The following is a 72,089-nucleotide window of genomic DNA, read 5'->3' as shown; positions in this document are numbered from 1 at the left end:
GCTAATAGTTACCTCAATCATGCAAGTTACATGCACATACATGGCACGGTCCAAGGCTACACAGCTGAATACACCGGTGACTGGCAGTGACTGGCAGTACTAAAGAGAACACACAGACTGCATGATCTATCTGGGGACTCAGAAAAACCGCATGCGACATCCATTAGAGAGCTGCGTGAACAAATACCTGGTAATCCCCTTAGCACAATGCAAACATGCACATACATGACACTGTTCAGGGATCCATCCTCTACAGCTGACATTAAATGACCATTCATCATGGTCCCCCCATTAAAGCAGTGCACTTTGTGATCTGCATGGTACATGTTCTTTGCAGCAGGCACATTAACCCTTTGTGCTACCTTTCCAGGAGTCAACCCTTCCACTAGACAAAACTTGGATCTCTCTCTAGGAAGAACATTAATCACCGAAGTTATCATGGCATTTTTATTGTTTCTGAAAATTGCTGGAGGCTAGGAAGGAGCGTTACAACAAACAAATGATGGACGGAATGCTGACAATGCAGACATTCTCCCCCAGTCAAGAGATCAGGGTTAAATCCATCATTCTTTTGCCCACTACGCCACCCCAGTTCAGACATGGCCATATGCAAATCAGTCTTGACCCTGTGCCTCATGGGAACAGTCCAGCCCGAACTGCCAAGCCATGTCTTCCCTGGACCGGAATCAAGCATCCTAGGACCGGTTTCTGGCTATCAGCCGTCATCAGCCAGGATAGCTTGACTCCAGTGGCGTAGTGAGCACGGGTCCCACGTCTGGGAATACCCATCCCACTTAGGGCGAAAAGCGTTACAACAAACAAATGATGGACGGAATGCTGACAATGCAGACATTCTCCCCCAGTCAAGAGATCTGGGTTAAATCCATCGTTCTTTTGCCCACTACGCCACCCCAGTTCAGACATGGCCATATGCAAATCAGTCTTGACCCTGTGCCTCATGGGAACAGTCCAGCCCGAACTGCCAAGCCATGTCTTCCCTGGACCGGAATCAAGCATCCTAGGACCGGTTTCTGGCTATCAGCCGTCATCAGCCAGGATAGCTTGACTCCAGTGGTGTAGTGAGCACGGGTCCCACGTCTGGGAATACCCATCCCACTTAGGGCGAAAAGCGTTACAACAAACAAATGATGGACGGAATGCTGACAATGCAGACATTCTCCCCCAGTCAAGAGATCTGGGTTAAATCCATCGTTCTTTTGCCCACTACGCCACCCCAGTTCAGACATGGCCATATGCAAATCAGTCTTGACCCTGTGCCTCATGGGAACAGTCCAGCCCGAACTGCCAAGCCATGTCTTCCCTGGACCGGAATCAAGCATCCTAGGACCGGTTTCTGGCTATCAGCCGTCATCAGCCAGGATAGCTTGACTCCAGTGGCGTAGTGAGCATGCGTCCCACGTCTGGGAATACCCATCCCACTTAGGGCGAAAAGCGTTACAACAAACAAATGATGGACAGAATGCTGACAATGCAGACATTCTCCCCCAGTCAAGAGATCTGGGTTAAATCCATCGTTCTTTTGCCCACTACGCCACCCCAGTTCAGACATGGCCATATGCAAATCAGTCTTGACCCTGTGCCTCATGGGAACAGTCCAGCCCGAACTGCCAAGCCATGTCTTCCCTTCCACCCCGAGTGGAAAGGGTATGCCCAGACGTGGGTCCCTTGCTCTCCATGCCACTGAAAATCAAGCAAGCCTGGCTGAAGACGGCTGAAATGCCAGAAACCGGTCCTAGGATGCTTGTTTCCAGTCCAGGGAGGACCTGGCTTGGCAGTTCGGTCTGGACTGTTCCCATGAGGCACAGGGTCAAGACTGATTTGCATATGGCTGGGTTCAACCTGGAACGGCATGGTGAGCAAAAAAACGATGGATTTAGGCCCAGATCTCTGTACTGGGGTGAATGTATGACATTGTTCTACATTCTGTCCATCAATTGTTGTTTTTGCATTTGTCACCCCGAGTGGAAAGGGTATGCCCAGACGTGGGTCCCTTGCTCTCCATGCCACTGAAAATCAAGCAAGCCTGGCTGAAGACGGCTGAAATGCCAGAAACCGGTCCTAGGATGCTTGTTTCCAGTCCAGGGAGGACCTGGCTTGGCAGTTCGGTCTGGACTGTTCCCATGAGGCACAGGGTCAAGACTGATTTGCATATGGCTGGGTTCAACCTGGAACGGCATGGTGAGCAAAAAAACGATGGATTTAGGCCCAGATCTCTGTACTGGGGTGAATGTATGACATTGTTCTACATTCTGTCCATCAATTGTTGTTTTTGCGGAGGCCAGGAAGGAGGCAGTATGTTTTTTTTAAACCATATTATACTTGCAAACACTACACACCCACCCGAAATAGGTACCCAGTGCGGTCACACCGTTTGCACCGCCCTAACCTGCTCAAGGTTCATGTGACCTCAGTGACAGAGTCACAGTGACTGGATCACTGTTGCTCTAGGGTGTGCTGATTCGTAGGCCTGCCCGCAAGACTGGAGAAGAACTTCAGTATGGATTGTGGTGGACAGGCCTTCAAGGTTAACTCACAATTGACACCACTAGGGTACACCTGCTTGTGCTAAGACATCAAGCCTTTTAAGGTCTAGTGGGGCCTTCTAAGGTCTAGCATGGGAATATGCTCCCTCAGTAGAGTGGTCTGGTGGACTGGTCATGAAGGCTGTACCCAGTTACTCAGTTCCAAATTCGACAGCTCTGGACATAGTGCCACATCCTCTCCCCCACTGAACACCATACTGCCCCACTGAGAGAAACACGCACTGCCTTCAGCGACAACCTAATTGTGCCCGCTACAAACACTTGGATGTGGCTCAATTCAAATTATGCACTTGATAAGAGTAATATGGTGCCTAAAAAAAAAAAGCAAACACTCATAGGGAATGCAAGATTAAGTAAAGCATGTGAAATGTGAGCAGAAACAACATGGTTACCTTAATGATCTCTCTCTCACTATTCAGAAATCAGCGAGTGGTTTTACCTGAAAAGTTAAGGACATGACTACAGGGCCCTGAAGGGAACCGTTTCAATGTCCATTGCTTATCTCCCTACAAAACGTAAGCAGTATGGTTTAAAAAGACCACATCCATAAACACAGAGCCATGGTACACATTTTGTTTTCCAATTCACCCATCAACCAGGTATTGCAGTCCCTCCAGGAATGGTACACTTTCCCACCTAGGGACAACAATGCTGTTCAAAGAAAGACTAGAAAACAAAAGTAGCGCTTCACTGGCAAACTCTGTAAAGTGATGCTGATGTATTTGGATGTGAATAAAACCAATCTGGCCACTTTGCAACCACTCTGTCTTGCTTTATTTATGTATTTATTTTTCATATTTAAAACCTTCTATTTCTCTCCATCCCGCTGCACTTTGGAATAGAAAAATGTCAGAAAAAGGGAATTTCCCGCAAGAGTGTTTTTCTTTTTTGGATCCATTTCACAGGGAAGCAACTAAATGAAAGTAGGAAAGAGAGATTGTGAACCGTTTCTTCAAGTTACGGTTTTCAGTAAGTGAGGAGCAAGACAGAAAGAGAGGGAATAATAGGAAGAGAGGGGGGGACAGCTGCCAGCACAAAAAAAGAAGAGGAAATTGCCCGAGTCCAATTCCTTCTCTGCCTGTCACCGAACGTCCACGAAAGCAAGCCAAGCCTTATCTGAATGCCTTTGTCCGCCCCCAAAAATAGTGCCGCCTGGGGCGGACAGCCCCCACCGCCCCCCCCCTAGCTACGCCACTGGGCATTTACCACCCTGATCTACTCAACTTCCTACAATAACCTGATGATGCAACATGCTACAGTCCTGCTTTTTGATATGGGTGAAGAGCCACCATGTTGCAACCTTAATACGAGGTATGTGCATTATAATGTATGCTATCATATTAAAATAATATTTATTATTGCTGCACCCATAAGTAACCCATTGTAACCTACTTATTTAAACTTTAGCATTTCAAAAATACTGTTTTGTATTGTCATGTCTGCAAAACTAGTAAAAGTGGTCTGTGAACCTTAACGCAAAGTTAATAAAGTGTACATATGGTCACACACATTTTGTAAATATGCACATTCATCCCGATTGTGTACGTGATGTTATTGCCTGTTATCATAACAGAAGCACATATAAAAATCATATGTATATGACAACTGTTAGAGGTCTCATTGCCAGAGTAATGCCAGTAGGGACCACAATCCTAGTCAGGGTAAGTCATCTGACACAACCTAATTTAACCTTTGCACACCCTCTTCTAGCTTGGCACATAGCAGTCAGGCTTGACTTAAGAGGCAATGTGTACAGGATTTGTGCAATACTTTAAATAGAAACCAGTGAAAACAACCCACCAAAAATTATCGACACTAGCGGCCTCATTACGATGTCGGTCAAAAAGCACTCCGACCAACTCCTTGTCGGAAGCGCATCTGACCGACTCGGATTGAGGGAGTCCAACCGACCAATTAGGATGGGTCCAAAAACCGTTCGGTCGGACTCCTATTGACTTTAATGGGAGCCTGTGTTCTGACCGACAACACCGGTTCCCATTTAAAACAGGGGTGGTTGCGGAATACCTTGCACCCTGTGCCGGGCACCCCATGGTGCCTGCCACACCGTGCATGGTTGGAAAGAGGGGACCCATAGGTATCCCCATGGGACCCAACCGGAGGCCTCCGGGTGAAGGGGGGCCTGCTAAGGGCCCCCAAAGTTGGCTTCCAATAGCGATTTGTTTTCAGGCAAACCGAGTTGGAAAGGCTGTCCGAATCCGACATCGTAATTGCTCAGTCAGAAACACGGTCCACAGAGCTGTACGAGTCATGTATGACCAACTCGGTTTCTCCAAATGCCGGTTGGAACCGAGTCGGAAAGACTGAACGGTTACCTTCCATCGTAATTGCTCGGTCGAAAGTTTTTCCGAGTCGGTTGGAAACATGGGTTCCAACACGAGTTAGGAAAAACTAAATGCCGTTTGTGGGCTTTCCGACCATCATCCTAATGAGCCCCAAGGTTAGACAAATAGAGCATAATTTATTAAACAAAACAAGACCAAATCAACAAAAATACATTACATAGAACTGGAGATATTAATAGGAAAGAAGTCCATAAGGCGATCTCTGTTTTCCTCCGTATATCCTTTATTTCATATCAAATAAAATTTCCATAGCATTCGAAACAGGCAGAGTTTTGTCCGAAAGGACTTTCTCAAGGCTAAACAGGCCAGTAGAGAGATTCGTCAATATTATTTGCTCCCGCTACCTCCCTGTTACTGCCCAGGCCGTGATACGCCTGTGGCAAGGACCAGTCAGATTGTATAAAATACCAATAGCTAAAGCCTATTGTACAGATCTGGACTATTTTCTAGGTGCCTCGGCAATTGTGCAGTGTATATGTAAACCTCAAGGGGGACTTGCTTCTCCCTAGAGAGTTGATTTTGTCTCTTAAAGGCAGAGGGGGGCTTTATGCTTGGAGAGCACTACAGCGTAGTACATTTTGGAGAAACTACTTCCCGATGGATGAAGTCGGTAGATGTGCATCTGGAAAGTGGCATTTCTCTCTTGTTTTTCTTTGTGTAATAACTTCTAACAGGCGGCAAGCTGGCAAGCCCTTTGAGCAACTCTGGATTCACGTGATGCAGGTTCAGTCCTTCTCACCCAGGCAGGAAGGGCAGCAGGCACAAGGCAGAAGGCAGCAGGCACCTGAAGCCAGCATCAATGCTTGCAATTGTACGGGGATACCCTGGAGATACTGACAGCTCGAATGGTACCCTTTAAGCCGCTAGCAGCTCTATAACAACCGCACGAAACCCAACCAAAGGCTGTGCGGTGGTGCAGCCTGGCTGAGAGATACAGCATGGTGACATTTCCCGCACGAAAGGGGACAATCGCCCTGCACTCGCTCTGGGTGCGGCCTCAGAAGCAGCCCCCTCCCTTAAAGAGACAACGAGCTGGGCGAGGGCTGCTGCCCTGATGTGGGGCAGGGGTCAGCACCACTAGAGGAGAGCAGTGCAGTGGGGCACCCGTGACCACCGATGAGAGCGGACTTGGTGTTCCTCAGGGGAGGTTGGCTCAAGCTGTCCAATGCTGAGCGCGGGAGCAGTGGAGGAACGGAGAACTGCGGGAAGCCGTTGACAGACTGCAGAAATAATACCAGGCTGCCCAGCGGGCCTGCGCCACCCGCTAGGGTTAGGAGGTGGCTCTACAGGAACTGTCTGAAGCAGCAGACAGCCCTGCGTGGGCATAACAGGGCAGCGACCTCACCAGGAGCCAAGAGTCAGCCACCTGGAGGAGAGGGTACCGGAGGCTCATGCTTGTGGTGCTCATGGCCTGAGATTGGGTCCTCTCTCACCCCTTACTTGCCTCATTGGAGCGGAGAGCTGTCCCCTGGCATTGCGGCATGAGGGGGAGCCCAAGCCACCCTTGGGTGCTGCCCGAGTGCCACATGGAGAAGGTCCAGCTAGTGGCTGCCAAGACAATTGGTGAGAGCACTGTGGGGTTCCAGAATGCCAGCAGATCACACATGCTCATAGTCTGCTAAGCCCACGAACTGCTATTCTACTCCCAAATAGTGACAAGTCTTCTGGGCTGCACATGCCACCAATAAATGCATCCATAACCTGCTAATCTAGGCAGCAGTGCTTGCATGCCCTGTGCAGGGTGCAGCTCTGCGAAGAGAGGACTGTTGTGGGCTGGGACGGCGGCCCACCGGGCAGGCACCAGCATGCAACGACACTAAGTGGCTACTGCATGATCCTTAGCCCAAGATGGCTGGGGCAAAGTCACCCCATCAGCTGCCTGGCGGCGAGGTAGAGAAACGTGCCAAGATCACTGGACGGCGAGACACAGCCTTATTAGAAATCTACTGAGGACAGGTCCTCCCTAAAGGGGGTGGGGACATCATTGCCCCCCTGGTGGATCGAACAGGGGCTTTGGCGCCCATGTCCCACATGTCTAATTCGGAGCTGCGAAAGACACAGTCCAGACCAACTCTTCAACTTGGGGCACCTGAGTGGCCATCTGACACACCCCAAGGCCAGAAGCTTATGAAAAGGTGAGAGCACAACCCTGATGAGGCCGGTAGCACAGCAACAGAATGGGGAAAGCTGATGACAAGCAGTCAAAACTGGTCTTCAAGCAATGCAAGCCCGGCCAAGGCAACTAGCAGGATTCGGTACCAGGTGGTGCAACCCTCCCTGATACGGACATCCGAGAAATGTTTACGGACCTCAAACAATCCCTCGCCGCTATTGACAATAAAATCGACTCTCTTGTGGACAGATTTGACCGCCCTAAGGAGAAAGTGACGAATCATGAAGAACGCCTTGAACAAGTTGAACAACGCACCTCGGCGCTGGAGGATGAAAGTGGGGCCATCTCAGCATGGTAAAGGTATTGGAGGTGATAAGAAACAAGAATGAGGATTTGGAGGCCAGGTCACGCCGCAAGAATCTACTAATTGCAGGGGTGCTGGAGTCCACCGCAATGACGCGGGTGGAGGACTATGTGGAGGAAATGTTGTAGACTGTCTTTGGTGAAACGCTGTTGCCCATGTGCATTGTGGAACGATTGCACACATCTCTGGGCCCCAGACCCCCGCCTAGCACACCAGCCAGGCCAATCATTGCGCAGCTACTGAACTACTGGGACAGAGATACAGTGCTCCGGTTGGCAAGAAACCAGCAGAATTTTTTGTATCAGGGTATCCCAGTTTCCTTTTACCCAGACTTCACCTTAGCAGTACAAGTGGCTAGAAGAGAATTCGTAGCGGTCAAACGCACCCTGCAACAAATGAATGTGAAAAATTCTCTACTATACTCAGCAAAGCGGTGGGTGTTCCACACTTGAAGGACCTCATATTTCATAGACCCGAAGAGCGCAGCCAGGTTCGTGAAAGATCTTTGGTTAACCAGAAGGCATCATTATCAGGAAAAGACATGGAGGAGGGAGACCACACCAACGACAATGACTAACTACGCACAGTGCTGCTGATTCGTGAATAGCTGCAAACAATGACTCATCTGTGGTGGCCGGAGCTTCCCACAGGACAGTGACTTTCCCCCCCTGTATCGTTTCATTTGAATACCTGCTGTTGCTGGCTGAGGCTGCTTGGCCTGCACTAAGCCAGGCTGCTCCACAATGCAGTCTCTGTCCTGCTGCCCAGCTCTTGCCGGATGGAACGTCTGGGCTCCTAGATAACTCTCCCCCAGGGATGACTCCTCATTTTTGAGTAATTCAAGACCTATGTTGGTGTTGTCGGGTGATCGGGAAAAATGCTCAGCCTGTTTGGGGGGCTGGAGTGGGTGGGCCTTTAGGAGGGTGTTTTCTGATGTTGAGTGTTTAACGTGTCGTCCCTTCCCCCTTTTCCTCTTTGTTTCCTCGACCGGTCTCCTCTACACTTATCACACTGTGGGGTGCCCTTCAGGCAAGTCGCAAGGTAGGGCAACATGACTAAAGTGAAATGTATCACCTGGAATGTCCATGGTCTGAATGATATGCGCAAGACAATAAAGGTTGCTGCACAGCTAGACCACCACGAAGCAGACATCTGCTTCTTGCAAAAAGCTTCACATCAGAGAGTACATGCGCGGGTGACTGCGAGCGGTGTGGATGGGCAAAAGACATGTTGCATGCTACTCCAATTATGCTTGTGGGGTGGCCATACTCATCAGAAAGGGACTGCACTGGCGCATGCACATATCCATATGCGACAAATTGGGAAGATATATTATGCTGGCGGGTTCACTAGGCGGACACCCAATCAGACTGGTCTCAATATATGGCCCCAATCCTGATGACCCAGTATTATTTGCAGAGATCTGGAGGCTTATGGACTCTCTCGGCCGGGCGCAATACTTTGGGGAGGGGACAATGTTGTGCTTTATTCTAGAAATGACAGATCATTGGTACCCTTGACAACGATGGTTGGCAAGACGCCATACGGAGCCCGTGTGAAATAGCAATCCGTCCCAGGTTTAGGTTGGTCTAATTGAAAATCCTACACCGTATATACTACCCTCGCACACATCTATATGAGTGGGGCAGGAGTCCATCGGCCCTTGGCATGAGGGGTTGCCAGGGGCAAGGCACCTTCTATCACATACTATGGGAGTGCCCCGACATAGTCCCTTTTTGGACCAAGGTTACGGACACGATGTCTGCGGTTGTCGGCGACTCGGTTCCGATGGAGCTAAAGTGGCTGTTGTTGATGATCAAGGGAGACACAGATTGGACGAGGCACGTTGAACTTTGGCTGGCATTAGCTGCGGGTGTGGCAAAAAGAAACATCGCCAGGGGATGAGGCTCTTAGACACCCCCGCAATGGGAACAGTAGAGGAGGGACCTAGATTGGTGCCAAAGAGCTGAGGAAACCATATATAAGAGCAGGGGCTGTATAAAGAAATGGAAAAAGATTTGGGGGCCATGGCATAAATACAGGGGATCGGGGAGGGAGTCCGGGGAGTAATCATGTAATTGTATATCCCACTTGTGTGCTGATGTGCTAATTTTTGTTCACCACAACGCTATTTTGCTAATCTGCTTCTCGAACACTGTCTATTGTGTTATGGTACTACGAGCTATGTTAAATAAAAAGATTTTTTTTAAAAGAAAGAAATGACAGATCGAACGACTCTTGTCCCCCCCGCGGCACAATTGCAGGCAATAATAACTGATGGGAATCTAGTAGATGTATGGCGGCGCAGACATCCAAATGGGATGCAGGGCACAGGCGTGTCGTCTGCCGGACCCTCCTGGTTGAGAATTGACAACTGGCTTGTTTCCCGTGATGCAGCAGCCTGGGTCATTGAGGTGGTATACTTGCCCCGGACCCTTCCTGATTACTCCCCGGTGATGCTGGATATTCCTGAGTACCTGACCCAAACATTCAGCTGGAGGCTTCCACCTGGTGCACTGAGGGATCCGGCGTTTCGGGTGGCCATCAGACAGGCCATAACGCAGTACTTTGCACTCAACGAAGGCACAGTCGACTCTCCCTCGACTTTATGGAAGGCGTTCAAAACCGACATACAAGGAGAATGCATTGCTAAACAAGCGGGGGTGCTCCGCTTGCTTAGAGAGAACCTTAAGCACCTAGAAAAAGAAATAGAGGCCTTAGAACAAGATTTTTATGTCAGTAAAAATAGGACCTTGCTGACTATCAGGACCCCAATTCCTCATTAAGGAGACAAGAGCCTGATGATATGGAGAGGGAGACTGCTCTGGAAAGACACTGGCGGGACTCCTTAGGAAACCTTGGACCAGTGAATACATTTCAGAGTTACGTATAGCCGAGAACAAACAAACGGTGGTTTAGTCAGCTGTGCAGTTTGAATCGGTCTCCTTCTAGGCGTCCCTTTATTGTGCGCAACAAGAGACGGTGCCCCCCGAGCTGACTAGGCGGCATATCATCAATGAAGCACTAAAAATTATCGCCACTTTTGCGTCCGTTTTCGGATGAAAAGCAGCGATGATATTATCGCCTAATAAGCAAAGTCACACTATCGCGTGAATCCTTGCATCAGCGCCCGTTTTCTGAACGCCCAGCTTTGCATCTCTAATGAGATGCAAAGTGGGCGTTCCTGCCCTGACATAACTGGAGAAATGTTGCTGAGCGACATTTCTCCAATTATCAATGGGCACGCTAACCTGCAGAGCGACAAGCAAAGTAGCGATAACTTCTGTTATCACTACTTTCCTTACGCCTGCTTTGTGACTGACTTAGCCATGATATCCTATGTAAGGTGGATATCATGGCTAAGTATGCCTTGCCTTATCATCAAGCTATCGCCAAACTTTGTGAGATTATCGTTGGATTTCCAGCGATAATCTCACATTTGACAGTTAGCGTTTGGAATTTTATCGCTTTTGAGATAAGCATTGCTAATAGCACGCTATCTCAGCGATAAAATTCCACGTTACCCGGCGATAATTATCCTGGCGTTCAGTTCGCTTAGCGATAATTATTGCCGGTCCTTGATGATATGCCGCAGAGTTCTTTAACACTATACAGTTGCCGTGGCTGGGGGAGGGACACAGAGCCTACCTGGATGAAGTGTTCATGGAGGAGGAGGTGATAAGTAACATACAGCACCTACCAGGGGATAAGACCTCTGGCCTTGATGGCCTAACAGCTGCATTTAGGATTTTACAAGGACTACGCTGCATTACTTGCCCATCAATATGTATGAAGAATCCGTGGAACATGGTGTGCTTTCCCTATCGCTTCGAGTGGCACTTAACATCACAATTCTGAAACCAAATAAAGACCCCCTGAGATGTAATTCATACCGGCCGCTGTCCATGATTAATGTGGACAACAAAATACTTACCAAGCTCATTGCGGCATGACTCCTCCCACTGATACCCCTTGTGCTTCGACCGGACCAGTGTGGCTTTGTCCCAAGTAGAATCACTGCCCATAACCTGCGAACGCTTTTCACCACAATGCAGGAGGAGGACCCGCGACTGCAAGCAGCAGTGAGTTTCTTATATGCCACCAAGACATTTGATTTGCTCGAGTAGCCTTACATATTTGCCCTTTTTGCCCATATAGGACTTTGCTCTAAGTTCATTAAACGTGTTGCTCTCCTTTACTCCATCCCTTCTGCACGGATCAGGGTTAATGGAGTAGCATCTCCTCCATTCCCAGTCTCCTGCAGCACACTCCAAGGGTGCCCTCAGTCACCCTTACTTTTTGCTGTGGCCATGGAGCCCCTCGCAGCTCGATTACGGCAACATCATGAACCCAGGGGATACTTGTTTCATTATATGCGGACGATGTCACACTGTTTGCAAAACACCCCGATAACAATCTCGACTCATTGATCAGGGACTTCCTTAGATTTGGTGGGCTCTCTGGGATAATGATACATTTGGCAAAATCACTTCCTACTGACTGAGGTCACAACAAAAGTTTTCATTGCAGTGGTCTGAAGGCCATGCGAGGTACTTGGGCATCTGGATTAGCTGCAACATTGAGGAACTATGGTGATCCAACTATGGCCGAATGATGGACTGGCTTGAGCAGCGCTTAAAGAGCTAGATTGCTCTTCTGCTGTCCATGACCAGAAGGTTGGCCATTGCAAAAATGGTGGTCCTGCCTAAATTCCTCTACCTCTTCACAAATCTCCCACTCCCACTCACTAACAGCTTCAGGAGAAGATTGTTAGGTCTGGGTGCTAAATTCCGTTCCGCTCGCGGAATTTGGGTAATTTCGCGTTCCGCGGAGAATGCGGAATTGCCCAAAATTCTGTGTTCTGCAGTTTCGCTGACTTTTTTGCTTGTTCGCATTCTCAAGAAGCGTGTTTGCGAGATATTTCCCCCTGAGCACGCAAACAGCGTTCGCGAACAGGAAAAAAGCATCGCGAACAAGCGATTTTTCGTGTTTGCGGAATTTCTGCGTGCTCGCTGAGGTTTTTTACCATTTCACTGAGCTTTGCGTAGCTCGACTACGCAAATTCCGCCCACCCCTAAAGTTAAGGTCTAACATGATCACTCCGATATGGCCTGGTAAACAGCCCAGATTCTCCTGGGAAACTCTTACACTACCATTTGAGTAGGTCGGTCTCGGCGCACCTGACTTTGATATACATTACTGTTGCGGCCAGGTTCAGTTTAGGTTCAATTGGGTGTACCCCACACAATTCATGGAGCATACGTGCCTGAACACGACCAAGTGTCTCTGCTCCTTCTACACCTGGCTATATACAGAGCTCAGTCCTGACCCATGCTTGTGCTGAAACAGTGGAATGCACGGTGTGGGCGTGGCACGAACAGTGCCGCAGAGCGTGGCTGGATGTCATGTATGCCCCTTCGGTTCCCCTGGTTTGGTACCTTGCTTTGCCATTTCTGATGGAGGCGGGCCCCTGCGCTCCACTGAGGAAACTACAGCTTACCAAAATGGGAGACGTATTCCTGGAGGGAAACCTTATTGAGCCACACTAGGTGTGGGAGGGGGGGACTTGACTACACTAGAAATGATCACATACTATCAGCTGCGAGTCACACTGTGCACCTATCTCCCCTCCTTCCCAGCCGCCCCACCCAGGTTCCACACACTTGAGCGCTTTCTGAGGAACCCCTCACCAAGCAAGCTAATCTCGCGCTTATAATCTGATATGCAACACATGGCACCCCTGCACACCCCACGAGCAGGACAGGAGTGGGAGGCCTTGTTTGGCATCTCAGTTACGCAGGAGCAGTGGATATTCTGCTGCACACAGGCACAAGCACTTTTCCCAAACAACCAGCACCGTCTCATCCATTTCAAATGTATCCATAAATTGTATAGAACCCCAGTATGGCTACACAAAACTGAACTGATGTAAGATGCCCACTGTCAATGATGCAGCTCCCCTGCAGTGACCTTCCGTCACCTAGCCTGGGGATGCCCCAATATTCAGCATTACTGGGATACTATTTTTGATGCAATGTATGAGATGCTTGACATGCGTATGGAGTGATCCTCCCTGACTGCGCTGCTCGGGTAAGTGAAAGACCTGCCAACGGATGGCAGAAAACCTGCAGCCATGCTCCTGTTGCTTGCAAAGCACCGAATTGTGATTAATTGGGGGAGGAACCGGGCTCCACAGACAGAGGCATGGCTCAGGGATGTGGCATGTTGTCGGTAGCAGCTCTCAGCTTATTGGGACCTTCTGCCCCCTCAGACATATAGAGATATATGGAGACTGCTGCAATTACATCTGTGATCATGCACAAAGATTGAGGTGCCTACACATTCCCATACCTTGGGCAATTAGGAGTAGTACGGGGATCAGCACCTGAACATATCCACGAGGTTTGAATTACCCCTCATTGATCAAGAGATTGAGACCGGTAACCGCCTCACCTTCCCCTCACTGTTCTGTTGTGACACATATTATGTTTCTGAAATGCACCTTGCAATCTTGAACTATACTATTCAATGGCACTACAAGGCCCTGTGACCCCAGAGTGACTAAGACTGTATGATATCTGATTATCTCACATGCTTACTGCCTCAAGCTCTGAAAATAAGTTGACTACTGTGCATGATAAGTGTGCTCATCAATTTGTAAATGTAATCACAAAAAGAACTCCACTGTATGTGTGGAGGAGGGAACCAGAGGCATGGGGTTCTAGGAGCTAGCAGCCTCCAATATTATATGTTTACCACAAAAGAGCTGCTCCTAGTGTGATAACCCAAACGAGTTACAAGAACGTCGTGAGTGTGGGCATCTCACAAAAAGTTACGGACTGGTCTCACATACCACCTGGTGTCATGCTTCATCATTGACCAGTCCTCGCCCTCTAAAACCTTCGTTTGATAGAGGGCGGGCATACACTTGACGACAAGGATGCACTTCTGAATAACTAAGTGGGGGCCCGTGAAATTGCGAATGAGGTTAAAAATCATTATAGTAATCAGGAGTGTTTTTAATGTGACTGAAAACTATATGATATTAAAAAATATGTGACGGTGATTTGGGTATTTAGTGTCCCCTAACCGTCTTGTGAATGGTCGACATGTTTCTGCCTAAGCGGCCCATGGTGAGAAAGGCGAACAAAAGAGCAAAAAACAACCCAAGAGAAGCACTTTTGGAAGATGTAGAGAAAGCAAAGACAAGTAGACCAGTGTGTGTTACCACATTTACACCAGCATCTAACTCAATCCAAAAAATCATCAGAAAAAGATGGCATATACTAAACAGCGCCGGCAAACAATGGGAAACCCCCTTGTTTGCTTTCAAACGCAATGAAAACCTACAGGACGAACTAGTACATGCCCAGATGACCACGAAGGAGAACACAGAACAACTAAGACTCTGGGATCAACCGCGAGTAGTGGGCCATTTCTCCTGTGGTGGGTGCAACTCATGCAATCTCACAAAAAACACCAAAGAAGTGGACATAGGCACAGAGAAACCATGGCAGCTCAGAACATTCAGCAATTGCAACACAGAAAACGTTGTGTATCTGATTACATGCCCCTGCAACCTTCAATATGTGGGCATGACAACAAGAAAGATAAAAACCCGCATTAATGAACACCGGAGCACGATAAGGTGTAAAAAAAACAATACGAAGCTTACACGGCACTTCTCCGAAAAAAATCACAACGAAACAGACCTGAGCTGGACCGTCCTTGAGGTCATGATAAAAAGCAAATTTGACCTCACCAGAGCCCTGCATGTGAGAGAGCAACGATGGGTTTACCGCCTACGTTCCCATGAGAAGGGCCTCAATGATGACATCCCATGGCTGCAGCTAATGCGATGAAAAATGGCCCTAAGTATGGCACCTGCCACCTCCAGTACATGATTCACTCACCACCTACATTTACATGTAAAGCATGGTCGGCATGCATTCAGTTAGTGTAATAAGACATCGACACTATACTTTTTGCAAACCCGTTATAATTGACACGCTTTCAATATAAAACATTTTTTAGTCGGGGGTTCCTTAATATACCCCCACATTATATTTGTTCCATTTCACATAGTCTCTCAGTGAACATTCTCAGAGCATACTTTTCCAAGATGACCAACAAACGAAACACTCTGCATGCATCCACACCACTAGGTGGGTGTTGTCACCTTCACTTAGAAGTCGGTCATCATTCCATTTCAAACTAACACACTGGCGCACGGTCCCAAACATATAACACAAGCCTCGTTTGAGAGTAACATAAGCCTCGATGGGAGTGATGTGAGTGATGAGATTAAATACATTTGCTTTTCTTTCATCATCATGCCTTCCACGCAACCCTGCCCGACGTGTGAACCGGTACCATACCAACCAAGATAATACGTACACGCCTTTGCGCAGTGTTAGCTCCTTGGTTTACATATGCGACGTCTCTTTAACACTCGGGCCACTCTTTGAAAGATGCACACTGGCGCACGACCCTTATACACAACACAAGCCTCAGTTGGAAGTGTCATGAGCCTCTAGTGGGAGTGATGTGAGTGATGTGATTTACACATTTGATTCCCTTTCCAACCTGCCTTTCACACATCTCTTCCCGGCATGTGCAGCGTTACCATACCAACGTAAACGATACGTACGCGCCTGCGCGTAGGGAATGCTCTCCTTACATTTGCGATGTCTTTCTAACACACGGGTCACCGCCCCCTTAGTAGCTTTACCAACCACGCACCCGCACAGAACACCTCCAGCCTGATTATTATTAATAAGGCACCTTGTCCTACGTTTGTTGGGGACGCCGGGGAATGTGCACCCGACAGCGTTTGTTTATTGTCCGGGTCCCCGCCCCCTCATCATCTCTACCAACCACGTACCCGCACAGGACGCCCCCCGCTCTGTAACGAATTAAGCTCCTTGTCCCACGCATCCCTGGCATAGATACGCCCACATCCGCCATTTTAAATCCAGGCTATGTTTGTTTGGGACACCGGAAAACGCACACCTGATAACGTTTATCGCCGATTACACCAATTAAGCGATCGTACTGCACTATAAAAGACGGCGGCCGCTCCCTCCCATTTCCACATTCGGGAGGATCGGGAGCGGACGCATAGGACTCAGGAGCAATCCAATACATGTCACAGTAAGAGTATGAATGAACGGAGAGACTAGTGTGTTTTTTAGTTTAAGTTTTTTCTCCTTTACCCAATAGGGTTTTGGAGTGACTGCTGCTCAGAATGTTTGGGAGATTTTGCTCCACCAGTACGCTTGATGAAGACTATGGTTTTATGTTCTCTTTTGCAGAGGTGACAAAATATTCGGATTCCCTCCGCCCCTTCCCCCATGGGACAAGTAGTCCATATAATTAGGGTAAGACTGGTGGCAGCATCATCTGCCACCACCTTCGGAATCTCACACATGTGTACACAAATAGAGTGTCACGAAGTCACGCACAATTTTTTCACTCTTAGAAATCAATGCATGCATTGTTCTTCTTTCTTCTTTTTCTTTTACAGGTATGGTTGACCCAACGAGTTCGAATTAACTATCTTTTCTCAAATGTTTTCCTTTTGTTTTAGGCTTCACCATTGGAAGTAATCTAGGAAGTGAAGTGTGGCCTACGCCACACCCACACAGTGGTAACATCTTACCAACGATTGGTAAGAACGGAGACCCCCCCCTGATATTACTAGGTCCTGAAGAATGCCATGGACCCAACTGGGCCGCTTAGGCAGAAACATGTCGACCATTCACAAGACGGTTAGGGGATACTAAATACCCCAATCACCGTCACATATTTTTTAATATCATATAGTTTTCAGTCACATTAAAAACACTCCTGATTACTATAATGATTTTTAACCTCATTCACAATTTCACAGGCCCCTACTTAGTTATTTAGAAGTGCATCCTTGTCGTCAAGTGTATGCCCGCCCTCTATCAAATGAACGTTTTAGAGGGCGAGGACTGGTCAATGATGAAGCATGACACCAGGTATTGTGTGGGACCAGTCCGTAACTTTTTGTGAGATGCCCACACTCACGACGTTCTTGTAACTCGTTTGGGTTATCACACTAGGAGCAGCTCTTTTGTGGTAAACTCATCAATTTGTACACATGAAAATGTTGAATAAGCAGAATCTAAAAAACTAAAACTAGTCTTCTGAACTACACAGCAGGCAGTCCTTTTACAGTCCTTCTGCAGGTCCATACATTTAACTGAAGAGTGGGTATCACAGTCTTATTTTTTGTACCAGGTGCCTTCTTGAAATAGGAGAAGTTTGTAGAGGATTCCCATTCGAGTGCTTTGAGCTCCCTGCCTCCCCTGCCCTGGTTCTATCCTGGTTTCCTGAACAATGTAGTGATGGGAAATCCTTTGTGCGAAGGCAGAGCAAAGCCCATTGATTTCCAAGTGGGGCTGTGCCTAGCTTCTCCCCAGCCTTCAAGTGATGGTCCTTCCAGGCACATCTAATCTCTCTGTTGTGTGGCTCTCTGGGAGGAATAAACAAGGTCCAACATCCAACTACACCCAATCATGTGATCCAGGGATAGGGTACAGCCACAAAATAGCTAGGGTAGGAAATTACCAACTTTCTAAAAATGTCATTTTCAAAATTGTATCTTTAAATATGACTTTACCATTAAAGAGGATTGTAAATTACAAGTTCTTAGACACCAACCATGAAATCTTTATCCATCGCAATCAAAAGCTACCACTTATTAAATGTTTAAATGTTATCCTATGGGAGTGGTAAGCCTCACAGTAGTGAAACATTAATTGAGGTGTTTTTTTCACTGTCAGAATATAAAAACGTAAAAGTACAGTTCCAAGCTTTTAATTACAATGCACCCAGCCCAGGGCCTACCTTAGAGGGTGACAAATATGTAATAAAAGAGGAGTCGAAGTGTTGGCAAGGGGGTTATTTTTCCAAGTCGAATTAGCAGTTTAAAACTCCATTCAGGCTGCAATGGCAGACCTGGGACATGCTTTATGGGGTTACTTAAGTGGGTGGCACAATGAATGCTGTTGGCCTACTAATATTTAATTCACAGGCCCTGTGTACATGGTATACAACCTTACTAGGGACTTATAAGTAATTTAAATATGCCATTCAGGTGCAAAACAATTTTACCTTGTTTTGGGGAATGAGCACAGGTACTTAAGCACTGGTCAGTAGTGGTAAAGTGCACAGAATCCTAAAGCCAGCAAAAACACATTCAAAAATATAGGAGGGTGAAAGTAAAAACATTTGAGAGAAGATCACCCTAAAGCTGATAGGTTTAACACACGTGCTTCACATTGAATGTCTCTGAGCTTGTTCAATGTGAACACCGTAGTCAATAACATATTTGTATATTGTTACAGTCAGTTTTATATGATTAATCTAAATTGAATGAGCGGGACCCATGAGCATCTTATTTGGCCACCTGGTCAGTATATCAATTTCCAGATTTCGGGATGTGACCATGTTATTGCCTTTCTTGTATGCACCACATTTCACAACAGCAGAATCTTTAAGGAACTACTGTGCTTCAAGGAGATTGAAAATGTGGATCCCATTTTTCAAAGGGAACTAGAGGATGTCATTAATCCCATTTTTGACCACGCCTTTCCAGAATCATGGACTATTTCAAATGCATAAAGTGTAAATAGTCCCTCTCAATTTATTGGCCATAGATCATGCTCTTGTTAGCACGATTAATTTGGCTACTTGTGTTGAGATTCCATTGGATCTGAAATTGCCAAGACTCTTGCAGGTTTCAAAATCTTGCACCGCAGGATGGTAATGTTTTCAGCTGCTAAGATCATTTGCTCACACCGGGTTAGTTGGCTGTTTGTCAGTTTTAGCATAAGTCGGCAACTGAATAATCACAATAAGGGTATAATCCATTACAATCCCTTCATTCTGCTGGATTCCAGTGTTTAGTGCAGCAACAGTCTTCAAACACTGAAAAATGCTATGTCCACAGGGTCCAGAATGGCTGAAACGACACTGGCAGCTTCTCTTCTCTGTGGGTCTGTGTGAAAACAAGCAATGCCACCTATCATTTTTGTGACAAAAAAGGAAGACGTCATTCATATAGTCAGGCATTCCTAGGGCTGGTGCGCTACAGAGATTGTTTCTGAGCTCTAGGAAAGCTCTAATGCATTCATCATCCCAGGGTACCGGATTACTCACACCATTGTGTGTAAGCTTCTGTGGAGACTTTGCCACTAGGGAAAAGTTTACAATCCACTGGCAACAGTAGGCAACCATTACCAGGAACATTCTTCCTTCTCTTTGTGCAGTGGGTGGTTTAAATATCAGAATTGAAGAGGTGTGTTCCTTGGACACCTTTCTCACTCCCTTCGCAATGTGGTATCCCAAATATATGTCCTCATTCTGAAAATACTGGATTCTACTTGGAGATACCTTAAGCCCATTCTCTGCTAGGTGATTTAACAATAAAACATACATTGCTCAGAGACAACTTAGATTTCACAGCCTTGCTTTATTACCCGAGTGGCCTTTTCGTGAAGGAGAGAGCCTGTTGTGGGAGGCGTTCAACATTTTACTATTTCTGTGGCTTTTGGATGGATGCTATCATCACACACCTGATGTATTTTTGCTAATTGTTGTCATCTGCATATCTCCAAGCATCACCTATACACCCAGAAGACTGGTGGTGGTTCTACCGGCCCTCCCTTACCTCTATAGCCCTGGGAGGAGAAGATCTTGCAGATTATACATTCTGAAGGCTTGACATGAATCCCCGGTGGAGTGGAGACTGGTAAGTTATGCTTTTGAATGTTTGACTAAACCCAGTTTCTCGCCCCAAACCCAATAACACTGAAGGACTGGGTTATTCTAAGACCCAGCGGTGCCAGGGGACAACACCTGAAACCTTCGTGGGTTACCTGTTCTGGCGTACAAAACACAGAGACACGGGACACTTCCAGCGGCGTCAGAGATCAGCGTTTATTTACTGCAGGGATACAGAAATCACAAGAAGTACACAACGTGTAGGTTCTCGGAGACTGCTTCAAATTGCAAAAGTGGATCGCTCCTTTTATACACGTTTTTGCCATTGCACAGTATGGCGAACAAAGGTTACAACTCAGTTCCCACAGTAAACTTCAAAAGAGTCGTGTTCATGTTTCAGGAGGCCGGAACATAATTACAGCAGCATTGCCGGTTCCCAACTGTAAAAACATATCTACCCCGCTATAAAACACATTCCATTCTGACCGTAAACACATTAGGAAAGGGGACAAAAACAGATGCAAAGAAAGGACAAAGATGCACAACAGGTTAGAAAAGAGTGTTGGGAGTAATAAGGGAAACTTGATAACAGGATCAAAGACCTCGTGTCCAATGCATGCATGACTGAAACAATAGGCTAGCACGGCAAGATGAGCCTCGAGCGGGGCCATCTGCCTTCGCCGTGTCATTTCCCTTATCGTAAAAGTCCCCCTCAAAGAAACACGTGTCCCTCATGTAAGCTTGGGAGTCCCAGGGTCACGAAGCAGACAACGTCCGTTCGCTGGCTACTTGAGGGCAAGAAACAAAATGGATGCCGTATCTAAAATGGAACCCGAGGGTTCGGATGAACAAACCCAAAAATGAGACGAACCATACGTGGTTGCGTAGCGAAACTGCGTACACCCACTATACTCGTCATTTGCGGTTCGTAGACACCAAACTCATCCATATTCGTCACCACTCAAAAAGTGTCGTTCCGTCTCACACGGAACCTCAGACGCTCCTTTTGCCCTCATGTAGGCAAGCACTAGTCAAGATCGGAGTCGATTTCAATATTCATCAGATCGTTCACCTGCTGCTGGAACATCATTCTATTCATCAACATCTCCTTGGTAACAGATGGCCGTCTTATACACGTTGTAGCACAAAGGCCACATAAGGCAGGACCACACTGTACACAAAGACAACACGTGAATAGAAACGTTACAACAACCCCTACGATCATCAGAATCTTCCAACCCCAAGTTGACATCAGACCCCAAAACCATCCTAGAAGTGTCCAATTACCTTCGTCCACGTGTATGGACTCGGAAATCTTGTGCAAATTTGAGATGGCTTGGTAGACAGTTGGAGCATTGTCAGGAATGAAAATGCAACAACTCGAATGGATAACTTTACACACACCACCTCTATCTGCAAGAACAACATCTAGAACCATCCGGTTCTGCAACGTCATGAGTCTATCCGCCTGAAGTTCAGCTGTTAAATTACCAAGGGCACTCGCGGTAATATTAGCAGTCGACTCAACTACACGGGTCAACTGTCTTAGGTTCCTACTATTAACCATAGGTCCCCAAAACGGCAAGAAACCCTTAAAGAAATCTCCTGCTTCTTGACCGGCAGTATCCTCTTTGCTAATAACGCCTCTCACAACTCTAGTCTTGTGATAGTCTGAGGCAACTGTGAAAGTCGGTGGTAAAAGATTCGCAATATAACAGGTACCCGAAAAATCACGGGGTAACCATGTATATGCGCGTTCATAGCATACGAAATAAGTGCCCTTAGCAGTCAGGAAAACAGGGGAAGAGAGCATCGGTAGGACATACGTGTCAGTACAAGCACTGTTCCCAAGTTGTGCTCTCAGGTTTCGACCCAAACCTTTCAAGCAGAAATTACCGAGGTGTGGTACAATCCATATTGGGGACGAGCTCTTAAGCTGTCTATCACCCACTGAAACACTGTACTCAGCCTCACTCAGATCCTTATAGGCTTGCACCTCTTCATCTGGGATAAGCGATGCATCAAAAACATCTCTATCTAAATCCGCTATCGCTATCGCCAAAGGCTTGTGGTACGGACCGGGACCAAAATTGACAGAGCGTGGCTCTCGACTGGGGTAGGAATCTAGTGCACTACGAAACATAGTTTGAAATGCTCGAGCTGAACCCTGGGAGCTGTAAGGAAGGACCAAATACGGAATACCCCTATCCATGGTATGTGGCATTAACCCACACACCCAACAGTTGGTAGTATTCATCACCAACTGATGCTGATGTAGGAGTTGAACGAAGGAGTTATTCATAAATTCCGCACGTCCAACCTGTTCGTGTTGAGGCAAGGGATGAAAAGAATGTGGGGAAACAGTGGTGATGGAGCTTAGTTTAGGAGAAAGAGTAGGTGAAACAGAAGGTAATAACAACTGTATTCCAAAATACACTCCGCCCACTAATAGCATAGACACAGTCAGAAACAGTAGGAATACCTGAAACAGAAAACATTTTGTTCGTACGACCCTATGCAACTCTGATTTCTGCGCCGACATCCTTTCTACTTCCAACAGCTTAGAGAATGCCATCCTCTACAAACCGTCCGTGACGTACTTGACGCACTTCGTTCTGAGTAGCGATTATCAATTCCCAGGGGTTCCCAGGAATCGACAAAAGTAACCGACCTAGCGTCAGAAACCTGCTAAACAGAAAGGAGTACCCGCACGGCCCTACGGTAACCCGGATGGTAGGGTTTCCTCAAAACATTCAGTTTTAATACAAATCTCTTAGCAGTGAAAAGCACATAAAAACTCGAAAAAGAAGGGATGTAATTGTCCAAAATGTTCATAGCACCAGAAAAAGGGAAAACAAATATACGACTAATTTTTATTAGTCCTTGAACGAAGAAAGTATCGACTTCTTCCAGGTCGAGTTTGCTCTACAAACAATTGTTCAGCTGGCGCAGCAGTGTTCAATGAAGTGAACGACGAGTCGGACCTTGGGTTCCCTGCTACGGATGACTCCACAAGTGGGTTTGGCAGCGACAAATCATCTCCTACAGGTTGAGCGTCACTAAACGGCACAAAGTTTAAAGGAGTCTCAGTTTCCGTTGCCGCAATCCCAGTTCTCACCCAACCGTCTGTTGGTGAGGGGATCGATACCTTTTTCGTGTGGCCGGCGTGAACCCAGTTTTTCCTGCCCTCCAATCGAACCGCAGTCCTAGTTGTCAACAAGACTTGAAAGGGTCCTACGAATCTTGGCTCCAAGTTACGTTTCCGACCAAAATTTCGGGTAACAACCCAATCGCCTGGCCGGAGCTGATGTCCAGGACCCTCTGTCTGCGCCGGTAGAGCTTCAAAGACCTATTGATGGATTAACCGTAGTTTAATGGTCAAATCATGAAGGTAATCAATTAGCATTGGATACTCAAGACTATCAAAGGCCTTAGGTCTCGGGACTCCCCAAATGTTCGCAGGGCGGCCGAACACAATCTCATATGGGCTAAGCCCTACTCGAGAGTGTACAGTCGCCCTGGTTGATAGGAGAGCTAGAGGCAAGGCATCAGGCCATGATAGACCAGTGGTAGCTTGTATTTTTGCAAGTTTCAGTTTCAGGGTACCATTGTACCCTTCAACCAAACCCGCTGCCTGAGGATGATTAGCGCTATGGAATTTTTGACGGATTCCAAGGCCCTTACACACACTCTGCATCACACTTCCCACAAACTCACTTCCATTATCCGACCACACAATCCGTGGCATTCCATACCTAGGAAAGTATTCCTTCAGCAGGATTTTTGCTGTGGACAGGGCAGTATTATCCTTAAGAGGATAGGCCTCAATCCATCTAGAGAACGCACAAACCACAACCAAAACATACTTCAAGTTATTGCATCTCTCCATATGGATAAAGTCCAGTTGGATAACCTCAAAGGGACAAACAGGGGGAGCAAAATGACCAGGTGGAGTGGGGGTGCCCTTGCCAGGATTGTGCATCAAACACACCATGCAATTCTTAACCACTCTCTCAGCACACTTAGTAATACCCTCATTCTTCCATACAGGGGACAAGAACTTACATATCCCTTTTGCACTAATATGTGACAACCCATGAGCCATCGTCACGACAGCTAATACGTATGCATCTGGTAACATCCACCTCTGACGTTCCGTCAAGTCAACCCAACATCCATGCATATCCAACCTTCCCGTACTTTCTTTCCACTTGATCTTTTCAGTTTCAGTTGCCTCGTTCTGAATTGCTTTCACACTCTCAACAGTGTCTTCACACATACCAGTTTCCATCGGCCATCTCACTGAACTTGTCACGTACATTCGGGTTGTAAGATTCTTAGCCGTTTCCTTAGCAATCTCATCCGCAAATGCATTACCACGACCAACATCATCCGTCACTTTCCGATGTGCACTACATTTAACAATCGCCACTTGTTTAGGCAATGTAAGTGCATCCAAAAGATCATTCACGAGCTGCCCGTGTTGGATCTTCGTCCCATGCGATGTCATAAATCCTCTTTCTCTCCAAAGTCTTCCAAAACTGTGCGCAACGCCGAATGCGTACTGACTGTTGGTAAACACATTCACTTGCTTTCCCTTAGACAAGACACATGCCCTTGTCAATGCAATCAACTCTGCCGCTTGTGCTGAATTCTGATTCAATCTCGCAGTTTCCACGACTGTACTCAACGTCACTACAGCATACGCAGTCGTCACATCGCCATTCGGCAATTTAAAGCAAGAACCATCAACATACAAAGTACCATCGGGATCTGTCAATGGAGTGTTTTTCAGGTCCACACGACCCTTTGTTTCTTCCTCAGTTCGTAAATAACAATCATGTGGTGGTACATCATCTGATTCCATATTAATCGGCAACAATGTCGCCGGATTCAGTACATTACAACGCTTGATCTGTATATGACTTGCCAAAAGGGTCAGTTCGTACCCAGACAACCTTGCACTCGTCAGATGTTGAGTTTTTGTACGATTCAGGAGAGTATCAACTGCATGCGGAACCATCCCTATGAGTATATTATCCATGACAAGACCTGCGGATTGTCGAATAGACGCCGCAGCTGCCGCCGTCGCCCTCAAGCAGCTCAGCAACGCTCTAGCTACCGGGTCTAAGGTCGAGGAAAAATATGCACATGGGCGCTGCTTGCCACCAAATTGTTGCGTTAAAACACTCAACGCACAGCCTTCCCTCTCGTGGACGTATAGTGTAAATGGCTTGCTGTAATCAGGAGTACCTAACACAGGAGCCGAACACAACGCATCACGAAGTTCAGAAAAGCTTTTCTGACATTCCTCCGTCCATGGCAAAGGAGTCGAAACATCCTTGCACGTGAGAGCTATCAATGGCTTCGCTAACAGTGAAAAATTTGGAATCCACTGTCTGCAGTATGACGTGATACCTAAAAAGGCACGCACGTCTCTCTGAGTCGTCGGCACAGTCATTCGAGCAATTGCTGCGATTCTTTCAGGGGTCAACCTTCTTCCCGCCTTTGACAATAAGTGACCTAGGTAGGTAACTTCTTGACAACAATATTGCAATTTAGAAGGTGACACCTTGTGATGTAAGTCGCATAGATGCTGCAACAGTGACACAGTAGCAGTCTTGCAAATTTGTTCAGTGTCTGCAGCTACCAACAGATCATCAACGTACTGAATCAAGGCCGCACCAGCTGGCAGCACGAATGCATCAAGTTGGCTCTTGAGAGCTTGGCTGTAGATCGATGGGCTCTCACAGTAGCCTTGAGGTGCACGTTTGAACCGGAAGCTACGACCACCTAATGAAAAACCGAACAAATCTCGACTTTCCTCAGCAATCGGAATGCTAAAGAACGCATTCTTCAGATCAATTACCGGGAACCATGATGCAGAGGCTGGAATCAGAGTCAGTAAAGCTGTAATGTCGGGCACCACAGGAAACTGCGGGACAACAATTTTATTTACCTCCCGTAAGTCAATAACTAGACGGTACACGGGAGGCTTGGAGGGATCAGTTCGCTTCAGAATAGGCAACACAGGACTATTACACACGTTACCTCGTGTCTCCTCAATAACATCTTTATCGATCAAATCATAGATGATCGCTAATAGTGCCCGTTCACCATCAAGGGAGATACGATACTGGGGTATGCGCGGTAATCGCGCATCAACTTTCAATTGAACAACATAAGGTGGTATATCCAGCAGGCCCACATCATTGGGACCTGTCACCCACAAAGAAGCCGGAAGAGAACTCAATTCCGGTGGGAGCTTATCGATCGATAGATACATAGGGGAAATCACTCTCTGACCCAATGTAAGCTCCACTCCCGTAGGAGAGCAGTACAAAGTCGCATGTAACCTTCTCAACAAATCCAAGCCCAAAAGATTCTCACCACAACCAGTAGTCAAAATCAAAGGAGCTTCTAACTCATGAGACCCAATCGTAAGGGGCAAGGGGCTAGAAACTGGATTGCTAACGGGGGCGCCAGAGAATCCAACGGAAACATTCGTTAAGCCAGACAAAGGCGCGCCAGGGAGTTTCGAATGCATGATGGAACTTTTTGCTGCACCAGTGTCCAACAAAAAAGGCTCAACTACGCCCAATGTGGCAACTGCGACGTAAGGCCCTCTCTGATCAACCGGAACTGATACTTCTCCCTTCCTTTGTCTATGGCTGTCCTAGTAGATACCATCCGTATCAACATCACGCTCAACATAATAGTCGTCCACATGATACTGTGCAGATCTACCAGACGAGAGATCGCGTTGATCGAAACAATTCTGCGAGTCTGAGGAAGTGGCAAGATGCTCAGCCTGATTCTGAGTAACATCGCGACCTCTACCACGTGAAGCTTGTTGAGGACCACTACGACCTCCTCGAGCCGACACACCATTGTTCCTATCACGTAGAACAGGGCAATTAAACTTCAAATGGCCCTCCCCTCGACAATATGCACATTGATTATACCCCAACACAAAGCGAGGTGCGGGAGAGTCATTACGCACCTGCGATCTGGAAAACTGCGATTGTGAGCGATTTGGCTGTTGCGACTCATTGAAATTTGAGCGCGGAGGATACGCTTGCTGCAATAAGACCTTAGTTTTAAGATCCTTCGTTTTCTTATCTGCACGTTCGCTTTCTTCCTTTTCTCTGTTTTCGTAATATTGGGCCGTAGCCAATATTTGAGCAGTGGTAGAAACAGCCCACGAACTCTCAGAATTCTTCAACTTGTTGCTGAGTTCGGGCAACAAGTTTGATACAAATTTATCAACGAACAACCGCTGACCACCCTCCGAACTCATGTCCTGACCACTATGATCAACAAATGCTTCCTCAAATCTCGTAAAGAAATCGGAGACACTCTCGTCCCTCTTTTGCTTACACGCAGACAATTTGTCCCAATTGACGCGCATTGCTGGCATAAGCGTTTTCATAAGAGTAATTATCCACTGGGGCAAATCCACAATAAGCTGTTCAGGTTTAGCCCCACCAACTTGCTGGGCGTCTGCCGCCGTAAGGGCAGCCCAGTCACCGCCTAACTCAGCCGCGTGATTCTCGTGACAAATTTTCGCCCAAATCGGCTGAAGCACTACATTGCCAAACAACATGTCGATATCAGCAAGATTCATAACAGTAGCATCTACTAGTTGGGACAACTCCTTATAACAACCTGCAGGATTTTTACGGGGATCGGGCAAAGTTTGCTTCACCTGCAAAACTTCCGATCGCTTCCAAGGGAGGTGTATCCACACTCTCTGAAAACGTCCTGGGACAGCAGGATTAGCATTAGGATCACCTGGCATCCACACTGGGGGAACTTCCCGCATAGGATACTGACCAGGTTTTGCCATCCACTCTGCAGTCTCGTCTTTAAACAATGCTCGAGGTTGCACTGTACATCGAAAGGATAACAGGCGTTCTAGAGCATCTCGAACCTTATCACCTACAATCACACCAGATGTAAATTGATGCTGGAGCTCAGAAACCTCAGACGGTACATTGTCGACCACATCATGATCCCACTCTTCCTTCAACGATTTACACATTTCCTCAAACACGAATCGTTGCGTGGGCGCATTAAACTGGGAAAAAGTTTCAAACACTATACGCGAAGTGTACTTAACAGGATTACGAATCCATTTACGTGCCATTTTTACCAACTATTCACGTTCCCTACCATCAGGAAGCTGGCTGCGCCTCTGAGCAACATCAGAAAGAGTCGATCCAAGTATTGGCCCAAAAAGCAGAGAATAAAGAGTAGCAACAGCATTCAAGAGACGGCTACGAACAGAAGGAGAAGAAGAAGAAGGCACAGGAGCAACAACAGTAGGAGTGGAAACAGTAGAAGTGGACGCGGCACCAGGAGTAGCGGGAACGACAGGCTGAGGAGGGGCTGGGAAAGGCGCAGTAGGAAGAAAAGCCGGTAAAGGAGGATGAACAATTTGCGGCACAAGAGGATTCGGGAGAGCGGGAGGAACGACGGGCTGACCAGCAGCCGCCAAAACAGCAGGTTGAGGAATAGGAAGAATCATAGGACCCACAGTATCTGGAGCATAGGGAGGTGGTGATTTCAACAAATAAGATAGTAGCAAATCTTCTATCACTTCTTCTCCCGTCTTATCGGCATTAGACGATAACACCGCCATATGATGAAGTCGAGCACTAACTTCCTGCTCTTTCTCATCTTTGTCTCGCTGATACTGTTCAGCATTTCGCATCACCGTAATGACACCTTCTCTTTTATTTTTCTTACTCTGTTTGATTTCTTTCTGCTTGGCCTCTTTACGCCATAACCGGAAGGAATCAACCATGGCTGGCCTAGCCTTCTTTTTAAACAGTTTAGCTTCCAAATTATCTAAAACTGCAGTTTCGAAACTACCATGTGATGGCCAACTAAGAACACCATCATTTTTAGTGTAACGAACCCAATATTCGTTATATACGATAGGACCCACGCCATGGCGACTATAGAGCTCGTAAATTGGAGTTCCAACCGGAGGTATCGGACATGAATCCTCCAGCCGGGAATCCGTTCTGCAACATTTAAGAAACCCAAACAAAGTACTACGGCCAGGCATCGTGCACACTAACCGAGTTTACAAACTTCAAGGGCTATCGAATGATGATGTCCTCGCACAAAAATGCAAGACCCTCGGTTTTGGCAATTGCAATCGTCAAATAAAACCCAACAACTAAGAACCACAAATGCTATGGAACCATGCAAACAACGAAGGAACACTGGGAGCGACCCACAAATACTTAACTGAAGAGCAATGGCGTCACCAGGAAGGCCCGTCTATCGTCTCGCCGTACAAAGGACTACGCCAGGCGCCAAAACAGGTCGACAGTCAGGGCATCAGCCCGTCGCAGCCGTCAGGAGGCGGGGATCTTCGCGGGAAAAGACGTCGGGCCACTTATTTCGACAACTGGATCGATGAAGCGGGGTGCACCTTCCCTCTGAGATTTCACACTAAGTTCCTCACGATCGTCGGGCTTTGGACCGGTACCGCTGATGTCGCCCCACGTTGGGCGCCAACTGAAGGACTGGGTTATTCTAAGACCCAACGGTGCCAGGGGACAACACCTGAAACCTTCGTGGGTTACCTGTTCTGGCGTACAAAACACAGAGACACGGGACACTTCCAGCGACGTCAGAGATCAGCGTTTATTTACTGCAGGGATACAGAAATCACAAGAAGTACACAACGTGTAGGTTCTCGGAGACTGCTTCAAATTGCAAAAGTGGATCGCTCCTTTTATACACGTTTTTGCCATTGCACAGTATGGCGAACAAAGGTTACAACTCAGTTCCCACAGTAAACTTCAAAAGAGTCGTGTTCATGTTTCAGGAGGCCGGAACATAATTACAGCAGCATTGCCGGTTCCCAACTGTAAAAACATATCTACCCCGCAATAAAACACATTCCATTCTGACCGTAAACACATTAGGAAAGGGGACAAAAACAGATGCAAAGAAAGGACAAAGATGCACAACAGGTTAGAAAAGAGTGTTGGGAGTAATAAGGGAAACTTGATGACAGGATCAAAGACCTCGTGTCCAATGCATGCATGACTGAAACAATAGGCTAGCACGGCAAGATGAGCCTCGAGCGGGGCCATCTGCCTTCGCCGTGTCATTTCCCTTATCGTAAAAGTCACCCTCAAAGAAACACGTGTCCCTCGTGTAAGCTTGGGAGTCCCAGGGTCACGAAGCGGACAATGTCCGTTCGCTGGCTACTTGAGGGCAAGAAACAAAATGGATGCCGTATCTAAAATGGAACCCGAGGGTTCGGATGAACAAACCCAAAAATGAGACGAACCATACATGGTTGCGTAGCGAAACTGCGTACACCCACTATACTCGTCATTTGCGGTTCGTAGACACCAAACTCATCCATATTCATCACCACTCAAAAAGTGTTGTTCCGTCTCACACGGAACCTCAACACTCACTTCTTTGCAGGCACCCTCTCCAACAGACACAAGCAGCGCAATCACACATCCACATAAACACAAACACACACAGAAAACCAGCAAACACACACAAGCATACACACACTATTGAAACTACACCCACAAGAATCACAAACGCAACTCCCACAACCACAACAACCACACCAACCACCACAACAACACACTCATCATAACAAACACACTTACACAAAAACACACCTACACACAAAACAACACCAACCAAAAGCAAACGCACACACTCACCAGTCGAAAACACACATCCAAACATACACAACAAACACCAGACCCATATCCAACTGCCGAACATACAGACACAGTTCGGGCTGGACTGTTCCCATGAGGCACAGGGTCAAGACTGATTTGCATATGGCCATGTCTAAACTGGGGTGGTGTAGTGGGCAAAAGAACAATGGATTTAACCCAGATCTCTTGACTGGGGGAGAATGTATGCATTGTCAGCATTCCGTCCATCATTTGTTTGTTGTAACGCTTTTCGCCCTAAGTGGGATGGGTATTCCCAGACGTGGGACCCGTGCTCACTACACCACTGGAGTCAAGCTATCCTGGCTGATGACGGCTGATAGCCAGAAACCGGTCCTAGGATGCTTGATTCCGGTCCAGGGAAGACATGGCTTGGCAGTTTGGGCTGGACTGTTCCCATGAGGCACAGGGTCAAGACTGATTTGCATATGGCCATGTCTAAACTGGGGTGGTGTAGTGGGCAAAAGAACGATGGATTTAACCCAGATCTCTTGACTGGGGGAGAATGTATGCATTGTCAGCATTCTGTCCATCATTTGTTTGTTGTAACGCTTTTCGCCCTAAGTGGGATGGGTATTCCCAGACGTGGGACCCGTGCTCACTACGCCACTGGAGTCAAGCTATCCTGGTTGATGACGGCTGATAGCCAGAAACCGGTCCTAGGATGCTTGATTCCGGTCCAGGGAAGACATGGCTTGGCAGTTCGGGCTGGACTGTTCCCATGAGGCACAGGGTCAAGACTGATTTGCATATGGCCATGTCTAAACTGGGGTGGTGTAGTGGGCAAAAGAACGATGGATTTAACCCAGATCTCTTGACTGGGGGAGAATGTATGCATTGTCAGCATTCCGTCCATCATTTGTTTGTTGGAACATACAGACACAAGCACATCACCCACTTCAGCTCTCTCTACCTCCAAAAGCCACTCCTCTACCACCCCTCCTACCCTCATTCCATTTTTTTTTATTGTAAAAAGTACATGAAAGAATTATTGCAATAATTATTAAATAATTGTCATTTTACAATCTTTTTTATAGTATTAATACAGGTGTGCTTATTTTTACTTAATAAGTTAAAAAATAAACACATATGTATTATGCATTAGAAAAAATAGTTTGTAAGAGCAATTTTAAAATGCATGAGGCCAGTGCAAATGTAAACAGACAATTCAATGGAAAACAAGTACAAATAGTAGCTTACCTTCGATTTTGGCAATGGCAGAGTTGGTTTGCTTCGTAGTCCAGTAGCAGCAGCAAAGGAAGGACATGGACAGTTGGTTTCATGATGGAAACAGAAGTGGAAAAAAGAAAAATTGAAAATTTCTACCTTACATCCCTTCAAAACCGCCAAATCAGGTGTAGAGGTTCACCCTCCACAGATTCGTCAACGGCAAGGCACATCATAATTGGCCCGACAGAAATATTGGTTGGACTCCCTCCGACAGCCGTTTTTCCCTATGACGCCATCGATGCAGGAGGAAAATTCTGGCAGAGACGATTAGACTCGGACCGCCAAGTGGGCGGACGGATTTACTGACGCAAAAATGACGTCTGGGACCAGATCCGCCAAGATCTAAATCAGGCCCTTAGTGACCAAAACTCCCATTTTTCTTCCAAAAGTTTACTCATCTGCACAAGATGATGATATCAACAACAATAACACACCAATCTCAATGCAGCATGCAATGTTAACTAGCTAATCCTAGCACAACACCTGATGATACAACCAACCAATCACAGTGCTAATCACTACATGATCAAACAATTGCAGTGCGTCCACTTCAAAGGTTAATCGATCACAGTGCTGCTCTGGAAGCACAGGAGCTATGCGATATTATCCATAAACAAAAATAATGATTAACCCTGGGTGTAGTTCTCGAAGTAGCACTTCGCGAAGCTACGCAAAGTGCAGTTCGCACTACGCGAGCTACGCATAGCACTTCGCGAACTGCGTAGTACCTTGTTTGCACTGTGCCAGATGTGGTTTCCAATGATTGCACAGTGCGGACAAGCAACCGGCACTGTGCAATCATTGAAAATGGCATCTTGCACAGTGCGAGCTGTAGTTTCTGCTGCTCGAGTAGATTTTTACTCGAGCGGCAGCTTTCTCAACGCGAACTGGTAGTTTCTCATCGCGAGCGGTTGCGAGCATACGCGACCACTCGCAATGAGAAACCTGACCTCCTCGCGTTGGGAATCTCGCCGGGATGTTTATTTTCCATGCTCGCGATCGCCAACTTGATGTTGCTGATCGCGAACAAGGAAAAAGTCTCGCCGGGATGTCATTTTGCTTGCTCGCGGTCGCCAACTTGACGTCGAGGACCGCGAGCAAGCAAAAAATGACCACAGCACTACGCAACACTACGCTACGCGTGTTCGCACTGTACTACGTGCAATTCGCGTAGTGCAAAGTAGCGCAAACTTCGCAAACTACGCGAGCGTAGCGTAGTGCTTTGCCCAGGCTTAATAATGATAAGCTTTGTCATTTTTATCTAAATGGGAAACTGAAAATTCACAATTGCTTCACAGAAAGGGTGCAGTATGCTTGCATCTCTATTAGTCTCACTAAGGAAGTCCACAGTCATGGAGAACTCACCTTTAATTAATGCAGGTACTCTTGTGCACCAAGAAATAACAGATACCTCTTCAAATTAATATGCATTCACAACTTGACCCTTGGTAAATCCCTATGATGGTGTGAATGTCATGCCTCACAATACATACCTCTTCTTAGCAGACAGATACCAACAGTAGGTTTACATCTCAGGATCTTGGATTCTTTTTTCATATATCTTTGATCAAATCCAATAATCAGACCTTAAACCTTGACAATCAGCACATACATGGCAAAACATGTAGCCAAGAAACATGAATGAGAACTTAAAATGTCATAATAGACACAAAGCCCTCTTGAACACAACTTGGACATCGCATACTTGCAACTCAAAAATAAGACAAAAAGCATCAAGTTCACAATTTCAAGCAAATAACACATGAATCACAATAAGCACATGCAATATACATGAATGAACACCTAAAATTCGCCCTGCACACACACATAGCATTCTCAAAAACAATGAAGACACTACAGAATCACAACTCAAAACTTTGACAAAAACATCAAAATCACAATAACCAAAGACCCTACTATGTCGCAAATCAACGCTGCATAAGCATAGCGCTCACAACCAGCATACATTTCTCATTAACATTGAAAACCCAAACTACAATTCTCACAACGCACCACACAACATGAAAATATAACGTTTTCAATTGCACTGTCTACTACGGTGCATCACCCTACTTATACATTACTCACCTCCTCGAATTGTGTTTCAGCCTCACAAACATTGGAATGCTGCCATTAATCCATATGGAACCATAGGAATTCAGGAGTGTAGAAGTATTTAGTGTTAATTTAGTTTTGGGAGTTAAGTATAAAGGTCTTTTCAAATCCAATTAACCTATCCGGGTCCACCTGTACCCTTGCAAGTTCCGTTTGAAACTATCTTCTGCTACCAGAAAACTGATGTAGCGCTTTTTCCTGGTTTTCAATCTGATGCGCTGATGATGAATTGTAAACAGTGTTAATCCCCTATGGATTTTGTTGCTCTACAATTGGACTTTGTCAACATGTAAATTCAATATCAAATAACATTTTAGAATTCAATGTAAAGTGCAACGATCCCAACATCCCACCCAAATAGGCTAAAGAAACAACAAAACAGTTTCAAATCACATTTGTCAGCACTGTCTCACAGATTGAAATAATGTAGTTCCCATCCCCAGTTCTCCTGTGACACTTTATAGCTATAATACAAATGTGGTTACAGTCAAGGTTAAAATCGCATAAGAATCACACTGTAGTCTCAATAGGTGAGACCTTGGAAAATATTCACTTTGCTAACACAGCGTGAGAATGAAGCTTGAGAATCAATCATCATGTTGTACATGACAGAATGACACTGTTTTCAAAACATTGCCAACAGAATATCTTCTATACCTGAATATACAGTGTGAAAAAGACAGAAAAATGACTATCTGCAAGAATAAGATGGTGAAAGGCAGCCACAGCCGTTTTGAAATCCAGGCATACTTTATCAATGTTTGTTTTGTGCTAATTCCACTGTGTTAGTACAATTAATAATTTTTTATTAAAAACCGCTACAGCATGTGGAAAAAGGAGCCCAAAATATTATATGCTCTACCAAGACAAGTCAGTTCCGTCAACGTGTTCTTTACCAATAATTACAGCTCAAATTCCAACTCTATAAATTCTCCACGAAACAAGAATACAAAAAAATCCCCTACTCTCAAGGACTTCGCAGACAGTTAGGGTCCAGTTAAAACCCACTGTATTGCGCACAGGCAACATGGTGTCACTTGAAATACATTACATTGCAATTAACAAATGCTTGTGCTATGGGCTGCTTCAAAATCGTACTGAAACTAGCAAAAAAGCAAAGTGACCAAAGAGGGTTGGCCCATTTCCCCACTGAAAGCATAATTTCCTGCGGATGTATGCAATAGATAATTAGCAACTTAACAAACCAATGGCAAAAGAAGAATGGATTAATTAATTCATGATTACAATAAGCTGGGCAGACAGCTGAGTATAGGCGTGACCTCAAAGTTACCTAATTAACAAGCATTTTCAATGCAATAGATCTCACATTTGCGAGAGTTAGAGCTATTGGCGTTGTAAAGGACAATGGGCCTCATTTATGAAAAGTGACGCATCACTGCGTGAAAACAGTGATGCGCCACTTTTCACTGCGCCCTCCCTGCGACTCCAGTGATGCGTCATATTTACAGTATGACGCATCATGTCGCAAGGAGTCACAGATACGTCAGTATTTCTGACGTATCTGTAGGCGCAAAAGTGACGCATCGCTGGAGTGTGTCACAAAAGTGACGCAACTCCAGCAATGTGTCCTTTCACATGGGGCAAGCCCCATGTGAAAGGGCCTGCGTCAGTCTTACGCCTGCCTTGAGGCAGGCGCAAGAAATTGACGCATTTGCACCCTAGAAGTGGCGCAGTGAAATCTCGTAGATTTCACTGCGTCACTTCTACGACCCTTTGTTGCGTCAAACCGCCCCCCTTGCATACATTATACCTGGCGCAGGTATAATGTGGCGCAGGGGTTTACAAAGTGACGCATCTACCTAGATGCGTCACTTTGTAAATATGGCGCAACATGGCACATGTTTTACGCCACTGGTGCGTCACAAAAAGTGACGCACCGGCGGCGCAAAAGTGACGCAGGGGCTCATAAATGAGCTCCAATGTGTTTTACCTATGTGTTTTGGTTTGGAGTGGATATGTGGTGTGGCATGGAATTATATGGTTAGGACTGGTACTGTGTGACATGGAATAGGGTGGTGTGTAGTGTAATTATGTGGTTTGGTGAATAGATAGGGTGAGAGCTGCAGAGAATAGGTAGACATGAAGATAGAGAGGGATACGTAGTTTGTGCATTAAGTGGTGAACGAACTTCATAAAGAGAAGCAGAAACAGTGTGTAAGAAAGAGAGAAATAAGAGGAGAGCAGGTGGCAGGTGCATAAAGAGGGAGCGCCTGTGTACGCAGAAGACACACAAAGAAGAGGAGGAGAGCGTGGGTTAGTGGAACAAAAACCTTGAAAAGGCATGGGAAAGAAATTGGGCTCGAAGACCTGAAGTTATCCATATGAAAGGCAGGAAGAGTAAGGAAGAGGGATGGGAGAGTAAGATACAGGGACAAGTGGAAGAGGCACCCAGGGGTGAAGGATGGCAAGAGGTGGACCAGTGCACAGCGCAAGGAGGTACAGGAAGGTAGCATGTGTAAGTAGGCAGTATAGAGAGGAGATGGGGGTGTGAAGGAGTGATGAAAGGTCAGTGGGTTTGCGAGATAAGAGGGGGTAGTGGCAGTGTGAGGGAGTGATGAGAGGATCATTGGTTATTTGGGGGAGAGATGATAGGGTTAGTAAAAGTGTGAGGGGAGATGGGTTGTATTGGGTTTGTTTGTCATGGGATTGTTTAGTGTGGAGCTGTGTAGTGAAAATATATGGTATGGTGTGTTGTGGAATTATGTGGATGGTAATTAAATGGTATTAAGTATACTGGAATTATGTAGAGTGCGATTGTGTGTCATGGAGTTAATTGTGCAGATTGGTATTGTGTGCAGTTGAATTATGAGGTGTGCTGTTAAATTTTGTGGCATAATGTGGAAATATGTGGTGTGGATTGGAGGTATGTGGTGAGTCGAGGAGTTATGTTGCGTAGTTGAAATATGGTGTTTGGTGTGGAATTATGTAGTGTGTATTGGAACTGTGTGGAGTTGAATTATGTGGCCTGGAACTGTGTGGCGTTGAGTGAAATTATGCTTCATGGTGTGGAATTCACGTATGTTGATTGGTGGTATGTGGGTTAGCGTGCATTATTTATGTGGGGAGTATTTATGTTGGATTGAGTAGAGTATAATTATGTGGCACTGAGTGGTATTATGTGGATTGTAATTATGTTGTGTGGTGTAGACTTGTATGGCATTGAATTGTGTCGTTTTGTGTCGAATTATGTGGGATGGTTTGAAGTGGTATTATGTGGCATGGAGTGGAGTAGTGTTATATGGTGTGGATGTATGTGGCATGTTGTAAAGGTGAATTTACTTCGTGCAATGACAATAGGTATCACATTTGCAAGAGTTAGAACTGTTTCAATTGTAAATGACACTGTTTTTTTGCCCATATGTGGTGTGGAGTGCAATAATGTGGTTTGGGATTGTTAGTTGTGGAACTGTGTGGCAAGGAAATGTGTAGTGTCGAGAGGATGTGTATTGTGGAATTATGTGGATAATAATTGTGTGGTTTTGAGTGTACTGGAATTATGTGGAGTGGGATTGTTTGTTGGAAAGACTGGAAGGGCTGCGACAGTGTTAGTGGAATGGATGGGTGTCAAACGCATTACACATAATTTTGTTTAAACTGATATCTTGATGTTAGAGTATATTTTTTTAACATGGTATGGAATGCTGAACTTTCATTGCGAAATTATCACAAATACTGGCTGCAAATATTTAGTCATGAAACAAGATTTGAATACTGCATCGTGGAATTGGTATCAGTGTTTTATTATGAAGAAGTTTCATCAGCTATATACATTTATGTGTACAATCTATTATTATTTCCTTTTTAATGGTCGTCAGTGAAAATCAGACAGAGGATCCTTAGGCGGTTCTTATTCACCTAAGGACTCGAGAGAGTTATCATGAGCTCATCTCTCTCCTATAATCATGTTCTGTTCTTCCCGGAGGAGTAATCAGTAAGGATTAACCTCTCTAATAATACCATTGCTGTATAAGCATAAACTTGTTAAGGTAAAGCGATCTTGGGAAACATAGTGCAGGACAACTGACATTTAATAGCAATTTTCATTGCTAATCCGCAGTCTAAAAAAGTATGCATATTTAGCTTCATCATTAACAATGCATGAAAGTCTGCAAAACTGCTTTTCACGGGGCTCCCATTAGTCTGTGCAAGTGTTATTAACATACAGGTGTATCTCAAGAGGGGGAGGGTCAATGGCTGCTCTTGGCCTAACAGTGGAGCCATCTTAAAATTCAGAACGAGCCATTCACCACAGCAGACAAAGATCACTTCTGGAATTCGAATTTTTTTTAGAGTTTAGCTGGTCAGTAAAAGCTCCATCTTGCAAACTTATGAAGGTAAGTCTTTTGTCTACAATTGTGTTCCGTTTAACAGTTCTACGCATGCCAGTTTTGACATTATTATAATGCAGACAAATCCGAAGAAGAGGAGCAATAGCAACAAATTACTAATTTGGGCAATGATGTTTGCTGACAATTACTTCCATTGTAACTTGTTTGAGATGCAGCGAGACCCAAGGGAGATTTGAAGTGGGCTGGCTCTTAAAGCCTATGGCTGTAAATACATGGGTGCATTGAAACGTCGTACTTTTTAGGTCTCGCCTGAGCCAGCGCTTTAGCGCTGCTCTGGCGAGAGCTTTAGTAAACGGGAGATTTGGAAGTGCAAACTAGTGCTTTTCAGGCCTCCAAATACAGTGCATGTGCACCGGGCGCGCGCACCATTTGTCAGCCTGCCGATTCACTTTTGCGGCCGCTTTGATGTTCTCAGTGAGCCGCGCGATCATTCAGAACATCAAAGCGGCCGCGAAAGTGCTCACCATTTGCCACCCCCTCCCTTGGCGTTTTAGTAACAAACAAAACACTCCTGGCCAACTTCCTCAGAGCGTGACAGGCAAAAAGCTTCATACTAGAAGTTAGAGAGAGTAATGGGATAAAGCTCTCACGAGAGGTAGCTAAAACTGTTGCTTTCAGGATTTCTATATGGACCTCTACAAGAGAAATCCTACAAGCCCAACTCATCACAAACAATATTTATTCCATTTTATTTTCGGATCGACAATCCCAAGGAGAGGCAGACCGGCTCAACACATGGAACTAAAGAACCACACAGCGATGCCCTTAAACCTGCTTGCAGGACCCACTCCAAGCACGCGCCCTCCCCACTGAAGGCAGACTATAAACTTCCAATATCTTGACTTTTCTTTCCTACGCAAGTTCTTTAACTCAGTGACTTTCAAAGCTCTTTGCTGTTTTTCACCTTATGCATTTCCGCTCGTAGCCGGTTTCACCATCTATCACAAACTGTTCAGCTTTAACGTCCGCTGTCACGTCATTACCCCGGGGGTCACCACACTGGTGGCCCTTCAGCAGTGAACTACAAATCTGGTTTCACGTTCCTAACGCGCTGTGTGATCTTGAGTCATCTCACCAGCTGTGCAAGATTCGGGAAGCATCGCATTCACCACGGGGGACAAACCTATCATATGACTGACGCATAGTGTGCTCTTGTCACGTTCTGTGCAATCTGAAGCAAGCAAATATTCCGGGACACAGGTGTTGAACCACAGCCTCACATCCACCGTGTCTGAAATGCACCTACTATATTTGAAAGAAATCGTAATACATAATGCTAGATACTGTTGAAGATTGATTTTGCACTTTACTTTTCAGTAACACCTGCATTGGACAGTACTTGCATCAGGTGGGCGGTGTCCCACCATTACCAGCAGAAGGTTTTTTCACAAGTAGCTGAACGGCTGGAACATATGTACAGCTGAGGTTACACTGTACAGCGGTGTGATCCGTGCAACAGGTGTGCAATCACATGATCACAAGTCCCTGCGTGAAACTGCACCACACCCACCCCGAGCACCGAACACCACAGCAAAGAGCAGGACACAGGAACACAAAATGAAGCCTCGTCTTATTAATGAGAACGCATCCGTGTTTCACTGAAGCAAGCGAGAGGCTTTGAGGTACATTCAAGGCAGAGGATGAGGGTTCATCCCTCGCGGTGAGACATGAGGACCCTCGCACGGATGGTGTACCCCACACCTCCTTCACTAATCTCCAAAACTAGAAGATGCCACAGGAGCACCCCGCAGACCCCAATGGACGGGGGTACTAACATCTGGCATCAATAATATACATGAGGGAATGAATATAGAAAAACTGAATATTTATAAAATACCTTCAGTACATTATAAAAACCACAAATGCAAACCGAGGAAAACACGAAAAGTATGACATTTATTCAAGAATTGGGTTCATATAAACAAATATTCCAAACCACCGTGTAAACATTTCATAAGTAATAAATAATGGGAAAAGATATGCACACAGTGAGGATAGTGACGGTGGCCATACAAAAACAAGCATTGGCATAGCCAATAGGTCTCGCTTTTGGGACCTTATAAGTATTTAGTTATGCAGCACAATATCCATGGTGCAATAACATCAACTATTGCATAGCTAAAAACTTATAAGGTCCCAAATGCGAGACCTATTGGCTATGCCAATGCTTGTTTCTGTCAGTGCTTACTCGAGTGTTCAAGTCTTTCGAAAATACACTTTTACCAAAAGAATGGTCAAGAACAGTAGTTAGACACAGGTCGTTAATCATCCTCTTCTCAAATATTTTTGGGGTATTTCTGTTTTTCCTTTCTACTTTTTAGAAGAAATATGGAAATACAGCCAATGATGGTATTGACTGCAAGTTACACCACCTTTTACGTATTTTGATGAAGACTGCACAAGCCCTAGCCCCGCCCTTTGTGTGGAGGAGGTGCAAACTAAAACAATACCCCTTCCCTTGCATCCGTGCATAGTGTAACCTGGTGTTGTAAACTGTATTTTATACTGCGATCCCACACCACAAAGTAAGTAAGTAGCTGAGGAGCAGCAGAGACTCCAGCATTTAATCACAGTACACTGCCGCCCCAAGTGTAGGCAAATGCAGTCGCGGCTGGCATTACTCGAGGGTGGGGGGCGGGGAGTCGTTTATTTAAAATAAAAAAATTAAACTTACCTTTGCCGGACCAGTCCCGCGTCGTCTCTGCTCCTCTCCTGCTCTCCTGCCTCCAACAGGAGGAGGAAGCAGGTAGCCTCCCCTTCCCTTCCTTAAGCCAATCACAACACTGCAATGGCAGCGTTCTGATTGCTCCGGACACCGACCAGCCAGGTGCATATGGGGAGGCCATTTTCTCCATGTAGGCTGCATGCAGACTACATGGAGCAAACGCAGAGTGCGAATGACTGGTTTGGTCGACCCCAGAGGGCCGACCAAACAGTCAGAGCCCTCAGCAGTGGGCAAGCCACTCCTACTCTGCCCTAGAGCAGAAACCCCACCCTCCCGCCCCCAACCAAACACTTCTTATTTCTCGCAGTGCGAGAAGCAGAAACATAAAATGGTAGTTTTACCATTTTATGTTTCTGCTTCTCCGACTGCGAGAAAGCAGTGGGGCAGCACTCCTCCACCCTAGTGGAGGAGCCGCCCCTGGGCACATGTACAGCCTGGACCACCATCCACCGTTCTAAAAACAGAAGAGACTGCTGTGGGAGAAATGGAGTGAGCGAGGCCACGGGTGAAATGTGATAGGTGCAAATGCGAAAAGAGTTTTCCCAAAAGAACAGAAGACCAATGCAAGCGTAAAAAAGCAGTACTTGGCTGGTGCTCCTGAGTGGAAAAAAGGAAATGAGGTATTGCTGCCTGGAACAGTTAGGAGCAAAACCAAAGGGGATGATGGACGGGGTGTTGAACATTGCAAGTCATATGCAAATCAGTCTGACCCAGTGCCTCATGGGAACAGTCCACCCCGAACTGACAACCCATGCCTTCCCTGGACCGGAAACAAGCATCCTGGGACCGGTTTCTGGCTAATCATCCGTCATCAGCCAGGCTAGCTTGAATCCAGTGACGTGGGTCCCGTGCTCTCCATGCCACTGGAATCAAGTTATCCTGGCTGAAGAGGGGTGAAACCCCAAAACCGGTCCGAGGATGCTTGTTTCCAGTCTAGGGAGGACCTGGCTTGTCAGTTCCGGCTGGACTGTTTCCATGAGGCACAGGGTCAAGACTGATTTGCATATGGCTGGGTTCAAACTGGAATGGCATGGTGAGCCAAAAAACTATGCTTTTAGGCCCAGTTCTCTGTACTGGGGTGAATGTATGCCAATGTTCTTCATTCTGTCCATCAACTGTTGTTTTTGCATTTGTTACCCCGAGTGGGACGGGTATGCCCAGACGTGGGTCCTGTGCTCTCCATGCCACTGAAATCAAGCTATGCTGTCTGAAGAGGGGTGAAACCCCGAAACCGGTCCTAGGATGCTTGTTTCCAGTCCATGGAGGACCTGGCTTGGCAGTTCGGGCTGGACTGTTCCCATGAGGCACAGGGTCAAGACTGATTTACATATGGCTGGGTTTAAACTGGAATGGCATGATGGGCAAAAAAACGATGGATTTAGGCCCAGATCTCTGTACTGGGGTGAATGTATGACAATGTTCTGCATTCTGTCCATCAACTGTTGTTTTTGCATTTGGAACAGTTGGGTTCAAGTTTAATATATTTTGGTTCTTTGGTGTATTGTACGTACTCCATGTTTGGGTCTGATCTCTCCTCTGCATGGACTCTGGAGGCAGCATTAAGAGCTGCAGCCAGCTCGACTTCTCATCTTAGAACCCCTTTGGCCCATTCAGGATTAGCAGCAAGTCACTTGACTGTTTGGTGAATTCTTCGGGCCCTTGGACGCCTAGTACAGGTACTGCTTCATGTAGAGTAGTAGTCTTCAAACATTTTAATGCTGTCACCTCATGTATAAAAACTTTCATTAGTCAATACAGAATGACAAACATATTTTTTCACAAATGTTCCATGCATTTGTCAGCTCTAAACATATTTAGCAATTCAAAAACTGCAGTTTTGTTCAATTATTCATTTTAAAATGTAATGAACTACATGACTACTGCCATTTTAGGGTATTCTCCTCTCATATAGTGTAAAGTTATCCACAATGTTATCCTTTACCCAGAAATATGGAGTTTATGGGTTATTTGGATACCCCAACCCCATGAACACTGACTCTTAGCGAGGACATAAGTAGCAAAACATGATACTAATGTCTTATTACAGAGGGGCTTATCACTACTCTGTGTTTTTTCAGTAAAAACACAGCACCGATATCAGCAGGTTGCTCCACTTGGAGATCAGTACAGGCTTCCGGGGAAGGGGGGCAGACCAACATTTTTAAGACCTCTGATATGTAGGTACCTTACCTACAGCTACTGGATGGCTTAACAGTGCTGCCCTGAAGCCCAATCACCAGAGGATCTTGTCAGAGCACAAGCCTTTATGCAAGACAATCAGCTCCTGCAGGTAACTATGTGCCAACTCGGGGGAACTGACTTCTCCCCCCAGCCCACTATGTTGTCAAGGACGTGGTTCCCTGAGCTTGCACGATGCTAGAAGGCTCCACCTCCAGGCACCTCCAAGTCCGATTGCCGTTATAGCACAGACTATCAGAGTGGCCAGGTGGGGGAAAGGGTGTGGGAAGGGGACTGCAAGGAAGGAGATCTGCAACGGAAGTAAAGCTCCAAGTTAGACTAACTATGTTTTGCTCGCTCTTTAAAATAGATTAAACATTGAATAACATAATCACCTGCAAGTTGCCTTTCAAATTTCTACAAAGAGGATAGATAGAGAATCTATGAGACAAAACACATGGGAGTTATTGGCGATGGAACAGATATCCCTTAGGCTTCTACACAGTTATATGTTTTTGACATGTTATATGAAAACCTAAACATACACTTACGAGACATAACGTATATTTGCCAAGCAGTCCCAAAACCTAAAGTCTGTTACAAATGTGAGAAATAGCGCACTGATCAGCAATGAGTGATTGATGCTGATAATGCTCATAGTTCTGAGATGAGTGCTGGGTGCTTTGCAATGGGTACAGTTCAGAGCTGATTGATTGGTGCATGCAATGCCAACAAACCGCCATGTAAGCGGTGATTGCAGTACCACCAGTATCGGGCTGAACAAGAGGTGTAGTGCATCTTGCCAGAGAGAGGTTTGGACACTGCAAATCTGCGCATGAGGGTGCAGTGCTGATTAGAGCTTGTACCAGCTGTGGCAGTGGTGCCCCTAGAGCCGCAGCCCGTGACCATGACATATGTAGACCAGCAGAATAGAAATGTACAGAGTCAATGAAAGATGGCTGCAATTGTTACTGTGATTGATAGAAATGGCCATCTTGGAATGGATGCTCAGACATCAGTGATTGGTACTGTGGACTAATGGGTGCTGACACATGGAATAAGTGCAATGGGGGCTGACCAGCAAGCAGTAGCACAAATTAAGCACTAGTTGTCCCTTTTGTAACAGCCAGGACAAGAATTGACTTCACCTGGGTAGTTGGTCTGAGATCTACAGTAAGGACAGTTAGATAAATAGGATACATTTCAGAAACAGCAGACTCATAAATATCAATAAAGGACTCAAATTAGAGAGAAGTCTTAAGTGACTGTAACATGCAAATTGAATAGAGGCAGAAGAATGAATTTGAGCGAGCAGAATTAAGTCCAGGTTGTACAGGGGGAAGAAGGGAATCTAAAGCAATTTTAAATTTATCAGCCATTAAATGAGTCATGTCCATGAGGAAGAGAAGATGTAGGGCTCATTTGAAGAGGTCAAAGGGTCAGGTGAGCGCTTTAGAAAGCTAAGAAAACAAACCATGCATAAAAGAGGTAGTATTGGTTCATTTCAAAAAGCAAGTCCCCAATCAATGATGGGAGAAATGCAGCTATAGGATAGGATGTGAGTGGTGAGGCTGTGACGATGGAATGAAGGAATAGAGAAGGTTGATTTTAGAGGTATAATTGTAGCTAGACTCAGTTGCAGAGAGATATGAGTGAATTAATAAATAGGTTAGGGAAGATCTGAGGAAAACAAAAAATGATGCAAACTCAATGACAACGATGGGGAGCCAAAATTGTGACCAGGCTCTGGTAGAATGATATTGGAAATTAGAGTAAATGAAGACTAACAGGAGAACACTGAATTCAGATAAGTGGCGAGTGAGAAGTGGATGAAGAGCAGTATAGCATGTGTATTTCAAGACAGGTGATGCCAGTAGAAGAAACGGTCACAAAAGAATACATTTCAGTCCAGAGTAACAGTGGTTGTGAAGTATCAGATCTGGTTACATTTCAGGATTTGCTCCTTATCTGCCCTTATGATATTTATTTACATCATGAAAAGGTGTCTCCAGGATGCCCCTATGATCTACATGTCATACCTGTGACAATACCGCTGTTCAAGCACACATTTGCGTGCTCCCCCTTCTCAGGAAAGTGCATGGGGGAAGTGAGGGGTTGAAATGCAATGGACGCTAGTGGTATAAGGTGCGGCAGAACCTGATCACACACAGCATCCGGTTCTGGTTCACATTGCAAGACCTCTCTGAAAGTCACCTATCTCAAACTGAGGCTAGGCGGCTTACACAATAATTTCTACCCCATGACAGACAAAAGTCGGCGGTCTGGGAGGGCATAAAATAAGCCATTAGTAAAGAGGGACACAATCTCTGAGAGAATCCGGTGTCTGCTTCACTCTCCTGCTGACTCTTCCTGCCTGACCTAAGATGTGTCATCAGACAGTGAACTGGAAGCAATCTCTTAGAGATTGGGTTTCCAGCTCATGGACTGAGACATTCTCTCACAGATGAGAGAAAACAGGAGCAGCAGCGGGCAAGAACGAGCAGTGAGAGGATGAGCATTAGAGTTTGATGCCTTTTATTTTGTGGCAACAGGCAGACAGGGTCCCTGACAGACCAAGATAGATAGGGACAGTATTTGAAAAATGTTGAAGTTTATTATTGTGAAAAGGATGAACAAGATTTGTTTTTATTTTGTCAAGAAGGGGAAAGTAAAGATAAGGATTATTTTTTATTATAAAAAAGGTATTTTACAATTCACTTCTCCACCCAGACACAGTGATTTAATTACACCTATACACATGCATACACATTACAGTATGCATTAATCCATCGCTGCTTCCCAGAAAGCATGAAAACACTTTCCAAAATACAGTAAAACCATCCACACCTTTTATAATGCAAGCAACGCACTAGGACAGCTAGAGGACCAGGACAGGAAGAGCCAGGCCCAGGAAGACATAATCCACAAGGAACCAGGGTTACCAATGCCAAAGGGGACCAATAACAAATAAATGGAGTAGGAACAGAACAAGGAAAAACAGTACCAGGGGTGCAGAAGGCAGAGTAAGAAGGCTCAAGAGGCCCAGGAGGATGTTGAACAGGGGGCTTTGGACCCAGTGGACAAGGCCTTGCAGGAAAAGAAGTAGCAGGGGTAGGGGGAAACAGAAGGCCCCGGACCAAAACAAAAAGAGGGCTAGGAGGGTCTAAGTGCACTGACCAGGACCAGAGGGACATGGATGACCAGGGCCTGGAGTAGCATAACCCGGGTTGACAGACCAAAGAGTACCAGAACTAGGAGATCAACTTCTTGGTAGTGGTAGAGTGTGCAGAATCCCAAGGTCAGCTAAAGCGATATTAGCAAAAACATAGGAGGAAGGCAAAAGGTTTGGGGGAAGACCACCCTAAGGCTGACAGGTCTAACACCAATGGAAAGAAGGATAAGACACAGAAGGGCCAAAACCACAGACATCAGATCAAGGAGGACCAAGAGAACAGAAGAGAATGAACCAGGATCGAGCAGACCGCAACTGGAAAGGACTAGGGCTAGTATGACTAGGAGACCCTGGATTAGCATGACCAGAATGGAAATAGCCTAGGGGGACTATAATCAGAAAGTCTATAAGAATCATACTCACAGGATAACAAGGACAGCATGAACCAGGGTGACACGCATAATGGAATGACCAGTGGCATAGGGATAAGGAAGACTATTACTAGGAGGACCATAATAGGGATGACCGTGGTCATCGGATAAGAACAAGGTAGAACAGGCAAACCAGGAGGGCTAATAGGACTAGGATGAGGCAGCAGGACCTAGGGACTTGGAGGGCTAGGGTAACCAAGGGCATTGAGCGCTGATACACGAGGACCAGGAAAAGGAGTGCCAGAACTAAGACCAGGATTACATGTGCCAGATGGACCAGGATCAGAAGGATTAGGAACAGGCAAACCAGGGGAGCAGGACCAGGAGGACTGATGTACGAGAATGATTGTGAAAAGGATGAAAAAATCCAGGACTGAGAGCCTGTGAAACAGGAGATCCAGGGTCCAAAGTACTATTGGTAGGAGTATGTGGGAATGATGACCAGACACACTAGGGCTCGGAAGTTCTTCAACTAGCATGAACTGATGGTCAAGATACATCAGAACTAGCAAAGACTACAGTGATCTGTATCAGGAAAAGTAATTTCAGAACCATGTGGGCAAGGAGCAGGAGGACGGGGCCAAAGGATCAGGGCCAGATTAAGAGGAGTAAAAAGATCAGGGCAATGTTCAGTATGTCCACTATCTGGATAAGCATGAAAGGGACCAGGGAGTCCAGGGTGGGCAGTACCAAGGGCACCCAGAGAACCAGCGTAAGAGCACTAGGTAAACTGAAAGGATCATGACCAGGGGGACCGGAAAGAGGGTTAAGAAGGTCATGAAGATCAGGACCTAGAAGACAAGGGCTTGGATTTCCAAGTGGGGCAGAGCAATCATTCGAAGTAACAAGCCCAGGGTAAGGAAAATCAGATAAGAGTGTCAGAACACAAGAAGCAAAATGGACCATGACCTGAGGACTATGACCTGAGGCACCAGGGCTAGGAGGTTGACTATGAGGAGAACCAGGGCAAGGTGACCAGGACTAAAAGCGCCAGAAACGAATAGGACTAGATGGGCCAAGAAGTAGGGGCCACAAAGGGCCATGATGGGCAAAAGCCAAAGTTTATGATGACAAGCACAATAGGACAAGAAGGACCAGGATGACAAGGACATAGGAGCCTAAGACTAGGATGTTAGCTGGTGAAGGTCCAGGAGAACCCAAACTATAAGGAACAGGATCAAGAGAATAAGGGACAATGGGCACATATTCTCAACAAGGACTATGAGAAACAAGAAAAGCAGGACCTTGGCCAGGAGTGCCAGGTAGCTGAGACCAGGGACATTGGCAACTAGAGACAGAAGTAAAGGTTCTAAGAGGACCAGGAAACAAAGAATTAAGGGGACCAGGATGATCAGGGCACACAGGATCGGGGCCTTGAATACCAGGATCAGGAGGAAGAGGGTATGGAGGATCAGGACCAGGAACAACAGGATCAGGCTGATCACAGCCTGGAGTTCCAGGCCACATAGCAAAAAACAGTAAAGCCAGAAAGATGAGCAACGGGATAGCTGGCAGGCCCAGGAGGACCAGTTTAGGAAGACCATGATAAGTTGATGTAGGAGCATGAGGAGAAGGAGCAGGAAGGCCAGTGCCACAATGATCAGGACCAGATCTAGGAATACCAGCTCCACGCAAATAAGAATGGGGGAACAGGATAAGTAAGGAATATGAAGGTATCAGTACCAAGAACACAAATAGGACCACAGCCAGGAAACCATGACCAGATACGCACCAAGAGGGCTATGGGCATGGGCTATGAGTGCCAAGAGGATCATAGCCACAGGACCAGGGCCCAGAGTACCAAGTGGAGCAGAAAAACCAGGACCTAGGGGTAGCAGGACCAGAGTGAGGAAGATAAGGAGAACTGTGCTTGGATGTCCAGGAGGACCAGGACCAAAATTACAAGTTTAAAAAAGACTCAAAGACAACCAGAGCCAAGAAGGCCGAGACCATTGGGTGCAATGCCAGAAGGACCATGAGGACAAGGATGATCCAAGCCAAGAAGACAAAGGCTAAGAATGCAAGGCCTAATAGGGCAAAGACACAAGAGGCCGGTTAGACGGAGAGGAGCAGCAAGACTAGGAACTGATTCACGAGCAACCAGATGAGAGGGTGAGAAGGATCAGACGGACCAGGCCAAATGGATTCGGCTTAAGAGGATCAAAACGGAAAATAAAAAGCTGGGCTAAGAGAAGGGGGCTGAAAGGGTCAAGATGCCCTAAAGGACCAGAACCAAGCAGATTAGGTATACAAAGTATTCAGATAAGGAGGACCAGAAATAAAAGGATCAAGTCTAGTGAGCACCAAACCAGGAAAAGAGAACACAGACTGTAAGGACCAGGAATAGGAAGACCATTGCTAGGCAAACCAGACTGAGAGTGAGGAAGACTAGGTGAACAGGACTTGAAGAATGAAGAGGAGATGGCAAGGCAGCTAGAGCACGCAGAACTAGAGCTCAGAGGGCCAGGGCAGGAGGACCAGTAGGACCACACCCAAGGATAAAAGAAAGCTCAAGTAACAGAGGCCCAGGAGTATCAGGACCTGGCATACCAGAACAAGCAGGACCAGGATGAGGAGGAAAAGGAGGACCAAGACCAGGAAGGCCAGGATGAGAAGAGCTATGATAACCAAGCTGAGAGGCTCAGAACAGGGTGACCTGAACAAAGAGGATCAGGGCAAAATGGACTAGTTAGTCCAGGATGTCAACAAGCATGAGAATCCGGGCAAAGAGTATCATAACATGTTGGAGGAGGACCTGGAGAACTAGTCAGGTCTGGAGTGGGTGGCATAAGGCCATTAAGACCAAGGATGAGATGGTGATGATTAGGTGAACTAAAAAGATCAAAATAAGCAGGACCAGGAACAGGGCTAAGTCGATCAGAGAAGTCAAAACAAAGGGGACCAGGACCTGAAGTTCCAGGTTTGAGCATGAGCACACGTAAATAGGGTATTAGGACCAGGCTGGTGAGGATCAGGAATCTAGAAGAATCAAAGCCACAAGGACCAATAGGACCAGATAAGGACCAAAATGGCCAGGACCAACACAAGAGGACCTAATAAGGAGGACCAGGACCAATGGATGCAGTAACAGGTGGACCACAAAGACCAGGGCAAGGAGAATCAGAATGGTCTAAACCAGGAAGACTAGAAGGGCCAGATCTAGGAGAAACAGGAAAAAATTGTTATTTTACTCTCTCCTCCAACATCTCTTACAGTCTTCCTCCCTATGTAATTCCATCAGGTCTACCCTTCCTTCCTTTATCTCTCTCTCCTCCTTATTCCCTCATTCCTCCCTTCCTTATTGACCTCCTTAATCCCTCTTACATCTTTCCTTCCTACCTTCCTTTTTTACTAACCTCCCTACTTTTCCCACTCTTCATTCCTTCAATCATCTCTTCTTCCCCTTCCTCAATTCCTCCTTCCCTCAAACACTTCCTTCCTATTTACTTCCACTGCCCGTTCTGCCTGTCTTCCTCTCTGCCCCCTCTCTCTTCATTCTCTCCCTTCCTTCCTCCTTCCTCCTTCTTCCTTCTTCCCTTCTTAATCCCTCTCTTCACTTCTTAATCCCATACCTGTCATGTGCACCAAAGTTCCCATCCATGCTAGACCTTCTTAGCGTCCAAACTATTAAGCTCTTTGTTCCTTTGTTATCTCCTATTGGAGTAATGATTGAATACATAATTTACTGTACATGTAATACAACATGGTTTAGGAGTATTACTAGTTTAGCCTTTATGTCATGAATCCTGGCTTAGAAGATATGAATATAAACTTGTTGTTGTAAAGTCGCACATGCTTGTACAAAAGTGCTCAAGAAATATTGATTTGGAATTTACAACTTACACGTGAACAGTACCCAGGTGAAAACTGTACAGATTGCAGCGTGTTTGCCTCACATGTCTAAAAGCAAGGCTGAAAGCAAGAATTACACGTGAACAGTACTCCAGAACAGATGTTAATTAAAATTTCACGTGTTAACTGAAAATGTGAAGCACGAGTCCACAGAAGCTGGCACGAGCGGTAGAAGCCCACACCTTCACAATGTGCTTGGTCTCGTCAGTGGAAGCGTCAGCGCTTACCCGATTCTCCGCTCCATCACGGTGGCGTCTCCGGCCCTGCTCTGCGACCCTCTGCGGCTTTCCTGTTTTCCAGGAGTTTCCTGCCTTCCCTGGTAGCCGTCCCTCTTCCTCCAGGTGGTCTTCTGCGACGGCTTCTGCTGCAGGTTCCTTGCTCCTCCGTGAACCGGAGCTTCCACTTCCCCAACTTCCTTCTGGTGTCACGAATCTAAAGAGGAAGAAAAACAAACAGATAAGTGACAAATCCCGTACTGATAGAAAGCAACTATCGGTGAGTTATTACTTTTTGGGAATTTCTTGGTAAAACTGAATTAAGCTTGAATCAAGGTTTTTTAAGAAGGCGCTAAAAAAATTACTCTTGAAGAAAGTATTCAAGAATAAGACTACATTGTAAAAAGCGCTTGAACTAATAGGTGGTGAAGAAACCACTTCAATTAAAAGAGTAATTCTAAAGGACTTGAAACAAGCGAACTAAGGAACTTTTCTGGACCCAAATATAATTATGAGACATTGGTTATGAGACATTTGATAAGTTATAAAAATATTCTAAAAGGTATATTAGTTTATCACAGAGGCAAACCAATTCTATTGTTTAGTACTTGATCTAGTATACCACAATCAGAAGTATTTGATTATTCTTTCATTTCCATTTGCAGAGTTAAACAACAGAACTGGATAACGCAGTTGTCTAAAAACAATACGTACCAAAGAGAGAGTATTCAAGAGATACTGAGTGTTATTTTAGGTATTGAAGATTGAATGATTCTTGTGACACTTATACCAGACGTTTTATGTAAGTTCATAACCACTTGCTGATATTGTTGTACATCTTGTTTTAAACTTAGAACACCACAAGAGGTCTTACTGAATTCTGGAGAACAACACCCAGCCCCAAGATAGGCCAAAGAAAGTGGTCCAGTGAATACAGAGGTATTGCACACGCCAGTAAGATTCTACTATCTTTCTCTCTCTCATTCCCATTCCCCCTTCCCCCTGGGGCCTCTCAGTGTGACAGAGTGTTCACCAAGATTCTGGTACTCTGGGAGTTTCCGGAGAGACTGGGGCTCGCTCATCGCCAACTAAGAGCAAGGAGATCAGGTGAGTGCCTTCCTTGACAATACCCAGTCCTATTTCCTCTCCCACTGCTTCACCACCTTATTTCAATTTAACATACTCCAGTCACTCATACCTTGTACTTCCTCCTTTCACTGACTCCTTTCTTTTTCCTTCTTCTTTTCTCTGCCCCTCTGCTTTCTCGCCTATCCTTTTTATCCCCTCTGTCTCTTCCTCCCTCTGTCCTTCCCTGACTCTCTCACATCCTCTCATCTTTCCTCCCTTCCTTCTCTTAACTCCTTCCCTTATCTCTATATCACATTGGTCCTTCACTCAACGCCACACAGTTCCATGCCACACAATTAAACTCCACACATTTCAATTCCAAACCACATAATTCAACAATAAATCTCATAATTCAACTCAACAACACAATTACATAACACAACACATACATCCAATTTATACCACATAATTCCACATCATGCCACAACATTTAGCAGCACACCACATAATTAAACTCCACTACATACCACTCCACAACACAATATACCATTCCACATAATTAAACTCCACAACACACAATACCACTCCCCATAGTTCCAATACACTCAAAACCACATAATTACTATCCCCATATTTCAACTGCACACCATATCACATAATTCCACAACACAATTCCACTCCATACCACACAATTCCATGCCACACAATTCCATAACTAGTAAATCCAATCCAGCCCACGTAATTCCACTGCGCACAACATACATACACTCCATAACTCAGGGGTAAAAGACATTGGCATTTATAACGCTTTCAGCTCTAACTCAAGCAAATGTGAGATCTATTACATTTCTTTTAGGATTGGAAAAGTAAAAAAAAGGCACCTGCATCATTTCACGTTGTAATGCATGCACATGCCTATAAAATAATGTAGCCAGTCTTGTTTATTATAACTTTTAAACATGCTACACAGCAGCCACACTGCTCCACAACGTAGCTTAAATACATTTGCAAAGCCAATAGCTCTGGCTAAACACTTATAAATGACCCTGAGATGTGTAGTGGGCCAGATAAAACCTCATGTCAGTTGCTCAAGCTAAATGAAGAAATGCTTAGTGGGATAAAGGGGAAGACTGGTGATAACCTACAGTAGGCGTGGCAGCATTACCATTTTTGTGAGAGCTATTGGGCCCGCCACTGAGAGTGGCAGAGCCAGCCAGCATGACAAATGCTCTTGCAGCGAGGTCACTGCTGGTGTAAGATATCTATCCAGGAGATCAACAGTACTATGATATATTTGTATACCCAGGTAGCAGAATGTGACAGGTTGTCATGATAAAAGGGCACCGTTTATTTGAAGAGCAGGACTGGTTGCTTTAGCAGTAAATCGAAAGAGAAAATATTTAGCCCAGTTTACCTTGAGACCAGATACATCCACACATTTTGTAAGTGTCTGTGATATGTCTTCGAGGACGCCATGAATGTCCCAAAGGAAGAGGAGCATATTGGCTGCATAGAGTGAAACTGAACGAAGTCCATCACTTAGCAGTATACCCCAATGCAACCCCTGCACATGGAGGATGTGAGCACACAGAGGATCTGAGCTAATGGTTCCATTGCTCGAGAAAAGAGTAGTGGGGACAGTGGATAGCCCTGGCAGGTGCCTCTGTGGATTGGGTCAGAGATGACAGCCCATTTTCACCCTGGCAAAGAAAGTAAATTAATTAAATTTTCCTAAAAAATGCAGAGAGAAGAGCCCAGCACTGAGTCCAAACCCGGACTGGCGCTAGCAGGCACAGGCATCTTCACAATGGGTTGGTTGGGTGGAGGCCGGTTTCACAGCTTGGTGGATCCGTTTTTGTTGTTGGGGGCCAGGCCAACTATGTTTCATACCTGCAGCACTTCCGTTCTTTAAAAATAAACAATGCACAACAAAGGCTGCAGACCATTCAGATTTCAGTGGCCAGAATCATTCTCAACCTCTCATGCCGAATTCACATCATACCCCACCTGAAAGAGCTCCACTGGTTCCACATTCCCAAATGGGCACAATACAAACTCCTCACCCACATTTTCAAGGCACTACATAATACTTGCTAAGAATACCTCAACAATTGCATCCGCTTTCACACACCTCACACATCCTCTGGCTTGTCTCTGCCTTTAGGGCTTCTCTCTGCATGGACTCCTAGTTGCACAAATCCCACACATAAGGAAAACCAGATTTTCCAGTCTGGTATTCTCCTACATTGCTCCTAAAGCATGGAACGACCTCCCACGACACCTCACAGCTTGAATTCTGCAAGAAGCCGAAGAGCTGGCCTTTGAGTAGTCCCTCTAGTCCATAGGTGTGCTTGACTCACATCTGCTCAGTGTCAGGATACCCTCCTGGGTGCACTCTACAAATTTGTGTAACATAACATAACCTAACAGAACATAACATAACATAACATAACAAAATATAACATTTTAAAGCTTGCCCAGTCAGACCACTCTTGCTTCAAAGCCTTTTTTTGCATTGAGGTGGATCTTGTCTACGGTGGAGTTGCCATAAGCAGCACTGTCCTTTAGGGCTGTCGGGGGAGATGGGTTAAGGGGTCTGATATTGCATGGCTTAGAGAGTCTAATACATTTGGGGCTTTAAACTTCTGCCTCCCCCCAGATCCTGTAGAGGAGATTAATCTCAATTTATAACACTCTAATGGGGAACTCATGCCTTGCATGCCCCCTTGCTACTCCAATAAGAATTAACTGGAGCTCTTTCATTTGCTAGACACAGAAAATCCTGATATCCTACTTCTTTCAGAAACTGGAATCTACTCCAGATATCTTAACAGATCTCCCAGATAAATACTACATTCTCAAGTCCAACAGGCAGACGGGTAATAGTGGTGTGGAGCCTTTGTAGCTGCCACTATTCTTAAAAAATTAAAATCTGTCACAATACATTGTCATTGCATCCCTGGAACTCACCTCTTAGGCTATAAAATCTGAGCTTTTTAATCAGTCACTAGTTTGTATTCTTATTTATCGAACTCCTAATTACATGTCTACTTTTGCCTAGTAATTTTATGAGATGATTTTTCTTCTTATTGCAGACAATGCAAAACGTATCATTATGGGAGAGTTCAAACACTGGCTTAATGTTAACAACAAGCGTCAGAAGTCCCAAGACTTTATGGATTTTGATAATTGCCTTAACTTAGAACAGTATGTGCACACACCTAAACATGTCAAGGGCCACGTTTTTTACCAAGTCTGGATGGCAAATATCTTATTAATAAGATTAACAGTCCTACCATGCACCTGATCAGATCATTTTATCATTAAATGTAACTTGAATGTGCTACAATAGCATAATATTTAACCTAGCCTGAATAAATATTTTCGAAATTGGTCTCATGTGGAAAAGGATAATTTCCGTGCCACTCTCCTTGCTTCCATGCCTGCTCCCTATCCAGATGTCCACCTAATGGAAAAGGATTTTACTATTTGGATACTTAAAGCTATTAACAATAATGCCTCTTTGTGGAAATCCGAAATCATCAGACGGACTAAGGGGCATATTTACAAGCCAGGCGATAAAATTATCGCCGCTTTAGCAGCAGAAAACTGCCGCTAAAGCGGCGATAATGGGCTTGATAATATGCTCTATGGAATTTCAATTAAAGCTCAGGTTAGACGTCCTTCACATCTAACATGGGTTTCAATTGGAATTCCATAGAGCATATTATTAAACCCATTATCGCCGTTTTAGCGGAGGTTTTTACCACTAAAGCGGCGATAATTTTATCGCCTGGCTTGTAAATATGTCCCCAAGTCCTCTAAGTGGTTTTCTGAGGAACTGAAACTCGCTAAGTTGAAGCTCCCCCAATTAGAGTGGAAAGGTGCAGAGGCTATGCTCCTGACAACAAAATCCTCTTTAAAAAGGGCTCGAACAAGTATAGAGTCCTTCTATTGCAAACAGCTTGGCAGACTGTGTAATGTTTTGAACACATACTTTAATGGAAAAATAAAAACAATCAAAGACACTATCCCCATTGGACAGGAACCTGATTAATCTCTCTAACTTTCCTGTCATTGTTAAAGCACCCCTACCTGAGCTTCTGTCACAGGAAAAGTCTGGTTCTCCGAATGACCCATGTCCTTCTAAGGTTCTCAAATCCCTTCTCCCTGATATTTCAGGAACTCCTTTGTCCCTATTACCAACTGATGCATTTTAAAGACACAGTAGTAATTCCCTTACAGAAAGAACAAGGTGAGGACCCTCTGCACCTCAAAACCTTCCAACCCATTTCTCTGTTGTCTTTGCCTGCCAGAACTTTAGAAGTTAATGTGGCACAATTTCTCTGTTCGCACCTTGAAGAGTCACAATTCCTATATGTGCATCAAGCTGGTTCCGCTCAGCTCACTCCACTGAGTCAGTAATACTTTCAGAAGTAGATGACATGGTGAAGGAGTGCAATGAAAGTCTGACTTATGCCTTGGTCCTGCTGTACATCTAAGCAACCTTTGACACAATTAACCACAATTTGCTGGTGGACTGCATGGAGTCTGTTGGTCTTCAAAGTTCAGCTCTTGAGTGGATGAAATCTTTTGAAATCTTTTTTTGGAGAACCTTACTCAGTCTGTCTGAGACCCTTTAGCCCCTAATGGATTGCAGGGATTCTCAGGGCTTAATCTCTATCACTGCATCTTTTCAACATTTATATTAGCCCCCTCATCCAGGCTCTAGGTGATTTGACTTGTAAATATATATACCAATGCTGATAACTGTCAATTACTTTTTAGACGTGAAGATTTCATTGTTTCCAGAATAAACTTTCAATATACTATGTGTCTCATCTGCGACTGGATGAGCAGTAATTTTCTATAAGTCAATGCTGAAAAATCTTAGATTGTCATTCTGAATAGTTAAACTGATATTTGGAACCCTTCAGTCTGGCCTCTTGAAATAGAGAATACATCCCCACACCCAAAATTGCAGTGAAAAAGCTTGGGTGTCATTACTGACAGTGAGCTTTCCTTAAAACCTAATATCAGAAATGTGAATCTCAGGAAAATTAAAACGATCTCTAGGTTTCTTACTCATGAGGCCCAAATATTGGTGGTTATGGAATTAGTTATCTCCCAGCTTGACTATGCCAATTCCTTATACATTGGCCTTCTTAAAAATCAACTACATAGATTACACATTGTTAAAAAAAAAAATAAAACAGGCAAACTCATCTTTAAAATTGTGATGATATTTAAAATTATTTTAATTGTAATTTAAGTAATTTAATTGTAATACATTCTGGGGCCAATTACGATGCGGCTCGGAAGGAGACTTCCAAACTGCATTATAATTTGCCAGTCAGATTCCTTTCCGACCGCCTCATTTTGGAGGAGGCAGGGGGAAAGGAAGGAACCGCAGGGATGAGCCGCACCTCCAATTTTACTATGGAAGCATGCATTACGGCCGGTTTGCATTCAGAATGCATGTTCCCAAAGTAATATGTAGGAATGCAACCAAACAGTATTCAGTCGCATCCTAATGAGGCGTTCGGGACCGCTGACCGGGTGTCAGTCGGTCCCATGACCGATGCGGTGTTGGGCGGAAGTGATTCCACCCAACATCGTAATGTGGCCCTTATTGTTTTTTGGTTAAGGTGTTTTCATATAGTTTTCATTTTGCAATTTTAAAATTAATGTTCTATGTATAAGTTTTTATTTTTTTACATGCTACATTTATTAATTGCATATCGATAGCAAAATTGTTATTTATTTAATATTTTGGTAGGTAGCTAATTTTTTTTTTTAATCTGGGGTAATCAAAATGCATTTCTGTAATGTTTTCATTTTAGTGTAATGTATATTATAAATGTGTGACATTCGTTTTTATTTGCAAAAGTATAGCATTTTGCTTAAAGCCGTTAAGTTACAGTAAGACTAATAAATTGCAACACCTACATAATGCACATTCCCCAATATGGTTACGCTTGAGTGGAAAAAGTAATTTTGAATCAGCCAAATTCCAACACTTACTCCAATGTGGTTATGTTTGGAGTGTGAATAGTTAAACTGAACCCCACAAAGTCAGGCACATTCCCCAATGTGGTATGGTTTTGGAATGGGAATAGTAAATTGTATCTTCCCACAGAACAACTCTCAGTTTGGAGTGGATGTATCAAGTCTGTTTGAAGTGTGAATAACAAAAGTGAATCCCCCAAAATCCAACACTTTCCTCATTGTAGATAAGTATAGAGTGGGAATAGTAAATCTCAGCCCTGTAAAGTCCAACACTTTCCACAACTTGGTTAAGTATGAAGTGGGTATATATTCTGAACTAATCCCAGGACTTTGCCCAATGTGGTTACCTTTCAAGGTCTTTGATTAGGAGTAAGAATAGTAAATCTGAACCTCCGAAAGTCCAACTCTTTACCCAAAGTGGTTAAGTTTGGAATGCGAATAGTAAATCTGAACCCATCTGAGTCCATCACTTTCCCCAATGTGATTACATTTGGAGTGGGAATAGTAAATCTAAACCCCTCCAGGTCAAACACGTTCCCCTATGTAGTTAAGACTGGAGTTTGAACAGAAAAATCGTAAGCACCCCTCCACTCCCTGCCAAAAGCCCGATGCTTTCCCCAATGTGGTTAGGTTTTGAGTGGGAATAGTAAATTTGAATGTCCCCAAAGATCAACACTTTCTCTAATGTAATTAAGTTATCAATTTAACATACATTATTTAAATCTCGTCTTTCTCCTGCTGAATAGATTTTCTACACGAGTGGCAGCTTTCTCAACGCCAGAAATTTAGGTGGGAGGCATTCTAGTGCCCGCAAATCTCACTAGGGGATGGAAGTTATCGCTTGTCAACTTCATGTTGGTGAGCAGCACACAAGAAAAAAACTACGCCATGCGGCTGTTGGCGTACTCCACTAGCAGAGCGGAATTATTTTACCCACCCCAGTAAGTACATATGATATAGTCATAGTGTACATAACTTTGTAGGTCGAGTCTCCTATCAGCACCTGTGTGTCTCTTCCAAGACATGCTGTGGGTTTACTAAAACCATACAGGGGATAGGAGGACACCCATTGCTTACCATTGCTTGGGTTTCCTGCCACTCTCATTTGCCTGCTTCTTATTGGTGTCCCTGCTGGTCAATCTTGTGGTTGGGCCTCCAAATGCAGCATTGCCTCCTTAACATGTCTCGGTGGCTTGCTGGCAGGTTTGCTTGCAGTGCTTGGTTTCAAAGCATTTCTTTTTAAGTTGAAGCCTACCAGACAATGCAGCTGTTTGGTTTGCTAAAGATTTCATGGGGACACTGTGAAAGCCGACCTTAGAATGCATTCCCCCCATTGCCCACCAGTTGTTTTGTGGTCTGTAACTCACATTTGCTTGCTTTTTATTTGTTTTAGTGTGTCCAGCATGTCTTTGTCCCTCCCATAGAGCATAGCCTGTTTATTGTATTCTTCTATGAGTGCTCCCTTTCTGTGAACAGGCCTTTAAGTTTTTTTCTTATCTTGCCATACTTGCTGTGCATTCTAAGACACAAGTCAAATGTCAGGCTCTGTCTCCCAAAGGGAGCTTCGTGTTTACTTTGTTTTCTCAGACTTCATAGTGAGAGGCTTAATCTAACAATCTGGAGGTGTGAAAGGAAAATCATTTTTCTAACACACAGCACCATTTAAATGTCTGTAAATTAACCTTGCAAATATTTCAGAATATATCAGAATTAGGAAAGCACAGATGAAGCGCTTTTTTTTTGTAATTCTGAAGTGTGCTGTAAACAAATAGTTTAATACAATCAAAACAAATCAATACAGTAGGTGATGCCATGTCTTCATATTATTATTTGCGCAATGTACAGTTTTAGCAGTAAAACTGCCTGTCTGTGCAAATGTAATGGTCATTTTAATTGAAAATGTGTTGTCTTTAATGGCAGTGCACAACCATACCATGCATACTGCACTCTATGCCACTCCACTCAATGTCACGCTATTCCACTTTACACCACTCTATGCCATTCCACTCCACAATACTTCACACCACTCCACTTTAAGGTACTTTATGATACTCTACACCACTCTTCACCACTTAAATCTACTTCATGTCACTGCACTATACTCCACTGCACATCACTATACCCTACTCCACTCTATGCCACTCTCCTCCACTCTACTCCAATCTACGCCGCTCCTCTCTATGCTTTTCCACTCTACAACACTCCACTCAACGACAGTGCACTCTACAAAACTACTCTACTCCACTCAAAGACACTACACGGCACTCTATTTCACTCCACTCTACAACACTCCACTCCATGCCACGTCACTTCACTCTACGATACTCTACTTCACTCTATGCCACTCCACTCTATGCCACTCTACTCCATTCTATGACACTTCATTCTACGACCCTCCACTCTATCTCACTCCACTCTATGACACGCTGTTTCACACCCCTTTACACTAATCTACGCTGCTCTACTCTATGCCTCTCCACTCCACGACCTTCTTTACCACTTCACTCTAGGCCACACTACTCCACTATACAACTCTCAACTCAACTCTATGACACTCTACTTCACGTCATTGTACGCTGATCTACGCTGCTCCACTCTACGCCACTTAACTCTAGTCCACACTACTTCACCTTACAACACTGAACTCTATTCCACTCTACGACACTCTGCACCCGCAACCTCACTCTATGCCACTCCACTCTACGACACTTCACTCTATTCCACTGTATGCTGATCAACTCTATAACACTCTACTCCACTCCACTTTATGCCACTCTATGATACTCCAAGCTATGAAACCCCACTCTACGACATTCTACTCCATTCCCCCTATGATAATCTGCGCCACTACACGATTCTACTTTATGCAACTTTACGACACTCCCTTCTACTCCATCCTACACAAGTTCATGGCACTCAATGACACTCAATGCCACTCTATGCCACTCCACTCCACTTTACTACACTCCATGCCACTTTATTCACTCTACAACAGTCCACTCTATGACACTCAACGAAACTCCACTCTAAGCCATCCTATGACACTCCACTCCATGACCCTATTTGCCCCTCTACGACACTCCACTCTATACCACTCCAATCTACGCCACTACACTAGACGCCATTCTACGACACTCCACTTTACACCATTCAACTCTATGCAACCCTACTACACTACACTCTACAACACTCTGTGCCACTCTACAACACTCTATGCCACTCCACTCTACTCCACTTCTCAGCCCTCCACTCTATGCCACTCCTCTCTACCGCTCTCCACAAAACTCTACTCCACTGTATGACACTTCACTTTATACCCCTCCACTCTACATCACTCCACTGTATGACACTTCAACTCCACTCCACTCTACTTCACTCTCTGCCACTCATCTCTACGACTCTACTGCACTCTATGCCACTCTACCTCACTCCAGTCCACAACACTCCTGTCATGGCTATACGCTACCCGGAAACGAGTGGTAGCATTAAATCTTGTAGGAGCAAGAGGAGTATCCAGAAACCACATTTCCGTGTCCCCCAAGCCCTGACATAATTGGGAGAAATATTCCAGTCTCCAAGTCACAACAGCCCTCAGGGGAAAGGGGAAATAGAGAAAAGAAAAACACATATGAAGATTGTGGGTCTATGCAGAATATCTGAAAAAACCTGAATGGGTTCACAACCTCCTAACCATCGGTAATCTAGAAAATTTGAAAAAAAACATTGTTACCCTTCCCTAATATCTCAGTTATTCAGCTGTCAAATGGTTCCCACATGATCATAAACTCTTACCCAAAGTATCCCTCTTTCCTAGCTCACAACAAAGAGCACTCAAAAAAGTAGTATGTACAGAACACTTCAAGAGCGATGACCCTAATGAACAAAAGTCAAGTACAATCCTATTATATATACATTTATGATATATGTTTTCTTCTGTGCAATCCCGTCCCTTCCTAAATTTATAGTACCTGGCTAACTCTTCTCTGACAAGGAATTACTTCATTCCTAAAAAATAGAGTGAAAGACTAACAAAACTGATTGAACAAACAATTGGTTCATAGAAAAATGAAAAAGGAGAAGCAAATGGCATACATGCAAAATGTCTTGCCAAATTAGTTCATGTTCAACAGTCTCTTTACTAATTTAAAGTCTTTTCTTTATGTTTCATTCCTTTAGTTTCCAATATACAAGTGAAATATCTCCAGAGTTGATAATCACCAAGAAGTTCCAATATAGATCACCAAATAAATGATAAGTACATTCTGGTTGAAAAATTGAAGCATGCACCTAACCCAAGGCTGGAGGAATGGTTTGCTGTTGGTGAATGTTTTCCCTTACAATTGTCTTGCAGAAATAAAGCAGCTGCAGAAACCCCAGGATCCAGGAAGAAAGTAGCTGCCTATAGCCACTTACTGAGGCAGGAGATGCCAGCAACAAATAGATCAAAAAACTGGATTTAGCAAACTAAATACATAAGGTAAGTAATATGATGTGTAATGTTAACCAAATGGGTTAACAGACTGATAGCATTCTTGGTGATCCCTATAATTTTGTTCTGCACATGGGAGCCTGTAGTGTGCCTGGCTCAGCTTCCAGGACTGGGGAAGGGCAGACACAGGTGGCCAAGGAGCACTAGAGCCTGTCCCAAGCATCTACCTGTCTCACCCAGGGGGCTATGTCCGTAACACCGCACGACTGATATCGAGATACGTGGCAGCAGCTGCAACACCTCTACACCACTCCAGGCCACACTATGCCACTTAACTTTTGGCCACTCTGCGACTCTTCTCCAGTCTACTTCACTCCACTCTTCGTCCATCCACTCTATGAGACTCCACTTCATGGCATTCCTCTCCACGGCACTCCACTCTATGGCACTTCACTCTAGGCCACACTAGTCTACTCTACGACAATCCACTGTATGACACTCTACTCCACTCCACTGTACCTCACTCTACGATACTCCACTCTACAACACTCCACTCTACAACACTTCACTCCATTCCCCTCTATGATTCTCTATGCCACTCTAAGACAGTTCACTCTATGACAATCCACTCTTCTTGATTCTTTTGCCCTCTGTCCTTCAACTTTAGGTCACTCTACAACTCTACTCCCTCTACACCTCTCCACTCTATGAAACTCCACTCTATGCCACTTCACACCACTTCACTCTATGCCACTTTACTCCACGCTATGCCACTCTAGTCTAAAACACTTTACTCCACTCTCCGCTATGCCACTCTACAAGACTCTACTTCACTCTATGCCATTCTGCGGCACTCCACTCTGTGACACTCTATGCCACTTATCTTTAGGCCACTCTACACCACCTCACTCTACACCCCTCCACTCCAAACTCCTCTCCTCTACACCCTTCCACTCTAGAACATTTTATTTGGCTCTACGACACTCTTTTCTACTCCATGACACTCTACGCACCTTCACTCTGTTACTAATTACTCCACTCCATTTACGCCTCTCCACTCTACAACACTCCCCTCTATAACACACTATGCCACTCTACACAACTCCACTACACTCTATGCCATATTACTCTATGCCACTGCACTCTATGACACTCTACACAACTCCACTACACTCTATGCCATATTACTCTATGCCACTGCACTCTATGACACTCCACTGAACTTTATGCCACTCTACTCTACGCCACTCTACGTCACTCAATGACACTTTACTCCACACTACGCTACGGTTCTTAACTCTACTCACTCCACTCTATTCTACTCTTCTCTATGACACTCCATGACACACCACTCTATCCCACTCCACTCTATCACAATCCACTAAATCCCACTGCACTCTATGACACTGCGTTCCACTCCAATATACAACACTCTTCGATACTCCACTCTATGACTACAACACTTCACTCTATGATCCATCACTCTAAGAGACTTTATGCCACTCCACACCACTCCATTCTATGCCCCTTTACTGCTGGCCACTTTACACCCATCTACACCACTCTACGCCACTCTACACCACTCCATGACCCTTTACATCACTCCACACCACTCTACAACACTTTACTTCACTCTACAACACTTTACTCCTCTCTACGCTATGTCACTTTAAGCCACTCCACTCTATAACACTCAATGGCACACCACTCTGCATCACTCCACTCTAAGCCATTTCACTCCACTCTAAGTCACTTTACTCTATGACACCTTATGTCATGCCATTCTAAGACACTCTAAGACACTCTATGCCCCTCCACTCTACACCCCTTCACTCTATGACACTTTACAGAACTACCCCTATGCCACTCCACGCCACTTTACACCACTCTACTCCACAACATACTACTCCACTACTCCACACCACTCCATTCTATCCTATTCTATACGCCCACTCTACAACACTCTCTGCCATTCCACTCTGCGCCCCTTCACTACACACCTCTACACTCTACACCACTCCACTCTACACCACTCCGCTCTGCTCCACTCTACTCCACACCACCCCAGGACACTCCACTCTACAACACTCCACGCCACTTTTTCCCACCATTACACAACCCTCCATTTTACTCTATGCCACTCCACAACACTCTGCGCCACTCCACTCTATGACACTCCACTTTACAACTCCACTCCACACCACTCTCCTCTATGCCACTAAATGTTAGCCTTGCTGAACAGCAGCCACACTGGTGTACAACATGGCTAAAGCGCATTGGCAAAGCCAATAACTATTGTTTAGGTGAGACCTATTGGCTTTGCCAATGCTTGTTTCTTTTGTGTTAAGCAGTCCATAAGAGTGCATTTGTTTTCGAGCTGTCTCTCTCGTATGTGTCTGGCCTCCAGTCCTGTACTCTGTTGTTTGTCCACCATGTTTCTCCCCACTTCCTTCTATATTTTGTTTGCCCTCTTTTACCCTCATCTCCCAAAGCACAGACACAGAGAACATGCCCATGCATTCTGGGACTTGCAGTGCTGGTTTCATAATGACTAGAATTCTCAGGATGCAACCTTAAATAACTGGACTAGATAAAATACACATGTGTTCAGACGTTTTAGAGATCTACAGAAGCATTTTAGGCCGGATTGGGGTGCACTGGTGTAACGAAATTTGAGGGGGCCTCTCTGCACGGTATGAAGAGGGGCCCCCTCAGGCTCAATCAGGAGCTCTCTGGCCAGAGTGCAGTGCCGAGGGGGCCCCCTGGAGCTTGGGCCCCCCCCCCGCACCGCGGGGGATGTGTGGGGGGGCCTGTGTTACGCCCCTGTTGGGGTGCCATAACACCACAAACGATGTGATAGTGTTGGCTAGAGATTGTAGAAACACTCGGATCCCGCGCACCAGTGTTGCTGTGCTGTCTCCACGTGCATTCACCAAGATCGGGCGAAACCGTCTCTAACTTCGTATGCGGAACTCGAAGCAACTCTTGCAGCCCTGGACATCTGCCTCATATTTTGTTATACGGTGGCGTTTTCTGCATGGAAAGTGGAGCAAGTACCAAAAACATGTCTAAACACAAGACGAGCATGTCTGACAATTCGACCTCGGTAAGTCATGGCAACAGATGTACCATGACTGAAGGAAGTAAGGTTTTTAATAGAGTTGTCAGATGAGGCGATTTCTGGAACGACCACGGACTTCCATTAGAGGAATCAGATCCGGCCAGTCTTGCGCGAAAAGAACATTAAGAGGGTTAACCAACCAAAACGAAACGGAGTCCAATGTTTCCTTTAGGACCTATTACCATACACGGCTTCAATAGCAGGAGAGATATTACTATCGAGTGCCTCATTACAGACGGATCTAATTGTCAGTCGAGTTATCACACAACACACACTAATGCTGACGGATGCGCACAGAGCTAATGAGAGGTCAAGGGTGGATTTTCTTTTGGAATTTCTATTTTGTGAGCATGAAATACGTACAAAATAAACAATTGTAATTTTATTTAATTTTCTTAATGGTCTTGTAGTGTGAACACTCGGAGGCAACACGAGACCATCGCACGTAGGCGATGCAGTCCAGCTGCTAATATGGTGACTTTAGATCCAAGACCTCTGGGATGGAGTTTGCTGTTTTCCTACTTGTCCATTAGGTTTGAATCTAGGCAAGTAACTGTCTCTCTGAGCTCCAGTACCCCAAGCTGCATACACTGTTGGTATGAAGCGCTGTGTAAGTACGCAAATATTTATATTAATGATTAACAAGAACCATAAGATTTGATGGAAGAGGAGGTTTAATTTTCCTTTCGTTTCCCTATTTTTGCTTCATTGCTGGACAGGCCATCTGTTGTCTCCATATTTGTAACTTGGGTTGCCTCTGTTTTACGGCTTTTCAAAAATGTAAAGTTCTCACATTAGCATGAAAAGTTTACAAACTACCATTTTCCTTATTTGCATTCTGGTACTTGTCGTTTGCCACCCCCAACCCCACTCCTGTTTAAATGCAAAACTATATTTACCAGAATAACAGAACAAGATTGGGTGAGCGATTCGGTCATATACAGAATATTTTGATCTCTCTAACACTTTTTAGGTTGAGCCTACTCTGTTATGAGACATATTGTGAGCTTACCAAGAATAAACAGAGGCTTGAGCCTGACTATTGTGTAGCACTGGTTAGCTTTCCTGTCATTTTAATTTGCCTTCTTCTTATTTGTGTCCTAGCCTGTCAGGCTTGCATTTGACCATTCCATGGAGCATAGCCTCTTTAATAACATCTTAACCCTGGTTACCCTGGTTACCTCTTTCAATGCTAACCTTTCAAGCATTACTTTTTTCTTTTGGGCTAAGCATTCGATTTGGAGTGCATGTGTTTTCCAGCTATTTCCCTTATGTACTTCTCCCCCCCTCCACTCAATGTTCCTTTCAATCACCTGTGAGTTTATCTCCGCCCTCTTCATGTTGCCCTGGCCCTTATGTACGCCCCCTTACTTTCTCACCCATGTTCTTCTCCCTCACCCGCTGCATGTTGCTCTTTTGTCCATTGCTTCAATTCCTCACTCTGTGCTCCTTGTAGCTTCACCCCCAACTGTGCCTTCCTTTCTTGCCTATTGTTTCTCCCCACCCTTTCCTTTTGTGTTGCTTCTCCCCCCATTGCTTCCCCCTCACACACCTTCTGTGTTGCTTCCACCCACCCTGCCCCTCAGTGTTCTGCCCCCTTATCTAACATAAAAAATCTATTTATTTATTTATTTATTTTTTTGTTTACAGATTCAACTTGGTTAATAAAAAAAAGTGCTTGCATCATTTGATAGGTGCATGCATGCATGGCACTCATGCCTACAAACATGTCATTCTTTACATTATTTTTTACTGTATTTAAAAACAATGAAGCATTTTTGTGATCATTTTTTTAATATGTTTTTATATAAAATATGTTTGTGAATCTTTTTAAACATTGGAAAATGTGTTAATATTTTTACATGCTATTTAGTACTTTATAAACATTAATTAAACAAATACTTTTGTAGCATTGATTTTTCAAGGATGGAAGTATGTGTTTTATTTAACATTTTCTGCCACTTTTTCACCAGTTTCTTTGATTCTTTATTCTGTCTTAGACATTTTGGGATGTTCCTGGATGTTGCGATCGCAGTTTCTCTATGTTGTTCTTTGGGTTAAGTACCACTATTTTAACCCCTTCGCTGCTAGGCCTCCCCACGTGCTATGCCTTTTTTGAACTTTTTGGAGTAGTTTGCTCATAGGCCCCTGTAAATTTTTGTCCACATAAAGTATCTATGCCAAATTTGCAACCTTTTTTTACAACACCCTTAGGATTCTAAAGGTACCCAGGGTTTGTGGATTCCCCTGGAGGGGACCCAGAAATTAACCAAAATATGGCAATTCTTTTGGGGGGGGTGGGGAAATAGTGCTGCAGAAGACAGCGTCTGTTTTTTCCCCTGCAAATGGTATAACATTTGGAAGGCAGAAAGGCATAAAAACTCAATTGGTAATAAAGTTGCTCTACAATTCTGTGTTCCCCTAAGTGTCCCTATAAAATGGTACCTCACTTGTGTGGATAGGCCTAGTGCCTGCAGCAGTAAACTGCCCAAAACGCTACGTGGACACACCACATTTTTACAGTGAAAACAGACCCTTTTTTGCATAGTGTCTAGCTGTGGAATTTGAACCCTAGCTCAGCCCATACCTAGGGAAACCTAGCAAACCTATACATTCTTCAAAACTAGACACCCCGAAAAATCCAGTATGGGGTGACTTAAGGGGCTCTCATCAGGTTTCTGTGATGGAAAGTCCTGTAATCTGCGTTGATTCACAAAAGACTACCCACCCTGCATTCCCCAAAGTCTTCCGATACAAATGGTACCTCACTTGCGTGGTTACGCCTAGTTCCCGTGACAGGAAACGGGCCATGACACAACGTGGGCACACCACATTTTTACAGTGAAAACTGACCCTTTTTTTTGCAAAGTGCCTAGCTGTGGATTTTGAACCCTAGCTCTGCCTAGCTCTGCCAGTACCTAGGGAAACCTAGCAAACCTATAAAGTTTTCAAAACTAGACACCCATGGGAATCCAGGAAGGGGGTACTTGTGTGGCTCTCACCAGGTTCTGTTACCCAGAATCCCTTGCAAACCTAAAACTTTGAAAAATTGCTGGAGCAAGCTCACCACCGACCAGCTAACAACTTCCCTGAGCCAAAACCCACCCTCCAACACTACGGACACCAACGACGCAGCCTGCAACCTCACTCAGTGGATCACCAACTGCGCCGACGCCCTTGCACCACTGAAGAACCCTCCAAGCAAACCCGGCAGCAAGAAAGCCTCATGGTTCACCGACGACCTCAAAGACTCGAAGAAATCCTGCCGCACCCTCGAGAAAGCCTGGAGCCGCGAACAGACGACAGATAAACTGACAGCCCTCAAGAACGCCACCCGCAAACACCACCAGCTGATCCACACCACCAAAAGGACATCATTCAGAGAACGATTAGACAACAATTCCCACAACAGCAAGGAACTCTTCAGCATCGTTAAAGAGCTCTCCAACCCCAGCGCCAGCAACAACAACATCACGCCATCGCAAGACCTCTGCAACTCACTCGCCACGTTCTTCCACCACAAGATCACCGATATACACGACAGCTTCGACGCCCAGACCACGTACCTAACCACCGAACCAACGCCCCCCACCACCACCCTCTGTGCCTGGACCCCCGTCAGCACGGAAGACACCACCCACGTGATGAACACCATCCACTCCGGCTCCCCAGCCGACCCCTGTCCCACCACATCTTCAACAAAGCCGACTCCATCATCGCACCCCATCTCCGGAACATCATCAACAACTCCTTCGCGTCCGCCACCTTCCCAGAGAGCTGGAAGCACGCAGAGATCAGCGCCCTCCTGAAGAAACCCACCGTGGACCCCACGGACCTCAAGAACTTCCGCCCCATCTCGCTCCTCCCCTTCCCCGCTAAAGTCATCGAGAAGACCATCAACAAACAACTGACCGCATTCCTCGAGACGAACGGCTCCCTCGACCCATCGCAGTCCGGATTCCGAGCCAACCACAGACCACCCTCATCGCAGCCACCGACGACATCAGAACCCTGCTTGACAACGAGGAAACTACCGCCCTCATCCTCCTCGACCTATCGGCCGCATTCAACACAGTCTGCCACCGCACCCTAACGACCTGCCTCCACCACGCCGGGATCCAAGGAAAGGTCCTGGATTGGATCACCTCCTTCCTCTCCAACAGAACCCAGAGAGTCCATCTCCCGCCCTTCCGCGCCGCAGCCACCAAGATCATCTGCGGCGTACCCCAAGGTTACTCACTCAGCCCAACCCTCTTCAACGTCTACATGAGCCTCCTCGCAGTCATCGCACGCAACCACGACCTCAACATCATCTCCTACGCTGACGACATCCAGCTGATCCTCTCCCTCACCAAAGACCCCGCCACCGCCAAAACCAGCCTCCAGGAAGGAATGAAAGATGTCGCAGAATGGATGAAGCTCAGCCGTCTGAAACTGAACTCAGACAAGATGGAGGTCCTCATCCACGGACCATCTCCCTCCGCCTGGGACGACTCATGGGGGCACTGCCCCCGAACCCACGGACCACGCACGCAACCTGGGCTTCATCCTGGACTCCTCCCTCACGATGACCAAGCAAGTCAACGCCGTATCATCTTCCTGCTTCAACACCCTTCGCATGCTCTGTAAGATCTTTCGGTGGATCCCCACCGGAACCAGAAAGGCGGTCACCCAGGCCCTCGTCACCAGCCGACTAGACTACGGGAACGCCCTCTACGCTGGAACCACAGCCAAACTACAGAAAAGACTCCAGCGCATACAGAACGCATCCACATGACTCATCCTGGACATATCTCGACACAGCCACATCACAGCCACATCTCTGCCCACCTGAGAGACCTGCACTGGCTCCCCGTCAGCAAGAGGATCACGTTCAGGCTCCTCACCCACGCACACAAAGCTCTCCACAACATGGGCCCCGAATACCTCAACAACCGCCTCACGTTCTACACACCTACCCGCCAGCTCCGCTCCGCCAGCCTCGCCCTCTTCACCGTCCCTCGGATTCGGAGAACCACCACCGGAGGAAGATCGTTCTCCTACCTGGCTGCCAAGACGTGGAACTCCCTCCCCACCCACCTACGACTTACCAAGGACCATCTCTCCTTCAGGAAGCACCTCAAGACCTGGCTCTTCGAGCAGTAGCAGCTCCCCCCCCCCCAGCGCCTTGAGACCCTCACGGATGAGTAGCGCGCTCTATAAATGTTCATGATTGATTGATTGATTGATTGATTGAAAAAAAAAAACATTTTCCCCACATTTCTGTGATGGAAAGTACTGGAATCTGCGTGGATCCACTAACTTCCACCCATGACGAATTTCCCAAAGTCTCCCCAAAAAATGGTACCTCACTTGTGTGGGTAGGTCTAGTGCCTTCGACAGGAAACGGGCCAAAACACAACGTGGACACACCAAATTGTTACAGCGAAAACTGGCCTTTTTTTTCAAAGTGTTTAGCTGTGGATTTTGAACCCTAGCTCTGGCGGCACCTAGGGAAACCTAGAAAACCTATACATTATAGAAAACTAGTCACCTAGGGGAATCCAGGAGGGGTTGACTTGTCTGGCTCTCATCAGGTTCTATTACCCAGAATCCCTTGCAAACCTCAAACCTTGTAAAGAAAAAAACATTTCCCGCACATTTCTGTGATGGAAAGTCCTGCAAACCTCAAATTTAGCTGAAAAAATCAAAATGTTCTCAAATTTCTGTGTGGGAAAGTTGTGGGATCACCGAGCTGACACAAATTTCCTACCACCCAGCATTCCCCCAGGTCTCCCTATAAAAACGGTACCTCACTCGTGTGTGTGGGCCAAGTACCAGCGACAGGCAAGGGCCCAAAACATATTGTGGAGACATCAAAATTACCTATCACAAAAGGTCCTGTTTTTGTAAGAGGGATACCTAGGTTTTTGGCCCCGGTCTCGGCAGCCATCCAGGGAAACCTACTAAACCCCCCCATTATTGAAAAGTAGGGATCCGGGGAGGTATGGCTTGCATGATCCCCCAATGTTTCCCTTCCCAGAATCCTCTGCAAACCTTAAATTTAGCTGAAATAATCACTTTTTCCATACATTTTTGTGTGGAATCACTGTGCTAGCACAAATGTCCTACCACCCACTTCCCACCAAGAAATGTGCGAAAAATGTGTTTTTCCCAGCTACATTTGAGGTTTGCATGGGATTCTGGGAAGGAAAATGTTGGGGATTCCACGCAAGTCACACCTCCCGGGACTCCCGTGGGTGTCTAGTTTTCAGAAATGTCTGAGATTGGTAGTATTCCCTAGA

The 72,089-nt window shown here is 45.5% G+C and overlaps 1 non-coding gene across 1 annotated transcript; it reads right to left on the bottom strand.

The window, feature by feature from the left end:
* Positions 1–38,076: 38,076 nt before the first annotated feature.
* On the bottom strand, positions 38,077–38,210 carry LOC146802110 (U8 small nucleolar RNA). Its single transcript, XR_014968385.1, has one exon. It is a non-coding gene; the product is annotated as a U8 small nucleolar RNA (small nucleolar RNA).
* Positions 38,211–72,089: the final 33,879 nt, after the last annotated feature.

This window comes from Triturus cristatus, chromosome 8 (assembly GCF_964204655.1).
Source record: "Triturus cristatus chromosome 8, aTriCri1.1, whole genome shotgun sequence".
Classification (NCBI taxonomy): domain Eukaryota; kingdom Metazoa; phylum Chordata; class Amphibia; order Caudata; family Salamandridae; genus Triturus; species Triturus cristatus.
The sequence above is the reverse complement of the archived record's forward strand: the minus strand, read 5'-3'. Positions and strand labels throughout refer to the sequence as shown.